General features: G+C 49.7%; 5 protein-coding genes across 6 annotated transcripts in view; 2 read left to right on the forward strand and 3 right to left on the reverse strand.

Annotated features, from left to right (window-relative positions):
- The first annotated feature begins 881 nt into the window (after window positions 1–881).
- TMBIM1 (transmembrane BAX inhibitor motif containing 1) lies at window positions 882–18,161 on the forward strand. The gene is made up of 12 exons (XM_066279624.1): window positions 882–1,010; window positions 10,217–10,449; window positions 11,907–11,989; window positions 12,664–12,728; window positions 12,900–12,953; window positions 13,404–13,454; window positions 14,392–14,431; window positions 14,642–14,679; window positions 14,859–14,946; window positions 15,246–15,341; window positions 16,306–16,359; window positions 16,728–18,161. Exons 2-12 carry the CDS (start codon window positions 10,257–10,259, stop codon window positions 16,872–16,874), a joined length of 909 nt encoding a protein of 302 aa, XP_066135721.1. The 5' UTR covers window positions 882–1,010; window positions 10,217–10,256; the 3' UTR covers window positions 16,875–18,161.
- A 688-nt stretch (window positions 18,162–18,849) lies between these two features.
- LOC136306946 (probable hydrolase PNKD) lies at window positions 18,850–21,690 on the reverse strand. Its single transcript, XM_066233877.1, has 3 exons — window positions 21,552–21,690; window positions 20,449–20,617; window positions 18,850–19,463 (listed from the first exon to the last, which is right to left on the reverse strand). The coding sequence occupies exons 1-3, from the start codon at window positions 21,616–21,618 to the stop codon at window positions 19,271–19,273; spliced, it is 429 nt and encodes a 142-aa protein (XP_066089974.1). The 5' UTR covers window positions 21,619–21,690; the 3' UTR covers window positions 18,850–19,270.
- A 291-nt stretch (window positions 21,691–21,981) lies between these two features.
- AAMP (angio associated migratory cell protein) lies at window positions 21,982–28,016 on the forward strand. The gene is made up of 11 exons (XM_066233875.1): window positions 21,982–22,189; window positions 22,641–22,796; window positions 24,524–24,643; window positions 25,114–25,253; window positions 25,493–25,637; window positions 25,940–26,023; window positions 26,138–26,253; window positions 26,407–26,510; window positions 26,650–26,740; window positions 26,984–27,138; window positions 27,556–28,016. The coding sequence occupies exons 1-11, from the start codon at window positions 22,069–22,071 to the stop codon at window positions 27,629–27,631; spliced, it is 1,308 nt and encodes a 435-aa protein (XP_066089972.1). The 5' UTR covers window positions 21,982–22,068; the 3' UTR covers window positions 27,632–28,016.
- Window positions 28,017–28,249: 233 nt separating this feature from the next.
- On the reverse strand, window positions 28,250–31,503 carry GPBAR1 (G protein-coupled bile acid receptor 1). The gene is made up of 2 exons (XM_066280219.1): window positions 31,362–31,503; window positions 28,250–29,425 (listed from the first exon to the last, which is right to left on the reverse strand). Exon 2 carries the CDS (start codon window positions 29,378–29,380, stop codon window positions 28,388–28,390), a length of 993 nt encoding a protein of 330 aa, XP_066136316.1. The 5' UTR covers window positions 29,381–29,425; window positions 31,362–31,503; the 3' UTR covers window positions 28,250–28,387.
- Window positions 31,504–39,544: 8,041 nt separating this feature from the next.
- Window positions 39,545–68,519, reverse strand: part of ARPC2 (actin related protein 2/3 complex subunit 2) — a 30,839-nt gene continuing 1,864 nt past the window's right edge. Inside the window, exons 2-11 of one of the 2 annotated variants that reach the window (XM_066280347.1) lie at window positions 61,282–61,410; window positions 61,006–61,040; window positions 59,642–59,754; window positions 55,063–55,108; window positions 51,665–51,857; window positions 50,607–50,700; window positions 44,697–44,823; window positions 42,976–43,076; window positions 42,555–42,655; window positions 39,545–40,004 (exon numbers count right to left, since the gene is read on the reverse strand). In XM_066280347.1, the coding sequence (XP_066136444.1) occupies window positions 39,980–40,004; window positions 42,555–42,655; window positions 42,976–43,076; window positions 44,697–44,823; window positions 50,607–50,700; window positions 51,665–51,857; window positions 55,063–55,108; window positions 59,642–59,698 (744 nt within the window). In that variant the 5' untranslated portion in view covers window positions 59,699–59,754; window positions 61,006–61,040; window positions 61,282–61,410 and the 3' untranslated portion in view covers window positions 39,545–39,979. The remainder of the gene's footprint in view (window positions 40,005–42,554; window positions 42,656–42,975; window positions 43,077–44,696; window positions 44,824–50,606; window positions 50,701–51,664; window positions 51,858–55,062; window positions 55,109–59,641; window positions 59,755–61,005; window positions 61,041–61,281; window positions 61,411–68,519) is intronic. The other variant, XM_066280346.1, reaches the window with a different exon arrangement.

The following is a 68,519-nucleotide window of genomic DNA, read 5'->3' on the forward strand; positions in this document are numbered from 1 at the left end:
AGACTAGGGGTAGTGTTGATCTGTAGCTATTAGCACGAGATAAGCACCTTAAATAAAGCTGTTTGGCTACCAGCAGCGGCAGCCTTGGTGTAATGAAAAAAGATAATGCACTTGGGAACTATGCAAACTCACCCAATGTTTCAAAACTCCTGTGAACTCATTTCCCCGGCTCTAAGGTGGGACTGATTGTGCTTTCTTCCATTTGCGGCTGTGAGGGTCGAGAGGCAGGTGCAAACCTTTCCGCCAGGGCTGTGCGCTAACAGTAGTAATTCAGGACTCTCTTAACAGCTGCTTTCCTGGTTGAAGCAACTTCTAACAGGAAATGTCTTACCGCCAGGGACACTGGTTCCAAATGCCACCTCTATGTAGGGAAGTTTGAAGTCTTTAAATTTAAAAGTGCTTTTGGCTTCAAAGCTTAGAATTGTCAAAGATGTTCATCACGAACTTACATCTAATAATGAAAAAATGGGGGGAAAATGTAATGTCCAGTAAGAAACCGATTTAATAAGTTAGCATAGCTAAGCGATAGAATACTTTTGAGGCATTAGCAGTGTACTTTTGAATACTATTTAATGACAAGAAAATGCTTGTGATAAAATACTGAGTGAAAAGAAAAGCAATAAAACGTATCTGACAATATGACCTCACTTGAGAAAAACAGGTAAAATACTTAGAGGCAAAGAAACACCAAAAGCAAGCGCTTCCCGCTGGGACTGAGGAAGCGGTAGAATGAAGTGCTTTTCCTCCTCTACTTCTGTTTTCGAAGTTTCCATCAATGATCAAGTATTGCCTGTAACTCGGACAATGCTAGCAAATTCCTCGCGGCCCCAGGGCGGGCGCGGGCGGGACCGGGGCGGACCCCAGCGCCCACTGGCGGCGCCCGAAGCCCCGCCCCACGAGGGCAGACGCGACGGGGCGGGGCGCGGAGCCCCAGCCCAGCCCAGGCCAGAGCGGGCGGTGCCGGACTTGCGACGCCTGGAGGCCGGGAACGCGCCGTCGGAATCCGCCAGGCAAGCCAGGGGGCAACGGCCGGCGGGAGTTGGGGACTGCGGGCCGGCGGGGACAGAGCCCGGCCTGGGGCGGTGCTGGGCCTGGGCCCCAAACTTTCTTGGGAGTGTGAGGCGGGCCGGGGGGAAGGGAGCCAGTGCCATAACGGGGATCTGTCGCTCTCCCTGCTGGAGTTTCGCTTTCCCTGTGCGCCCGGGGAAGGCGAGTGTCGCCTCTTTATCCTTGGGAACCGAGCGGCTGGTTGTGGGCCCCGGCGAGCGGGCCAGGGTCTGAGGGTGTCATGTGTCCCTCCTTCTGGCGCGTGTCTGTCGCAGGGCGTGTCCACAGTGCCAGCCCCAGAGTGGCCAGCTGTGCGTGGAATGAGGGCTCTCCCGGCCCTCAGCTGGTGGAAGCAGGCGGTGGCGCAGGCCCCCAGCCCGGCCCCGCTTGCTCCTGGTGCCAGCCTCGGTGTTTGGAGGTGAAGGAGTCTTCTAGTGAGTAGGGAGACTGGGCCGAACAGTGAGCAGCCTCCGGCCTTGGCCTGGGGGAGCGGCCACCTCTGTCACCATGGCTTTGCCTTACCTTGCCTGCTTCCTGCCACAACCCCCGGGTTGGGTTCAGAAGGCTACAGGGGTAGTACTGCCCTCCTCCTGGCCTCTGGGTCAGAGTAAAAAGTCAGCAGGGAAACCGGCAAGGGGTAAACAAGTGGAGCCTGGGGAAGGAGCCAGGGGACAGTGGGACGGCAAGTAGAGGAAGAATGCTGGGAGGCCTGACCCTCAGCGCCTGACAGTCTCGTCCTCTGCGGTGGGTCTCCATCTCTCAGCCCACTGTGGCCCCTAACCTGTAGCCTTCTAGCCGGGGAACCTGGACATGAGATAAGTGGGGGTAGGAGGCCTGGGAACCAGGGTCAGAGCCCCATGTCATGGAAGTTCCTTCAGGTGTCCAGTTCTCTGGGGCCCTGAAATATTCATCTCACTGGTGAGCTTTGGTTTCAGAGCTGGTCCTTTGGCCTGGCCAGTGGTGGCAGGGGAGCTCGGTGCCTCCTTGGTGCTGCTTTGTCAGGAACGAACGAGGCAGCCATGCTTCCTTCTCACCTGCCTGCTCTCCCCGTCTCTCCAGTTATGAGGACCCAGAGACCCAGTTTGTAACCTAGAAAAAAGTGGTGAGGCCACACAGTGTCAAGGGCCCTGATTTCCTCTGTCTTCTTAAGCCATGACTTCAGAGTCTCACTTGTAAAAAGGGGCACGTCAGAGAAGTAATGACGGGTTACACCTTAAGTGTGGGGACAACTCATGTCATGAGCTGAGGTAATAGGCACCTGAGCTTAGCTTCCTCCCATGGGAATGGGGGCCTTGGCCGGAAGCCATCCACCTCCGAGTTCTCCAGCCCCCAAACTTCTCACCCTGGGCCTTGCAGGGAGAGCAGAAGCCGCAGAGAAGGGACACACAGTGTGTGTCCTGAGCGGGCCACCCTGGGAGGGCCGGAGAGTGGAGGCGTATAGTCAGCTCTCTGGGAGGAAGCCTGTGCTAGCAGTCTGATGTGGGCTTTCTAGAGCATTCCACTGGGCATGCCTTGGAGAGGAGGACCTTGACAGAATCTTCCAACCCTAAGATTTTGGAATTCTAGGCCAAAACCTGGGTTTTGTTTTAAAGTAGAAATGATATCCAGAAGTCCATAGGTCACAGTGCTCTGTACCTAGAGGGTACGCAATGCAGTGGCCGGGGAGGAAGCTAGGAATGAATCCTTATTCTTGTGTGTAATGGTTTGTACTTTTTCCTGTTACATTAAGGTGATGTCAGTGAATGCCAGCCTCCTGATTCTCTGCTGGTTGGAGATGTCACCCGGCCCCTGGCAGTAAATCCACTGTGGAGATTATGGTGTCAGCTGGGTGGCCCTGGCCAGACAGCTCGGTTGCTTTGAGTGTCGGCCTGAGCGCAGGGGCTGCGGGTTTGATTCCCAGTCAGGGCACATGTGGGAACAGTTCCTGTCTCTCTCTCTCTTCTCTAAAAATCAATCAATAAAATTGCTTTTTATCATAGCAGCTGAGGGCAGAGGACAGGATGGGGGCAGGAGAGAAAGGACCCTTGCACCAGGGTCCAGGCATCGAGCTGACTCCCTGAGTGTGGGGGCACGCCTGTGCTACATGTGGCCGCTCTGAGGGGCTGTGAGGCCAGGGGTTAAGCTGTGAGGACTTAGTCAATAATATGGTAGTGCGTGTTTGAAAGTTGCTCAGCAACTCTTAAAAGTCCTTGTCACAAAAACATTTTGTACGTTTGTATAGTGATGGATAACTAATTGTGATCATTTTGCAGTGTACACAAATATTCAGTTGTTGTACACTTGACACTTCCATAATGTTATGTCAGTTATACCCCAATTAAAAAAAAAGACATGAGTTAGGACATGAATCATTCTCAAGGTTGGGTCTATCTGTAAAACAAAGGTCAGCATCCCGTAGGATATTATTAATTAGGTGTGCTGGGATAAAAATGTTTTGAGCTTAAGAAAATGTGAAGGACACAAAGTTGAGCAGGTTTGCTCGCTGCAGCACTTCGCAGCGGCCTAGTGCGCCACTGAGCCTTGTGAGCTTCCAAAGGGGACATGGATTGTTCTTCAGACTGACCTGTTTTCAGAGCTCTTCATCCCCATCCCCGATGCAGTGTTCCTTAAAGCAGTATGGGAAGTGCCTGACTTGATGCTAGCTCTCCACTCTTTGCTTCCGGCTAACTAGCCCCTCCTCCTCTTCCCCCTGTGGGCTGATTTGGAGAAAAGGGAGATCATTTGCCTGGATTCCGGGAAATGCCTGACTTGATTCTAGCTCTCCATTCTCCGCTTCTGGGTAACTAGCCCCTCCTCCTCTCCCACATGTAGGCTGATCTGGGGGAAAGGGAGATCATTTGCTTGGATTCCCACAACTAGTCAGTGGTAGAGTTAGAACTTAAACCCGGGGTGCTTGACTTTCTGCCTTGTTCTTTCTTTTCTAGTGCTACCCCGTTTCTTTGCATATTCTGGGATGAATGAGTTCCTGGGAGACGATGGCCATAGGGTCCACAGGGCAATACCCAGAACATGCCGCATGCCTCTGCCTCTGTAGACGGTTCTTCAGACCAGCTAACAGGAGTAGTGACCTCAGCCTAGATTCTTCAGGAAGTAGGTCATTCTGCCCTGAAGCCTCCTCTTCTGGTTTGTTAGGCTGTTCATTTAGAATCAGAGACTGTTAGAGTTGGACTTTGATCTCTTGGTTCAGTGTACTCGTTCATGGATCAGAAAACTGAGTCCAGAGATGTGAAGTGGCCTATCCCGACTCACACAGTGGAGGCAGGACCAGGGCCAGGACAAGAACTCGGTTTCCTGCCTCCTGATCCGGGTCTTAGGCTTGCTTTGACTTTCTACAAGTGGAAAGGGACTGTTATCAATCAACAGCAAAGATCTTTTTACCTCAGCCCGCCCTGCCTGGGTGTTGACCTCATCACACAGGTGACTGTGGGGGAGTCCTAGAGGCATCTCTGCTCCAGGCAGGTGTAAAATCCGACATCAGATCTGGGTTCAAACCCATATCTGCTGTTCACCTGCTATGGGACCTTAGCAATCTGTTTTCCTCTGGATTTCAGTTTTGCCATCTGTAGAGTGGGGAAAAGACTGTGCGTCTGAGAGGGCGGTTGTGAAGATCCTATATGCCTAAGTCCTGAGTACACAGTACTGCCTCCTTAGTGTGAGTGGCTCTTCCTTCCCTGCCTGCTACTGGCTTCCCCATTCCTTATCTGCACTCCCAGGCCATTCTGACCCCTGGCTGGCCTGGGCTCTGAGATTAGCCACACTGATGACACAGTTCTGCCCTCACAGAGGGTGACAGGGAGGTGTGGGTGCCTGGGTGCTCCCTGCTCTCCAGCACAGCCTCCCCTTCTTTGGAGACTGGAGCCACCATCTTAAGTCTCTGACTGGGGAGAGGCATCACCTTGGCTAGAGACGGGGGTGGGCGGCTGGGAAGGAAGTCATGGGTTGACAGTCTCATCTGTTTCTGAGCAGGAGAGCACAGAGAACTGGGGAAATGGTGGACTGTGCTAGCCCTGCCTGGGCAGCGTGTGTGCTGCCTACTGTTTCTCTGAGTTCTCAGACAGTGGGCAGGCCTGGGACTGAAGTTCTAAACCCATGACCCGGAAGGCTTGTCATGGGTTGGGGAGGGAACTTTCTTGGCTCTGGGGTTTCGGTGTCTGTCAAATGAGCATATGATTTCTAAAGTCCATTCCAGCTGTGACGTTCCAGGTTTTAGATCTGCTCAGCATCATCCTGTTAATCCCAGGGGCCAGGTGGACAGAAGGATAAGTTGATTCTGGGCCCCTTGGTCTGCATGCATCAGGCCTGGTGACTTGCCCAGACACTCCTGGGTGAATCTTTTTACTCCTCTGCCCTGGTGGTTATTTGCTGGTGTAGAAGGGTCAAGAGTTTTCTTTGGGGGGAGGGGAGAGAGCTGGGGGAGTTGGGACAGATAAAGGAAGAGTGAAATAAAGAGACTTATAAGAGACCTGGCCACAGTGGGCCCGGGCTGCCTTCCTGCGCCTGCTGGGTGGGGTTTCCTGAGATGTGCACTCTGAGCTATTCTTTCCATTCTGGCTCTGGGCATCCGTTCCTGGCAGGGAGGAGGGCACACTGCCTGGACCAGTCAGCTGCTCCTTTCCATCCCTCCCTCCAACACACACCCTCTTGCCGTAACCCCAGTAGCACAGGCCTCTGCAGATTCCAGAGCCTTAACCCTTCTGACGCCCTCAGGGGGGCCTGAGCCTGGGCCTCAGGTGGCTAGGAGCATGGTGGCCACAGAAGGAGATACTTCCTCAAGGCTGCACCTGAAGACCTTGACAGCCAACAAGTTTTGTGTTTGAGCGCACCCACTTCTGCTGTTGTGGTGGTTGGGACTGGGGGTCCTGAGGAGAAAGGAGAGGATCTGGCTCCTTCCTGATGAGGGGTTGGGAGCCGTAAAAGAGGGAGCAAGCTTAGGTCTGTAATGTGGCAAGGACAGGGCCGAATCTGAATGTCTCGGTAACAGGCATCCTGAAGAACCTTCTGGTGCTCCAGGCGGCCTGAGAGTGGAATACTGCGGCCCCGTCACTGGAGCGCATCCAGCAGAAGCTGAATGCTCACTGTGTTTTAGGAAAATCCCAGCTTCCACTGGGGAGCCGTAATGGCCCTTTACTGGCCCCGGAGACTGAGCCCCTCCACCAGCAGCCCAGATGACCTGGCTCCTGATTTCTAGTCTTCGGGCATGAATCATCCTTATTCTGCCTCCGGATCTTCCCCCTCCTCTCTCCTCTCCTTCCCTTTCAACCCTGCATTCTGCTCCAGCTCCCACCTGTAGTCATAGCTGTGAAAGTAAACACAGATCACTTCCGCCTTTCCCTACTGCGACGCCAGTGCCAGCCCCAGACCTCATCCCTAGCTGAGGCCGGACGAGGAGGTGGCCAGGCCTGTCATGTAGGTCAGGCACCCGCTAGGGAGCGGGCTCAGGAGCTGCCAGTGCTGGCAGCCCTCACCCTGAGGCTCCTGCCCGTCTGGCATTGCTCAGAGGTGAGTGTGGCTGATCTCAGCCACTCCCCTGATGGGCCTGGTCACCCCCTCTCCTGGGCCCAGGCCTCAGCACCGGAGCTCTGGGATGCAGGCCCAACCCCAGGCCCAGCTTTGTGAACAAGCTCCCTGCACCAGACATGGCTGTCTGGTTGGCAGTGAGGGGGAGGGCTTGCCGTAGCTGAGTGAGTTTCATTTCAGCTCTTACATGTAAGAATCTCTATCTCTGACAACCTGCTTTTCCTGCTGGCGGTGGCACAGGGAGCTGTGGGGATGATGGAAGGGACTGAATGGTTATGTAGCAAATCCACTTGCTACATAAGCTCTGCATTGCCATCAGAGGGTCGCAGGCTAGAAGCCAGCCCTGAGAAGTGATGAGCAGTCTGGGTAGACGGTGTTCAGATGAGGGGTCGGGGCAGGGTTGTAAGAGCATGGGCTCTGGCGTTGGTCTTGGAGCTCAAATCTCGACTTCCTCATACTCGAGCTAAGTAAACTTGGGCAAGTGACTTAACTCTTCTAAGCCTCCATTCCTTCATTTGTAAAGAGAGATAATAACATTATTTACCCTGCTGGGCTATTGTGAGGATTTAATGAAATAATAACTAAAAATAGTCAATATTTACTGTTTATCAGAGATCAGGCACCATTCTAAGTGTTCTGTGTGTCTTATTTAATTTTTACAACACTAATAAGAGTGTTAAACCCGCCTGACCAGGCAGTGGCGCAGTGGATAGAGCATCAGACTGGGATACGGAGGACCCAGGTTTGAGACCCCGAGGTCGCCAGCTTGAGCGCGGGCTCATCTGGCTTGAGCAAAGCTCACCAGCTTGGACCCAAGGTCGCTGGCTCGAGCAGGGGGTTGCTCGGTCTGCTGAAGGCCCGTGGTCAAGGCACATGTGAGAGAGCAATCAATGAACAGCTAAAGTGTCGCAACAAAAAAACCCTGATGATTGATGCTTCTCATCTCTCTCCATTCCTGTCTGTCTGTCCCTATCTGTCCCTCTCTCTGACTCTCTGTCTCTGTAAAAAAAAAAAAAAAAAAGAGTGTTAAACCCATTTTCCAGGTGGAGACACTGAGGCATAGTGAGGCGAAGTGGTCAGTGCCGGTCTTTGGTGAGCGTGGGCTGGTGGCTGAGGCCCCATAGAATTGCACTGTGACCTGTTGTGCTCCCAGCAGGCAGGTGTACTGGTAAATTCCTTTGAAACCAGAGTCAGAGGGAGGGGCGGGAGTCCAGAGGGAGTCCCCGTGAGTCAGCAGCCCGCTGTGCTGGGCTGGAACCCTGGAGTCCTGGTGGCCCATCTACGGTTGGCCTTGCTCTCCCTGATTCACCCCTTAGTCTGGGGAGGGACCTGTTTGTCCTGCTTGGCTTCGAGGAAGGCAGGAGGGAGGGGCAGCTGGCTGGCCAGGTAAAGGGCAGCTGCTGCATAGACTGGCTTCTCAGGGGAGCCCCAGGATTCCAGTCTGTTAGAGCTTGCAATGGGCTCAGAGATCATCCGCCCACTCCCGCTTATCTTGCAGAGGTGCACCCCGAGGAGGCAGGAGACCCGGGTACGGGACACTGGCTGTTAGCTCAGCTGCAGCTTCCGGCCACAGGGCCTTTCTTGCCTGTGCCTCTCGGGCTGTGCTCAGCCTGTTCACCCGTGTACCACCATCACGGTGGACATCAGATGGCTCTGGGGTGCTGAGATGATGGCAATAATGACAGATAACCAGACGCCAAAGATGACCTGCCTGTCCCCCTTCCTGCAGACGAACTACCGTTCTCTTGGTGGAATTAAAAATGGGGCTTTGGAGAGGGCAGGTAGAGGGGTACAGGAAGAAGGAGCCTCTTGCCTCATGGGAGGGGACCCCAATTTTTCTTTCTTCCTTTTTTAACAGTCTATTAAGGAGAGTCACATATAATTACTAATGAACTGCCCTTACATAAACCCAGAACATTTTCAAAACGGTTACCATCTAAGGTTTCTTAAACTCACGACACTCAGTTTTCAGCTCTCCCTGTTCTTGTTCATCTCCTCCTCAGGCCACGCTGCTCCCCTGTGCAGGGCCTCCACCACGGCCCCACTTTTGATACCCTGCTCCCTGTTTTGCTGTGTCGCACCCTCACTGTCAGGGACACTTTCTTATTTCTGACCTGACACATTCTTGCTGTGCTGGTCCATTTACTCTGGGAAGACGGAGAACAGCTTTGCTCAAAATAACCCATTTAGAGACTGGCCTGTTACTCAATCCTCCTCCCCGCCCCTCCCTGCCACTTTCCCTTCTCGATAATATCCCAGTTGTCAGGAGAGAGGAGATAGACCATCCTTGATCTGATCCCTGAACTGTGCGTGTGCCCTGAAAAGAGGAGCCGGTTCTTCTCTCCTTCCAGAGGCTGTCTGCTGACCGGTCCAAGGGGCTTCCTCCCTGTGGGAGCCTGATGGTCGGCCCCTTGGGAGACGCTCCAGGGGGAGGTGCCAGCCCTGTCACTGCCTCTAGACTCTCTTTGGGCTCATCCCTGTCGGGGGCCTTCCAGGGACCTCCTTTTAGCTCTTTCCAAGCTCCCCATCGCTGTCAGGCCCGGAAGACATAAGAGGCATAAAGAACACAGCATAATATAGAGGACACATACCCAGGACCCTGAGGCCTCGATTCCGGGGGTGCCACTCACTGGCTGCTCTGTGGTTCTGGGGAATCCCTTCACAGTGGGGCCCTGATCCCTCATCTGAGCTGAGCATCTGGGGCCTGTTCCTCAGCACTCCCCAGGCTGTGGGGCTCTCCTCCCGCCGAGAAGGGACTGACTGGACCTTGTGGCATGAATCCTGTGCTCTCTTCCCCGCTAGCCACTGCCCCTGGGGCGTGGAGACAGGTGGGAATCACAGGGACACCAGAGACCCTGGGGTTCAAACGTGTGTCTCCCCCCCAGGGGGCTTCCACTTCCTGGCCAGGTGTGCAGAGAGCAGTGGCCGTCGTGGCTGCCACACACCCATCTGACACGGCTGGGTGGTTATTTTAAGGAACCAGATAGTCCTGTCTCAGGCCTGTCCTTCTGTGCTGCCTGCCACCTCTGGTGGCCAGTTCCACGGCCCCACTCCCCCAGGCCTCAGGCACCCCCTGACTCAGCCTGCCACTGTCCATGGGCTGTCCGCCCTCCCACTCTGGGCCTGGTGGCTCCAGCACCAGGGCTGGCTTGTTGTCCTCTGCCCCCTCCCCCAGCCTCCCTCTGCCTTGGCTCCTCCCCAGCTCTGCCTCTCAGGCCTGAGCCCCTGCCAGCTGCCATGGGGGCTGGGCTGGCCCTTCAGTGGGTCCCAGCTGGCGCTGTGATTCACCAGGCTTTTCTGGGCCATCGGTTTCTCCCGGACGGTGATCACAGGGGAGTTCCCGGGCCCTGATCCTCATCGCCTATCCCACTGATGCCCAGTGACCTCTCTGGGCTCCTGCTCCCTGCCCTCCTCCCCCATCCCCACCCCAGCAGGATGCTGCTGAGTGAGGGGGGCTGTGGACAGAAAGCTGGTGTGAAGGCGAGGGGTAGGGGGCGCTGTGGCGGTGGGGAGACTGGCCTGTGGGCAGAGGATGACACCCATGACCGCGGGAAAGAATGCATGAGGGTCCCCTTCCACGAAGGCGGCCTGGACCGGGAGCTGAGTGAGCTAGGCTGGGCTCTCATAACTGCTTTCTCGTCTCTCATTTCAGGTCCCAGCAGCTGGGGTCTCCCCTCAGCCCTTGAGTGGCCATGTCTAACCCCAGCGCCCCCCCTCCATATGAGGACTGCAACCCCCTCTACCCGCCCCAGAGGGGCTATGGGCAGCCGTCTGTCCTGCCCGGTGGGTACCCTGCCTACCCTGCCTACCCACAGCCTGGCTATGGTCACCCTTCCGGCTACCCACAACCTATGCCCCCCATTCACCCGATGCCCATGAACTATGGTGAGTCCCTGCAGGTGGCTGGGGGTGGGTGTGGGGAGGAGTGCTCACAGCACACAAGGGGGCCTCCTTTCCTTCCTTCTCAGCTTCCTGTTAACCATTTGGTCGTCTCCCATCTTTGTTACCTCCTTACTTTTCCCCTCTGCACCGACCCTCCTGGAGCACCTGTTAGCCCCTTTATTTAGCAGGGAGACTGAGTCCTTAAGATACTCCAGAAGTGCCTGACCAGGCGGTGGTGCAGTGGATAGAGCGTTGGACTGGGATGTGGAAGGACCCAGGTTCGAGACCCCGAGGTCGCTAGCTTGAGCGCGGGCTCATCTGGTTTGAGCAAAAGCTCACCAGCTTGGACCCAGGGTCGCTGGCTCCTGCAAGGGGTTACTCAGTCTGCTGAAGGCCCGCGGTCAAGGCACATATGAGAAAGCAATCAATGAGCAACTAAGGAGTCGCAACGTGCAACGAAAAACTAATGATTGATGCTTCTCATCTTTCCGTTCCTGTCTGTCTGTCCCTCTCTCTGACTCTCTCGGTCTCTATTAAAAAAAGAAAAAAAGAAGATACTCCAGAAGTGACATGTCCCATGAGAAAGAAAGTGGCAGGGTGAAGTACTTGATTATTCAGAGCTGGTACCCTCAGACCCATTCGTAACCAGGCAGTTGCCCCCCACCCAGATTCCTCTCTCCCTTTGAAACCTGAAGCACTTTCTTTTTTTTTTTAATTCGGTGCTGACAGTCGTCATCCTTTAAGGTAACATCTGATTTTTGTAAACGTGCAGAAGTCATCCGGCTGTTAACTGCTGTTTGGTCAGGCACAGGGAAGAGTGGACGGCGGGAGGCCTGAGCAGCCCCCGCGGGCTGCTGGAAGGAGTTCCCCAGGAGGCATGCGAGGCATGCCAGGAATGCCGGGACCCTGCAGCGCCGCGGGAGCCTGGAGCACAGCCGGGCTCATGGGGCCGTGCTCAGCGCGGGTGCAAGTCCCCGTGCCTCAGTCCCGTTTCCAGTCCTGCCTTGTCCTGTGAACGTGTACCCCTGACATGGCTGTTTCCTCTGAGCCCTGCTGTGGGCCAGATGTAGACCATGGTCTTCGCACTCGTCCCCGCCCTCCACACACGTGTGCTGTGTCTCCACCTTCCTTTTCCTCCTCTCCCTGAGTCTCCTGCTCTGAGCCCAGAGACTACGTGCTCACACACAGAGCACCCAGGTGTGGGCTGGGCACCCTCCCCCAGGAGCCCTCAGGGAATGCACGCTGAGGGAAGGGCTCTAAGGAAGCCCTCTGTGACGGGCACACGGCCCCATATGGGGCCCAGGCCAGCTCTGGGCCACTCTGCTGGCCTGGGCAAGGAGTTCAATTCTAACACTTGTTCTTTGGCTAGAGATTTCAAGAGGCTCTGCTTGACAGAATGTCATGAAGGCTTTGGGATTGAGGCCACATGTTCCTAGTTGTCATATGTAATCTGTCCCCAGGCCCAGGGGAGAGAGCGGTGAGTGACAACTTCGAGACTGGAGATTGGGAGGACAGGAAAGTCCGACACACCTTCATTCGGAAGGTGAGACCTGGGCTGGGAGGCAGGTGTACCTGGGCCTGGGCTGTGGGAATGGGGGTGCAGGGAAGCACTTAGCCCTGGGGACTCGTTCCCACGGAGATAGCTGCTTCCTGCCAGGTCCTCTGTAGCCCTGCATCCTTCGGACCCTTGTTCCCCAACCTTTTGCTCCTCTTTCCGTGACCTTGTTTTGGGGCACAGGGCAGATTCAGTCTGGGAGAGTGTCAGCGGGCTCTCCAAAGTGTTCTGCCCTCCCCAAACTTTTCTCCTGTTCCCCTATAAGCAACTCAAAGCCCACCCCTCCCTTCCCCATCTCACACCTGCACAGCATCTTGCTCAGAGTAGGTCGATACCTGACAGATAGCAGCCTGAAGTGCTGCACATGCGAAGGCCACAGCTGCTCGTGCAGTGTGGAGGGGAAGCAAGCAGTACACTGAGCAAATAGCTCTCCCCAAGGAGCTGGGGGCCAGCTCTGAGGTGTGTGTAGTACCCGAGCCAGCCTGTCCACCTGGCTGCCGCGGGGAGGGCTCTTGAAGGGAAGCAAAGAATGGATCCTCCCAAGTTAAGGAGGCCCTTCCACCACTAAGAGACAGGGATGAGAGTCTGGGTCCCTTGGGCTGCGGACTGGCTGCTTCCTGCGGGAGGCGGGCGGATGGGACAGTGACCCATCTGTGTTCCAGGTTTACAGCATCATCTCCGTCCAGCTGCTCATCACGGTGGCCATCATTGCCATCTTCACCTTTGTGTGAGTCTCTAGGCCTCTCCACCCCTCTCTAACGAGATCTGGCGTCTCAGGGCACTGGCCAGGAGCTGGGGTGGGGTGGGCCTGCTACTCAGATGGACTGGAAGAAGAGGTGGATGTGGGTGACTGGAGGAAATGGCAGTGACTCCGCTCTTATCCTCTCCTGCTCCACAGGAAGCCTGTTGGTGACTTTGTGAGGAGAAACTCGGCTGTCTACTACGCATCCTAGTGAGTCCGCGCTCCTCGGCTTGGGGCGAGGGAGGAGGAATGACAATGATCTGACTTCTCCGAGCAGGGCTCCAATACCTAAATACTTGTTCAGAGGGCCCTCCACGCTGCCCCGTGTTGGGGAGTGTGGGTGTATGGTGCCCAGTGGGGAGCCCACAGCACAGGACTGGGGTGGGGAACTGGTGGCAACACTCACACAGCACAACGGTCCCGTCCCATGTTCTGTTAGCCTGTCTGCCACGTCCTGCACCCGCTTCCAGGCTAAACCCCTGCTACAGAGGTTCAGGGCCCTTGGCTGGGCAACCTCCTCCTGTAGGGACTTCCCCACGGACTTCCAAGCAGCTCTGTGGGCCTCCAACCTGCCGGCCTGGCGAATGCTGCCAGGCTGGGCCAGGAAGGCCCGAGGAGCGGGTCCGGCCTGTGGACGACTTCCCGTCTCTTTCTCCCCAGTGGTGTCTTCCTGGCTACCTACCTGACCCTCATCTGCTGCCAGGGACCCAGGTGAGTCCCAGACACTTAGGGAGAAGGCACGGCAGGGGGCAGGAGTGGAGCCAAATATTTTGAGTAGAAAGGGGACTCCTTATAGCAGCCAAATGGAGAGTTAGAAGCAGTAATGAGGATGATAGCTACTTACAGGAGTGTACAAAGTGCCATCTGGCACCTTCCCTCTCTTCTTCCTCTTAGGGCATTACCTTTGCCCTCTGTCTCCTAAGCTCTAAGGGCCCAGCCCTTCTGCCCCCGTCACTACGCAGCCCAGCCCTTCTGCCCCCGTCACTACAGAGCCCAGCCCTTCTGCCCCTGTCACTACAGAGCCCAGCCCTTCTGCCCCCGTCACTACGCAGCCCGGCCCTTCTTCTGCCCCCGTCACTACGCAGCCCGGCCCTTCTTCTGCCCCCCTCACTACACAGCCCGGCCCTTCTTCTGCCCCCGTCACTACGCAGCCCGGCCCTTCTTCTGCCCCCGTCACTACGCAGCCCGGCCCTTCTGCCCCCGTCACTACGCAGCCCAGCCAGCTCATTTTTGCTACCACTGTAACTTTTTAAGTAAACTTTCTCTTAAAATTTGAAAAACAAATACCTTGTCTCTGTGAATCTATTAAGCTATGTAGCCCTTACTCTTACAGCTACTCTGCAGGATATGTAACATTCTAACCATTTAACAAATAGGAAGAACCAAAGGCTCAGAAAGGCTGAGTAACTTTGTCACACACAAAGTGTAAGAGCTGCAAACCATCCAGGTCCTTGTGGCTACACAGCCCAGGTCTGTCCTACTGCCCTGTTGTCCCTGCACAGAACACCTGAGCAGGTACCAGGGCCCAGCCAGCCTCCCCTCCCCCAATCAAAGCCTAAATCTCTAGGCACCGAGCCTCGAGTCCTTCTGCTAAGGACTCGCTCATACCTGGCCGGCCGTCACTTAATTCTAGTTTCTCTCCCCTCAGACGCCGTTTCCCATGGAACCTCATCCTGCTGACCCTGTTTGTAAGTGAGGAGGGTGGCGGGGGTATGGCGGGGGGGTGAGGGTCAGGCCCAGGGAAGGCAGGGGGTGCCACCGTGGGAGATGGGTTTTCTCCGCCACCTCATCCTGACTGTTGCTGGGGTCTCCTCAGCCACATTTAGCCCCCGCTCTGACACTCCTCCGTGGCCATGCCTTTTTTTAGTGTTTCACTCTTGTCTCTCTCCTTCGCTCAGACTCTTGCCCTGGGACTCATGACCGGCACCATTTCCAGGTACATTCATGGACAAACCACTGTGCCCCTGGGAAGTGTGTGTTACGGGGGTGTGGGGCGTCCCTGGGCTGGCAGCCGTTTGCAGGGGGACTCTGGGCAGGGTTCTTCCGGAAGTGATGGTTCTGAAGTCAGCCATATGTGGCTAATGCCTCTGGCCTCTCCCAACTCCTTCCCTTCAGTATGTATCAAACAAACGCCGTCATCATCGCAATGATCATCACGGCCGTGGTGTCCATTTCAGTCACCATCTTCTGCTTCCAGACCAAGGTGAGGGCACAGAGGGCCCTGCCCTTAACAGAGCTGGCCCTTAAGGCTGGGCATTTGGGCAGGCCTGGGAAGGCCCAGACCCCTACACTGGGGGTTTCCCTTAGAGGCCCTAATCCCCTTCCCTTCATAGCTGCCACACCTCCGAAACTGCTTCCTCTGTCTGCCCTCACAATGCCACTGTCACTCCCATGTCCCAGGCGGCGGCACTGGGACTCCCGGGTGGGGGAGGCAGGGCCAGTTCCGTTGGGCTGCCAGCGTGACACTTGTCCGATAGGAGCCTCCTTCTTTCTTTCTGGCAGGTGGACTTCACCTCGTGCACAGGCCTCTTCTGTGTCCTGGGAATTGTGATGATGGTGACTGGGATCGTCACGGCCATTGTGCTGTCCTTTAACTACGTGAGTGCCTTGGGAGAGCTGGGGTCAGGCAGCGAGCTCAGTGCCCAGAGGAGACTTTCTGGATAATGAGTGGCAGGCCTCACAGGCCTCTCAACTGGCTGGCAGAGGGACCAGTGCTGAAGCCGCTTCCTGTGGGTCAGGGTGTAGTTCCTCTAGCCCCAGAGGGCCCCGCGAGCCGTAGCACCTGCGGCCTTGGCCAGCACCACGGAATTCCTACGGGGAGCACTGGGTGAGAACTAGCTGACAGCTGAGACCAGGGTCTAGGGGGCAGCCTGGGAGAGGAAGCTAGGGGACCAAAGAGATGGGCTGGGGCGGAAGGAACCTTAGGGGTCACTGTATCCAACCCCTCTTTTATTCCTGACAGCTGGGGGTGAGCGTGAGGCCCCTGGGTCGAGGGGAGTGTCACGGCAGAGGGGAGAACAGTGCGACAAGGGGAAGCCTATGGCCAGGAGGGCTGGCCCGCCCTTCTGTGGACAGGCACCTGGAAGGCTGTTGAGCAGGGCTGCCCTGGGGGTGCCCTGTGATTCTGACGTTCATCAAGGTGGGCGGGGACTTCCCTCCAGCCCTTAGTCTCCTGACTAAGGGCTGACTAAGTCATAATCCTTCGGAAAGGTGATGGGCTCTTCAACCCGTGTGTGCCCGAGTCCGCCCTTGCCATGGCTGTAATTCAGCTACCTTCTTTTTTCCAGAAATATAACGCACACCTTTGTACCTTAGCTCACTTTGGAGACTGGTGTTTATATATATGGCCATTGGAGGACAGGCCGTGCTGTCTCTGCCACATATGTTTGTTACCATTCTGAATTCCTTCCAGGGTCTGTAAGGCAGAGGCAGTCCTTTCATGTAGGAAGCTTCCTGGACTTACCTACTTGGACGCAGCTTCCCAGGGAAGCTGGTCCTGACAGCCCACCTGAGTCCCTGCTTTGCTGAGATTTCTAACACCACCCCTGTTCCCTTTCCCCAGATCTACTGGCTCCACATGGTTTATGCTGCTCTGGGGGCCATTTGCTTCACCTTGGTGAGTAAGGCCCTGCCCCTCTGGGGAGGGAGCCGAGGGGAGGGCGGGGACTGAGCCCATGGGGCACGAAGTCGAGAGGCTTGGGAGGCAGGGAGTGTGGCCACAGTTACCCTTCCGCCTCCCCACTGCCTTCTGTTCGCACCGCCTGCTGCAGAACACCCAGCAGCCGCAAGCAGAGACAGCTCCTCTCCCTTTCTAGGCCGTGAACTGCTCGAGGGCAGAGGCCGTGTGTTGTGCCCTTCATTAATGTCTCCCCGAAGCACACTGCATGGCAAGGGGGCTCCGGGGACATGTCTACTGACCAGAGACGAGTTCTGGCACGGTAACCTTGGGGCCTCACTCGTACCCACCCCTTTCCTTTCCTGCAGTTCCTGGCTTATGACACGCAGCTGGTCCTAGGGAACCGGAAGCACACTATCAGCCCAGAGGAATACATCACTGGAGCCCTGCAGATCTACACGGACATCATCTACATCTTCACCTTTGTGCTGCAGCTGGTGGGGAGTCGTGATTAAAGAGCACCCCCGTCCGCTCCACCCTGCGTTCTCCATCCCTGGAGGGCTGGGCCCTGTGACTGGGGTCTGCGCCACAGACTCCTTTACTGCCCTTCAAATAATATGTCCAGATTCCTTTCTGTCCTGGGGCGGGCGACCTCTCTGGCTGGGGAGGTAGGGGTACCACTGGTGGGGCTGGAGGAGCTGGGGACTGATGCTTGCCCTTGATGGACTTGGCAGGGTCTAGGCTGAAGATGTGCCTTCTCCCTCTACCGTGTACATGGCACCAGATTCTTCTTAACTGTTGGGGTTGGAGGAGGGAGGGAGGGAAGAGCCTATTCTGTAACTAAAGGGAATATGGAGGTAGAAGTGTCTTCAAGGTGACGAGGCTTCCCTCGCACGTTTGCCACAGGCTTCCGGGCTAGAGAGCTGGGGCTGTTTCCTCCCACAACCCTCGACAGAGCCAAAGGCCTTGTCCCTGGTCTTCTGGGCTCTTAGGACTCTGTCTGTACTGCTTTGGCAAGCCTTGGCACGTCCCAGCTCAGGGAAGTCTGTGCCTGTGGGTCCCCTGCTTGGACTCCTCTTCTGATGGCGTGTATATATTGTGTATGTGTGTTGGGGTGGGGGAGGGAGAGGACAGCGAGCAAAGTCAGGCACAGGTGCCGGCACAGAGCAGCGTCTGTCCTGGGCTTCCTCATGGCTGTGGTGGCGGCAGAGGGGGCAGGCCCACCGGCAGCCAGCTGGCCGCCGTTTTCTAAAGCTTCCTGGGGCCTCTCTGGTGCTTCTGAGACCTCTGGTCAGAGGGATCTCCTGCTCTCTGTGCTCAGGCTGCTACAGGCATAAAGTGAGGGGCAAAGGTCAGAAGACGGGGCGGTTTGTGGGATCCTAAGTGTGGCCAGGAAGTAACCAGAATGAAGAGACTGGGTTGCGTGTAGAGAAAATGCCACCCAGTGTGAGATACGGAGGCCTACTGTGGCCCTCACGGAAGCCTGTGTGTTCCTTCCTTGTGCTAACCTGGGGGGTGAGGGTGGGGGCTGAGAGGAAGGAGGCTTCCCTTCCGTTCTTTACTCTCACTGGGGGATTTCAGACTCGGACCCCCTCTCTCCAGCCAGCTACTGCTTTCTGTGTGACACCAAGTGCCTCGAGCTGGAGTGGTGTAGGGGAACAGGGTCACTGGGGTGGGCTGGAAACCACATCAACCCAAGGACATAATTAGGGCTTGTCTATTAAGTTCTTGGTCCTAAGTATATCACATAAAACGACATAACTAGAAATGTAATAATAAAGTTGTACATTTAGAAGCTAAAACCCCCCTTTGGCTCTGGTTTCTTTCACTTTCGGTTTGGCTCTGCCCAAAGCATCGACTTCCTGCCTCTGCATTCTGCTTGCTGTCTCTACCTTTTCTAAGATAACCAAATTCCCTTTGCCCAGCACTTCCTGGGGATGCATGCAAAAGACTGGTGGAAGCTCGACCTGGATTACTGGGTCTGGCACGGACCACTCAGAACGTGACCTTTCTTGCATCGCGGGCCCTTTACAGAAGCTTCTGAGAGCTAAGAGCGCTCTTCCCCACAAAGCTCTACGTGCACACACAATCAGGCAGTGGGGTGGGGGAAGTGGACTGCAGGTTCAGGTTTAGGATCCCTGCCTTAGAAGTCACTAGCCTAAAACCTCTTAAAACAAGGAAACTGAGGCCCAGAGAGGTTGAGTCATTTGGACTCACCCACAAGGAGTAATGCTTTTACCCCATTCACAACCTCAATGCCATCTTTGATTTTATTTTTAAAATTTGTTCAAAGCTGAGGGAGACCCCACCCTTCTGGCCAACAACTCCGAGGGCTTGGTCCCCATGGCCTGAGTCTAGGCTTGTTTAAATCTCTGGTTTCCCCAACCATTAAGTGGGGAACACTGCTTCTGTGAGACAGCACACATGAGTCACCAACCCTGCCCTCTGCCCCTCCCATCCCAAGGGACTCAAAAACTCAGTCCCGGTTCCTTTCCACTCAAACACTCAATAGCTTTATTTGCCTTTGGCTGGTTTCTGGGGGGCGGGGGCGGGGGCGGGGGTGGGACAGGAGGACTGGAGAAGAACAGGGGCTGGCAGCAGCCCAGGCTTCATGCGCCCTCTGGTGGGCCTTAGAGGCAGGGACCAGAAGTGCAGCCAAGCCCAAAGGACTTCGCAGTGTGGAGGCCACAGTCAACACAGTCTAGGGGAGGGCACTCAACTTCATTTGCCTTTGGCTGTTTTCTCAGGGAGGAGAGGGAGGGCTGGAGAACAAGGGGGCTGGCAGCAGCCCGGGCTTCATGCGCCCTCTGGTGGGCCTTAGAGGCACGGACCAGAATTGCAGCCAAACCCAAAAGACTTTGCAGGCTGGAGGCCACAGTCAACACAGTCTAGGGGAGGACTGCAGTGTTCCTCAGGTCTGGGCCCCGGACCCAGCTTCAGGAGACTGGGCATGTTGGGAGGAGGCCCTGAACCTCTGGCTCTCATACTCGCCCGTGTTGGATGCCCGCATGTTCTGCCGAGCCTTCATCTGCTTCAAACGGTTCTTGTCCACTTCCCGCTTGGTGAGGATGAAGAGGAGGATACCACAGGGGAAGCCGATGGCCCTAGGGGTGGGGAGATGTGCATGCAGTTTGGGGAGGGGCCACGCCGGAGCCAGAAATGGGGGAATCTCATTCCAGCTTCATGGTTCTCATGAACACCGCAATACCTCTTGTGCCGACTTAGCCCCTGCAGTGGCTGCTGGAGGGCCCTACACGGATCAGATCCTGCTGCAGCCCTGCTTAAAACCCCTTACCAGGTCTCCATCACTTCCCAGCCAAGTCCAACGTCTAGTCATAGCACAAAAGGTCCTGTGTAGTTGGGTCTCTGCCCACCTCTTCCTTCCTTTTCCCTGTAGTCTGACTGATACCTCTCCACATGAGCCCCACAATCCTGCTACATGGCCTGTGTGTGAGTCTCCAGAAGGCCCATTCTCTTTCCCTCTCCAAGTCTTGGCAAAATTTCCCTCTGCCTAAACTGCCCCACACCTTTCCCAGACTCCCCTTCTTAAATCTAAAAAACTGCTATTTGGTAGGCACCTTGGTGTGAGGGGTAGGGCATGGAGTCACAAGACCTGGTGAGCACCCCAGCTCTGGGCCTCAGTTCTCTCATCTGTGACATGGGGATGTACTATTTAGCAGAAAGACTAGAACATTACATTGTTAAGTTCTGGCACACCTCAGGTGATGAAAGAAAACAGTTAAATTCCCCCTCGTTTCCTTTTGATATTGATCAATAATACGTATTAAGGTCAGAGTTGAATCTGAATAATGATGTACTGAACACCTAGATGAAACCTCACTTGGATCTCACTCCAAGCTCCCAAAAGAGGACGAGGCCAGGGACCAAATTCAAATCAGATTAGCTCCGATTCCACATACTTTCCCATCTTCCCTGCCCCATTCCTCTGAGATTCCAGTCCTTGCACCCAGCAATCTGTCCCCACAAGCTTAGATTCAGCTTTACCACCTGAAACTTGCAGAAGTTTCCGAGTCCCGCCCACCCTGGTGCCACTCCCTATTGGTGGGCAAAGGGTTAGTTAAAACTCACCAGGCTAGTCCCACAGCTTTCATGGGGTTCTTGCCTCTCTTTCTGGGAATGTATTCCAGTTCAGGAGATAGGGGCTCAGGCTCTTCCTTGCACTCCGGGGAGCTGTGGCTTTGCAATGCCCGGGTCCTGTTCTGGGCAGCTTTGTTAGCTGTGGCTCCTGAGAGAATCCCTGTGGATAGAGATAATAAAGGTCAGTAAGAGGATGAAGAGAAAACCTGGGGAGGAGTGAAGAAGGGAAGTGACAAGTGCCAGGGAGAATCCAAAGGGAAATGGGAAAATCGCCATTGAGGTGACACCGTTGGAAGCCCCTTCCACGTCACTGGGTTCATCACCCTGGTGCCAGGAGAACGAGCTTCGCTATTCTTTTTTTTTTTTTTTTTTTTATGAATGCTCTTTTATTATTTTATTTTATTCATTCATTTTAGAGAGGAGAGAGAGAGAGAGAGAGAAGGGGGGAGGAGCAGGAAGCATCAACTCCCATATGTGCCTTGACCAGGTGAGCTCAGGGTTTCGAACCAGCGACCTCAGTGTTTCCAGGTCGACGCTTTATCCACTGTGCCAGCACAGGTCAGACAGCTTCGCTATTCTTCATCTCCGCAGAAGACAGGATGGCAAAGACTGCGGTGGGTCTCACATGAGACGTAGGAAGGGAATCCGCGAAAATGTTCTCAAACCGCAGGATATTAGCACTGGGAGGGAGATTAAAGGTGGTCTCCTCCGTCCCCTCTTTATAGGAGAGAAAACTGACCTGCGTCGCTCAAGGTCAAACTGCTCATTATCTGGAGATAGAACACAAGCCTCCAGAAGCTCAGCGCTCTTTCCTCTGCACTGCGGTGAGTGCGAAACACCTGGAGCGCGGGAGTCTAAAAGGTTTCCTCGGGACACCCTCTCGCAACAAGACCCCGGGGTGTTGTGTAACCCGAAGGCAGAAGGCTGTGTTAGGTGACCTCTACACATTATCTTATAGCCCCCCAGACTCTTCAAGATCCTGCAGAGGGGTGCGAGGAGGGATGGACAGCCCTGACCTCGTGCTATCGCCGGGAAGGATGTGAATAAAAGGGGGTGCCCTGCAGTCCTGCCCTCCCCGGGGTCCCTTTTCTTACCCCGGAGCACGCGGGCATTTCTCGCCCCCCGGCCCTTCAGCGCCGTAGCAGCTACCACCGCCGCCATGTTCAGATCCCACCCCCCTTTCACCGCGGTCTCCGTCGGGAATTGTAGTTTGCGTAAGGGGCCTCCCCCGCTCCTTCCGTCCCACCTACAGAGCAGAAACTACATCTCCCAAAAGCCCTCAGAGCGGAAGGGGCCGAACTACTTTTCCCAAGAGACCCAGAGGTGCGCACGCTCTCTTGTTTCCCTCCTGTAGGGGGCGGAGTAAGGTCGGGCGGTGTTTGGGTTCTCCCCGCCACGCCCCATCCCCTTCTTCCAAATCTGCTCTGTGATTGGAGATTAAGCTAGTCAATCCCTTTTCCTATTGGCCAAATGGCCGTCGCTCTTTCTTCCCTGGGAGCCGCTTACGCCTACTTCCTTCCCAGGAGGAGGGGCCCGAGTTCCGCGTCGTCGCGCAGAGCTGACTCTGGGAGGCGTTTGGGCCCAGAGAAGTGGATCTGCTGCTTGCGCCGCATGGAGTCCGAATCGGAAAGCGGGGCTGCTGCTGACACCCCCCCACTGGAAACCCTAAGCTTCCATGGTGATGAAGAGATTATCGAGGTGGTAGAGCTGGATCCCGGTCCGCCGGACCCGGGTGAGAAGAGCCGGTCCTCAGGCCATGGGACGGACAGGAGGCGCTAACCCCTGGCCTCTGACCCCGGCTTTCCCCCCTCCCCTCTACACCCTACCGGTTATTTCTACTGATCTCCTTCGCCATTCCTCTCTCTTCCCACCCCCACACTGAGTTCTCGGGCCTGGTCGGGGTGGGGGTTCCCCTGACGCCTCCTCCGGCCCTTCCCCTCACACACCCCCTTCCCATCATCCCCTCGGTCCTCCCTTTCCACCCAGGCTCTGGCCAACCCAGGTGCTCAGACCTCTCCTCTGGCCCCCCCCACCCCCCGCTGCTCCTCGCCCCCGCTTCATCTCATTCGTCTGTCCTCACCCTCTTGCCACATGATCCCCCCCCCAACACTTACCACACTTGACTCCATCCCTCGTACTTACTGCCTGCTGAGCCCCATTTTTAAACTCTCTCCCATAAGCAGATGATCTAGCCCAGGAGATGGAAGACGTGGACTTTGAGGAAGAGGAGGAAGAGGAAGAGGGTAACGAGGATGGCTGGGTTCTGGAACCCCAGGAAGGGGTGGTCGGCACCATGGAGGGCCCAGACGATAGCGAGGTCACGTTTGCATTGCACTCAGGTAGGTTTCCGAGGAGATCTGTCATAAACTCAGGCCAGGCTGGCATTTGAGCATCGCGCATCTGCTGTGTACTGAGCATTAGGAGAGACGCAGAGATCAGGGAATGCTGGCCTTGCCCTGAAGCAACTTGTAGGTAGGGGGCAGTATGATAGAATGGACGGGAGCTTGGCTTCTGGAATCAGTTGAGAAACCTGAATTCAAATCCTGCCTGAGCGTCCTGGCCGTGTAGCTCAGTTGCTCAGTGTCCTCCCTATGCATCAGGGTTGCAGGTTCTATCCCCTGTCAGGATACAGACAGGAATCAACCAATGAATGCTTAAATAATTGAAACAGCAAATTGATGTTTCTCTTCCTTTCTCTCTTTAAAATCAATCAAATTAAAAAGGAAATCCTGCCTGTGCCACTTAGCCTCTCTGGGTATTAGTTTTCTTTAAAATAATTACCTGTGGTCTGACCTGTGGTGGCGCAGTGGATAAAGTGTCGACCTGGAAATGCTGAGGTCCCCGGTTTGAAACCCTGGGCTTGCCTGGTCAAGGCACATATGGAAGTTGATGCTTCCAGCTCCTCCCCCTTCTCTCTCTCTGTCTCTCTCTCCTCTCTCTCCCTCTCTGTCTCTCTCTCTCCTAAAAATGAATAAATAAATAAAAAAAATTAAAAAAAAAATTACCTGTGATAGAGGTTTTTAAGAAATGGTACCTTGCCTGACCAGGCGGTGGCGCAGTGAATAGAGCATCGGACTGGGATGCGGAGGACCCAGGTTCGAGACCCCAAGGTTGCCAGCTTGAGCGCTGGCTCATCTGGCTTGAGCAAAAAAAAAAAAAAAGCTTACCAGCTTGGACCCAAGGTCGCTGGCTCGAGCAAGGGGTTACTCTGTCTGCTAAAGGCCCGTGGTCAAGGCACATATGAGAAAGCAGTCAATGAACAACTAAGGTGTCACAACGAAAAACTGAGGATTGATGCTTCTCATCTCTCTCCGTTCCTGTCTGTCCCTATCTGTCCCTCTCTCTGACTCTCTCTCTGTCCCTGTTAAAAAAAAAAAAAAGAAAAAAAAGAAATGGTACCTTGAGATACGAATTTAATTCGTTTTGTAACCAAACTCGTAAGTCAGTCAACTCGTATATCAAACTGCCGATACTGGACCCGTGCGCCAACGTGCCAACTAGCGGCAGCTTCCTGAATCATGACTCATATCTCGGAATTTTGCTCAGATCTCAAACAAAAATACAGACCGAGTCACAGCTTGTATCTTAAAGAATTTCGTACATTGGTTGGTTCGTATATCAAGATACCACTGTACTTTTAAGTAAATTAGATGTTATAGTGCCTATTTGGTCATATTGTATATAATCCTCAAATATTAGCTCTTAATAAGAAACTAGTAATACAGTGTTCTCTTTTCTCCGTTTGTAGCCAGCCTGGTGGCATCATATGCTGAGAGCTATTAGCCCTGCACATATACCCTCCTCTTGTCCGTGGCATCGGTAGGGGGTGGTGAAGGGTGCAGCACGGTAGTGGGATCTGCTCTGGAGAAGGACTTGGAGCTTGGCAAGCTTGGGAGGGATTTCCCCAACAATCTTGAAGTATATTAAAAAGAACTTGGACGCATCCTTTTCCAGGAGGGAAGCTCTGTTGCTTTGGGTGAAAGGGGATAGGCAGCCCACAGGTCCCAAAGGACAGAGTCTAGGTGGGAGCCCCATCCCCTCACCTGTGGAATATCTGTTGGGACAGCATCTGTGTTTTGTGTGAGCCTGGATCCCAAGACCAACACCTTGGCGGTGACAGGCGGTGAAGACGACAAGGCCTTTGTGTGGAGGCTCAGCGATGGGGAGCTGCTCTTTGAGTGTGCAGGTAAGGGGCTCTGGAGGTGAGGTCGTGGCCCGCAGCACTTGTGCATCCAACAACCATTTATTAACCCTCATTTTGCCAGCTCTAGGCTGGGCCTGAGGACTCCAAAGAAGAATATTGCAGTCGTGGACATAGGGGAGGGAGGCTCTCGCTGGGCAAAGGAGTCTGGGAAAGGCTTGAGAGGAAGAGACACAGGCTGACGTAGGAGTGTTTGGGAAGAGGGGAGAATGTGGTATTTCACGCAGAGGTGTGGAGTGGACACAGGGTAAAACATAGGCCTGGGCTACACGTGGTTGAGTAGGGGGCCAGCAGTATCTCCCCTGCAGTGACAATGAGTTTGGTTACCTGTTCTGCTGGGATCTGCCCTTTTTTCCACCCAGCTGGTTCTTTCAGAGGCCAGATACCTGGGTCATGAGCGCCCAGCACTAGGTGCCATGACAGTCTCTTTCTGCTTTTTGTATGTTTGTTTGAAGGCCATAAGGACTCTGTGACTTGTGCTGGTTTTAGCCATGACTCTACCCTGGTGGCCACAGGGGACATGAGTGGCCTCTTGAAAGTGTGGCAGGTGGACACCAAGGAGGAGGTCTGGTCCTTTGAAGCAGGAGATCTGGAGGTAAGATCATTAGGGTGGAATTCAATTCTGGGGGGCCTTGGGTAGTTGGTGAGAGTTGGGGGTCCAGCCCGCCTTTCCCAGGCCACACCATCGCCATTCTCAAGGCACAGCAAGAATGTCTGTGCCCGTTACCCAGTGCCCCCGCTGACGCAGAGCAGAAGGTGGGTGGGGCTCATAAGGCAGGTTCCTCGGTGGCACAGGGTGATGAGCTTCCCTGCTGACCCTTCCTTTCTGCCTAGTGGATGGAGTGGCACCCTCGGGCACCTGTCCTACTGGCGGGCACCGCCGATGGCAACACCTGGATGTGGAAAGTCCCAACTGGTGACTGCAAGACCTTCCAGGGTCCCAACTGCCCAGCTACCTGTGGTCGAGTCCTCCCTGATGGTGAGAGAAGCTTCCAAGTGTCCTTTCTTGAGTGCAGAGAGGTTAGATGCAGGGCCATGTGCCTCTCAGGCTCCCTCCTGGGCCATCTGAGCCTGTTCTTGGGAGCGCTACCTCCTAGGCCCCAGAGCAGAGAGCTCCCCCTTTTCTACCCTGAACTGGGTCCCCTCTGCTGGCATCTGGAGCAGAGTCTGTTCCCTCACTTTCTTGTCTCTCTCTCTTGTCCCCTGCCCCCTCAATTTCCTTGTTGGGTGTGTCTGAGTGTCCTGTCTGTTCTCTGTTTGTCTGTGCCTCTGGCCCTTTAGGAAAGAGAGCTGTGGTCGGCTATGAAGATGGCACCATTAGGATTTGGGACCTCAAGCAGGGAAACCCTATCCATGTACTAAAAGGTATTGGTGGTGGGGAAAATGGCCCCTGGGCCATCGTGGGGAGGGGCTAAGACCTGGGGCAGGTCCCAGAGGGCACAGGAGGAAGTCTGACTTATCCCCTGGGCTCCATCCTAGGGACAGAGGGTCACCAGGGCCCTCTGACCTGTGTCGCCACCAACCAGGATGGCAGCCTGATCCTAACTGGCTCTGTGGATTGCCAGGCCAAGCTGGTCAGTGCCACCACCGGCAAGGTGAGTGGGACCTGAAGACTAGCTGTGGAGCCCTCCGCTTCTGCATCTTCTCCCTCCTTGTTCTGCACTCGACCTCCCTGCTTTACCGCCTCTCTTCTCTATTAGAGGACTAAGTTTCCAGGCCCTTCTCTGATCCTTTCCTCTGGCTCATAGGTGGTGGGTGTTTTCAGGCCTGAGACAGGGGCCTCCCAGCCCAACCTGGGAGAAGGGGAGGAGAGCGAGTCCAACTCAGTGGAGTCCTTGGGCTTCTGCAGTGTGTGAGTGTGAGCCGGGGCCTCGGCCTGGAGATGAGAGGGGCTGCCCTTGGGGAGGGGCCTGGGCGGCAGGGCCAGGAAGGAGGGAGGGCACACGAGCCCAGGTGGCTCTGTGAGCTTGGTGGTGCTCTCTTCTACCCAGGATGCCCCTGGCCGCTGTTGGCTACCTGGATGGGACCTTGGCCATCTATGACCTGTCTGCACAGACCCTCAGGCACCAGTGTCAGCACCAGGTACAGGCAGCCTGGTTGTGGGGAAGTCCAGGCGTCTGGGAGCATTTAGCCCAGGCCTGGCTCCTGCTCAGTCCTTTTCTGTGGCCCCTTCCCCCTCCCCTCCTCCCTCCTTCCCTCTCTTCCTCCTTTTCTCCCTCCCTCCCTCCCTCCCTCCTTCCCTCCCCCCCTCCATGAGAGTTGGGAGCAGATGCCTCTCAGCTCGCCTGCCCCTGACCCCACCTGGCCTCTGTTGCACCCTGGTAGTCGGGCATTGTGCAGCTGCTGTGGGAGGCGGGCACGGCCGTGGTTTACACGTGCAGCCTGGATGGAGTCGTGCGCCTCTGGGACGCGCGCACTGGCCGCCTGCTGACTGACTACCGGGGCCACACAGCCGAGATCCTGGATTTCGCCCTCAGCAAGTAGGTGGATGGGGCAAGGGCTGGGTCTCTGCGTTTGGAAGTTGGGAATAGCATGTGGCTGGCCACAGGGGCTTGGGGATGTGTGTGTGTGTGGGGTTTGTGGGGATGCTGGGACTCAAGGCTGGTCATGGCTTGTCAGGCAGGAGCGTTGGGAAGCCTGTGGGAGTCGTCACTTCCGGTTGACAGTGACTAGCTGGGTCCCTGTCACATCACAGAATGTCATCATTTCTGGGGCTGGGGAGCTGGGACTGGGAGTGGCTCTCTTCTCATCCTCTCGCTGATTGCTGGCTTCCAGTGTGTTCACTGGACATGGGTGTGGCCCAGTGCTAGGCACTCGGGTCTGGAGTGGCTGTGCTGGAGGCGCCCTGGGGTAGGGGGCTTGGGGCCGGCCCTTCCAGCCATGCTTTCTGCCTACAGGGATGCCTCCCTGGTGGTGACCACGTCGGGAGACCACAAAGCAAAAGTATTTTGTGTGCAGAGACCTGACCGCTAGCGGCTGCAGCCTCTGCTCTGTGTCTGGTGTTGAGGTGAAGGGAGACCCCCACCGGCAGAGGCAGGGGGTACAGGGAAGAGGACGGGAGGGGCCTCGGACTCCAACCCCTTCACACTGACTTGCCCCCTGTCCCTTTCTTCTCTTAAGAGCCCCAGCCCTCAGGTCCCTTCGCCCCTCGCCCGGACCTGCGGGACCCTCAGAGGGAGGTTCAGACCTCTCTCTTCCATTGTCATTGTGGGAGTGAGTCATGGCTGCCTGTCTGTACGTGGGGGTAGGTCTCTGCGGTGCCCGTTCTTTCCCTTCCCAAGTCTCTGGGGGTGGAAAGGAGGAAGAGAGATAGTTACAGATTTTAAAAATGTAAATAAAATATACTTCCCAGAGACAATGTCTGTGTGGCTTCTGTGGTGGCTGGACCCGGGAAGAACTGGGGAGGCTCATCGGGGTGAGGCCCCGTCTGCGGCACTTCAGCCCTCGGCCCACCCTCGGCCGGTGCTGCGGCCCCGCCTACAGTCTGTTTGGAGCTGGAATCTCCCTGATGTCTGCCCGGCTTTAGGTTCTTTCCGCAGCTGTTCCGCCGGCCTCTCCCTTTCTGCAACATGGAATGAGACGCTAATAAACTGGGCCGGAGGAGTTTATTCGACCAGGGAGAAATAAAATAGGGGCAGAGTCTCTGATCCAGAGGTGTGCGGACAGGTGGAGACAGGCTTGGTGGCTGAGATGGATGGATGCTTCTGGAAGGAGTGAGCGGAGGCCCTTCTAGTTCAAGTCCAGGTCTGTGCTGCTCTGGCTGCTGGCGCAGTAGGCAGTGCAGGGACCAGGACTGCCCGGGGAGGCTCTTTCCCGCAGCACCCGTAGCCACCTCTGGGCAGCCGCCCTCCAGGGAGCGGTGTAGCGCTGATCACCCAGCCCCATGGCCACAGGCACGGCTGCTGCACTGGCACTGCCCAGTGAGACGAGGGACAAGAGAGTTCCCGGCCCCAGCGGCGGGCGCTGCTCATAGGCCAGCACCGAGAGGAGCAGGGTGGCCACGTAGGGCCCCCAGCACAGCCCGAAGAGCAGTGTGGCTCCGGCCTGTGCCCTCGCTTGCCTCCAGGTAAGGGCCCGGGCCAGGGCCGAGGGTGCCCCGCGGCACACTGCCCGCTCCAGCCGGCGAATGTCCTGCAGCTGGCGGTGGGCGGTGACCAGCACACGAGCAGAGAGAAGGGCGGCAGCACCCACAGCGGGCAGCAGAAGCCCGTAGACTTCGAGGTAGAGGTAGGGGGCTGGGAAGATAGCCTGGGAGCTGCAGTTGGCACCAGCGGCCCAGTGGTTCCACCCCAGAGCGGGCAGGCTGGCAAAGAGCAGGGGGCCGGCCCACGTGAGGAGTAGGGCCAGCCGAGGGCTCCCACGGGTCCGGAGAGGCCGCAGCACGGCCATGTAGCGCTCCCCGTGCACCAGCAGCAGGTTGGCGAGCAGGGAGAGGAAGGAGAAGTTGGGAGCCAAGTATAAGAAGAGACAAGACCAGTAGCCTCGGCGGCTCTGGCTCCACAGGCCTGGCAGTGCCGGCAGCGCCAGCCCCGTGAGCAGCCCCGCGAGCAGCAGGCTTAGGAAGAAGCAGCCAGCAGGCAGGCTGCGCAGGCGGCGGTCCCTGGCAATGCCCAGGGCCAGGAGCAGGTTGGCCATGACGATGAGGCTTGCCAGGACCAGGGACAGCCCAAAGGCCCCCACGGGAACAGCGCTGGGCACCTCCCTGGTGCTATTGGGTGTCATCTTGGTCCTGGGGACAGGGGAGGCCTTGAACAATGGCCGGCACTCCTGGACAGAAGACGGGGTGGCCAGAGTTAGTGTGGGGCTGCACATTAATCTAGGGGTTGTAGCCCAATGGGCTGTAGGCTATATACACATTTGTTTTTCAATTAATGGCCAAATAAAATTTACATAAAATTTTCTATTTTTAGCTTCTCTTAAAAATCACTTGAGCCTGACCAGCCAGTGGTGCAATGGATAGAACATCGGTCTGGGACACAGAGGACCCAGGTTCGAAACCCTTAGCTCGCTGGCTTGAATGTGGACTCATTTGGCTTGAGCACGAGCTCACCAGCTTAAGCGCAGGGTCGCTGGCTTGAGCGTGGGATCATGGACATGAACCCATGGTTGCTGGCTTGAGCAAGGGGTCACTTGCTCTGCTGTAGCCCCCCCCCCCTCCAGCAAGCCACATATGAGAAAGCAATCAATGAACAACTAAGGTGCTGCAATGAATTGATGCTTCTCTCTCCCTTCCTGTCTGTCCCTATCTGTCCCTCTCTCTGTCTCTCACTAAAAAAAGAAATCAGTGTGGCAACATATATGTCCTGTATGGCAGCCCAGCTGGAGTGGAGCAGGGGCTGCCTTCAGAGAGGTCCCCACAGTCCCCACACGCCACTTCACTTTCTTCTGTTATCTGCTTGGTCCCCCTGAAGCAGCTGTGTTTATGCCTGTTTAGACTGAAAGGTGGACCCACCCAGCCCCAAAGCATCTTGTCCATCCTTGCCTCTACCCGGCAAGGCCTCTAGATGAGCAGAAAGGGAGGAGAGGGTGTGGCCGGTGTGTGGTGGTCCTCTGGCCAGCTTAAGTTGAGACTGCCCTTTGGGTTGGGGCCTGGTGCTAGGAGTGGGCGCTAAGATGAAGAGGTCCCTGACCAGACGCTCGCAGCGTGGCTGGCACCAGAGCGTTAAGAATGGGAGTGGGGCAGAAGTGAGGTAGAAGCAGGGCTCACTGAGCATTAGAGGTAGTGATGAAGCCTGGGCAATGGTGGCAGCCAGCGGGATGCGCTGTCCCTTGCACCCCCTCCCCCATCCACCCCAACCAACTGTGGCCAGTTGGTTACAGATCAGTGAGCAGCCTCCGGTAGGACTTCCAGCCCATAAACTTGACGCATCTGCACCAAACGAGCAACAGTTCCCTTCCTGGGAACTGCAGGAGGGAGAGGAGTTGCGGGGGGGTGGGAGGGGGAGGGTTGGCAGTGAAGGTGGAGATGCCAGCAGCAAGGACACCCAGGGCTGGAGCTGACCCTAGAGCAGAAGGAGGAGGAGCTGCTGGACAGGGCCCGACCTCTGGCTCTGATGGGTCCCTGTCCTTTCCTTCACTGGGCTCCTTGACCTCAGTCCTCCAGCGACCTGGCCCCACTGCCACATCAGGAAAAGGGGAGGGTCCTGGGCCCTGTGGGAACTCCTGCTCTGTCAACAGGGGAGCAGGTGCTGTTGCTAGGATTCAAGTCAATAAGGAAGGGATTCCTGCTGCCCCCTCCCCCAGGTGGGAGGCTCAGAGGGCTCCCAGCACCCTGAGCTCGGGAAGAGCTGCCCCTTCTGTTCAGTCCCCTCAGGGCCCCCGGGTGGGGCCTCCAAACTGCCCCGCCACTTCTTCCCGTTTCTGTTCCTCAGTCTTCCCCAGTGCTCCCTACTCAGGACATCTGTCTTCTCAGCAACGCTCAAGTTCCTGCCCCCCTCTGTCCCTGCATGGTCAACTTTATTAAAGCCCCCAAGACCTCAGGGTCCGTTACTTCAGACCTGGCCTCTGGGTCCTGGCTTGGAGCTCCAGCCTTCCCTGGAGGGCACCCTCTACCCCACCTCACAGAGCAGCAAGAAAGGCAGGGTCAGCCCCCAGGGGCGACTTCCCAGTGGTGTGAGGGTAGCGTGACCGGGTGGCTCTCTTCAGGATCTGGGGTTGAGGTCTCCAGGCCTGGCCATGGTGGGGAGGGGGCGTAGCTACTCACATGGCAGCCAGAGACAGGTGTTGCTCCCCCAGCCTGGGCTTTCCTGAGTGTCAGGGAGCTGCTGCAGCCAGCCCTGCAGGGCTTCTGAGATGTCTGACTTCCCGGCCTGGGAGAGCATGGTGTCTCCACGCTGGGTCAGCAAGGCCCCGGAGGGATAGAGCTGAGGCCGGCCTGGCCCCGCCTCTGAGGGTGGGACCTGGCACACCCCGGGCTGTAGCAGCTGAGAGGCCTTCCTCCCTTTCTGGCTGTACCAGTTTCCCCTTTTCAGCCTCCGGCCATAGCTTGTCACTTGGGTGGCAGGTCACCCAGTTGGGAGACCTCTCCCCTGAGCTATGCATCCCAGTTAATGAATAATGATTTCTTCTCTCCTTCCCCACTTTCTGCTTCAGCTAATACATCTACATTTTACAAGCCTTATACCACCACATGGCCAGCCAGCTGACGGCACACTGAGCTCCTTAATTCTGCTTGTCTGCCAAGGAGGAGTGTGTGTGCGATGGTGGCAGTGGTGGGGGTGTTTGGGGCCTAAGGATCTTCACTGCCCCCCGTCCTATCCCCTGATGGGCCTTTCAGCTGATAAAGCCAGCCTTGCCTTCTAGAATCTGGAGTCATTCCACGCTTTTCTCAACGGCTCTGTGAGTCAAGTTCTGAGCTATGCAGTACAGACAGCTCTGGGGGTGTGACCTTGGCCTTACTTTCTGGGCCTCAATTTTCCCACTTGTAAAATGGGAAGAAAGCAAGCCACTCTCAGGGTTGGTATGGGAAATGTCACGGGATAACATAGGTAACTGATTAGATCACAGTGCCTGACAATGGGGGCGGGGAAGGAGTCTCAACAAGTGACTCCTCTTCTTCCTCCTCCATGATGATTGAGGCACAAGCCAGTGCTGGGATCAGAGAGCCTGGCTTTGGACCTCAGAATCCTGGCTGAGATCTTATATATCTTTTTTTTGTGTGTGTGAATTTGGGCAAGTAACTAAAGTTCTTTTGCCTTTAGTTTTCTCATCTGTAAAATGGGGCTCAGATTGTATTAACCAGTTGTGAGACTAAATGAGATAGTATGTGATAAAAACAGATCAGTGCTTGGCACATAAGCACTCAATGAAAGGTAGTTTGTTAACAACGTTTAGAGGACTGCCCTTCTCTGAATTTTCCTTCCTTCCACATACCCATCCCCTTGAAGAAAGAACTCCTTGAGAAAGGCAGATAGCCTATGAAAAGCAAGGGCTACCTTGACTGGGTAGCTTGGTTGGTTAGGGCTTTGTCCTGATATGAGAAGCAAGGGCTACCCTGACTGGGTAGCTGGTTGGTTAGGGCTTTGTCCTGATATGAGAAGCAAGGGCTACCCTGACTGGGTAGCTAGTTGGTTAGGGCTTTGTCCTGATATGAGAAGCAAGGGCTACCCTGACTGGGTAGCTGGTTGGTTAGGGCTTTGTCCTGATATGAGAAGCAAGGGCTACCCTGACTGGGTAGCTGGTTGGTTAGGGCTTTGTCCTGATATGAGAAGCAAGGGCTACCCTGACTGGGTAACTAGTTGGTTAGGGCTTTGTCCTGATATGAGAAGCAAGGGCTACCCTGACTGGGTAGCTGGTTGGTTAGGGCTTTGTCCTGATATGAGAAGCAAGGGCTACCCTGACTGGGTAGCTGGTTGGTTAGGGCTCTGTCCTGATATGCAAAGCAAGGGCTACCCTGATTGGGTAGCTGGTTGGTTAGGGCTTTGTCCTGATATGCAAAGGTTGTAGGTTCAATTCCTAGAACAGATTGGTTTCTCCCTCTCTCTCTAAAAAATCAATAAATAAAAAATGTTAAAAAGTTTAAAAAAAGAAAAAGCAAGACACCAGCAACACTTTTGATCCCCAGGGAAACTGAGGAAGGTAGGTACAGCAGATGCTGCTTAATCACAAGGTTCTGCTGTGAGAAATGTGTCATTAGCTGACTTTGTCGTGGGGACACCACAGAATACAGCTACACAACCTAGATCAGGGGTCGGGAACCTATGGCTCGCGAGCCAGATGTGGCTGTTTTGATGGCTGCATCTGGCTCGCAGACAAATCTTTAGTAAAAAAAAAAATAATGTTAAAAATATAAAACATTCTCATGTATTACAATCCATACTCCTACTGCTCATGTTCATGGTTGTGGGTGGCTGGAGCCAATCACAGCTGTCCTCCGGGACAACACCAAATTTTTATTGGATAATGTGTAATGTACACGGGTCGTTGTATGGCTCTCATGGAATTACATTTTAAAATATGTGGCGTTCATGGCTCTCTCAGCCAAAAAGGTTCCCGACCTCTGACCCAGATGGTACAGCCTATAACTCACCTAGGGCCAGTACAGCCTATAACTGTGGAGGGGAGGAAAAGTAGTTTTCCCTCTACCCTTCTGAGTTCTTAGCTGAGATATCCCTACAATAACAGACGGATTAACAAAAGAAAAACAGAAGTTTGACCTGACCAGGCGGTGGCGCAGTGGATAGAGCGTTGGACTGGGATGCCGAGAGCCCAGGTTCGAGACCCCGAGGTCGCCCTCTTGAGCGCAGGCTCATCTGGTTTGAGCAAAAAGCTCACCAACTTGGACCCAAGGTCGCTGGCTCAAGCAAGGGGTTACTCGGTCTGCTGAAGGCCCATGGTCAAGGCACATATGAGAAAGCAATCAATGAAGAACTAAGGTGTTGCAATGTGCAATGAAAATTATCAATGCTTCTCATCTCTCCGACCCTGTCTGTCTGTCCCTGTCTATCCCTCCCTGACTCTGTCTCTGTAAAAAAAAAAAAAGAAAAACAGAAGTTTGATAACATGTATACCTCCTGTATACATGGGAGACCCAGGAAAACAGTACAGTAAGTAACTCACCAAAATGGCTGAAGCTATCACCTCAAACACCATCTTCAGCTTAAGACAAAAGGTGTTTGGAGGTGGGGGGAGTCAGTTATAGGAGGTTACCAGAAAAGCACAGTAAACCAGAGTAAGGTTATGCACGTTTAAGTTGTGGTCTTCTACACTGCTAAGACTTTCTAGAGACTTCCCTTAGAAACACGAATATCTTTTACAAAGGGTTACTTCTACTTGGTTTTTAGAGCTTCTTCAACTCAGGGTTTCTTAAAATTAACCAGCCTAAAATAATCCTTATGCTAGAGAAACATATTTGGAGTGACAAATTGTTCCCTTCCAGCTCCCAGGCACAAACCAGTACAGCATGTTACTGTTCTGACTACTGTAGGTAGGCAATTGTAACACAATGGTAAGGATTGGTGTAATGCGTTTCACTACATCACTGGTTGATATGAATTTTACATATCCATAATTTTATGGGACCACTGTCCCACATGTAGACCTTCAATGACCAAAACGTCTTGACTGTACAGTTAGAGGAAGGGCAAGTTCAGGGCTCGGAAGCCAAGAGGTGTTGTGCCCCTATTTCTAGGTTGCATCAAGTGTGGCTTTGGGGTGAGGAAGAAGAGAAGCCAGTTATACTCCCTTAAGACCTGAAGCAGGGGAGAAGAGGCTAAAACTGCAGCAAGAAAGTTAGAGGGGAAACATCGGAAAAAATTCCTTGCTCAAGAGCACAAGTGACACGGCAAGGAGACTTCATGGCTCTCTGGGGGAGACCGGGTTGAAGGGCTGAGGCAGAGCAGTCAGGGGTCCTGGAGAGGCAGGACGTCTGCTGGAAAAAAAAAGTGGGAAGAGGGAAGCGGGAAGCATTCAGCCTCAAACCCATCCTCAAGGGAGCTGGTGGGCGGAGGACACCGGGTTCCAGCAGATGGTCCTCAGCCCCACGCTATCTACCGGGCAGAAGTCAGAGGCTCTGGGAGAGTTCATCCTGGAGTCTGGACAGAGTGGGTGTGGGGCCCCTCGAATACTGGACTGCCAGGAATAAACAGACCTCCCTCTGTTCCCAGCCCTGGCCTCCTCCCTGAGGGATCCAGGATGTCTGTGTTTCTTCTTCACTGCTCTGTCTAAACACTGTGTGTGGGATGACGTGTGAAGTGGGACAGCTTAGGCGGCGGGACCCGGGAAGCCAGGGTTCTGCCCCCTGCTTGCTCAGTCATTTCTTCTTACTGGGTCATCCTGTTCGTCTCTACTCGCCCATCTCTCTGGGACGGACTCATCTGCCTTCTCTCCTTTGCCCAAAAGAGGACCCTGGTGCAGGCGGTTTGCAGATGCTCCATTCAGCTGACTCTGCAGGCTGTAGTGCCCAACCCCACCCCGTTCTCCTTTCCTCAGGTAGAGTCCGCATCATGGTGCTCAATCCAGACTTGGGCAGGGAACCCTTCTGGGCCTCCTTTGCGCCTTCCCTTCTCTTGGCTGTATGAATTTCTCTCTGCTGACCCTCAATGTCTGGGCGTGGCATGTGAGGGCTGGAGGTATAACTGGATGAGTGGACGCACTGGGGCTTGGGCCCTTCTTGGCCTTGCGCACAGTCCTGTGCCTGAGGCTGGCCAGGATCCTAGCTACAGGAAGTCCTAAGTCAGCTATAGGGCAGAAGGAACACTGGTTCTGTTAGGGATAAACAGCCAGATTCTCCAGGTCTCCCCAGGAGCCACAAAATACAGTGCTCTTAGCAATTCCCAAAGGGAGAAGTATGGCTTGAACTCAAATAGCGCCTCACCCCAGAGACCCAGGCTTGGGTCTTAGATCACTGTAGCTCTTGGGGCAAGTGTCCATCACCCCAACTTTGAATGAGACCCAAGGGAACTGAAATGGTACAACTGCTAAGTACTACCTCCCATAAGAGAGTGCATGCGCAGCTAGCACGACTTCCTTTTCCTGGTTTCAACTTCCTGTTCTCTGATCCCACCCCTCTACTTACTACTTCCTGTCAGTCTTATTTCCTTTCCTGCCAAGCTTCTAGTTCTTAGCATGCACAGGTCCCAATTTAACCAGGCCCAGAGATTTCCCACTAACACCCTGCTCCTCCCCCTCCCCCCCAACTGCAGCTTAAGAGCCACTCAAGCAGAAAAAAATACCAACTTTCTTGGGAAGGACCTGGAAATTTCCAGGACAGAATGACCTTGGCTTGTATTGGACTTTGCTTCCTTAGCAGTCCTGCCACTTCTGATCCCCTTGAGGGTATAGGAATGGAACTAAAATTTATTAGATGGTATTTCCAAGTACAATTATAGGCACTGTAATAGCCTACATGATATCCAGTTGTCTTCAAAATATTGCTTTCAACCTCTATGGCTTATATCCAAGGTCACCCACATCTCCCAGATGTGGACCCTGGGGCAGGTGAGTCAGCAGTAATAGAGACTACATCACTCTTTTCTTAATGTTTTTATTAAAAGTTATTTTGGCCTGACCTGTAGTGCTGCAGTGGATAAAGCATTAATGTGGAATGCCATCACAATTCGATACCCGGGTTTGCGTGGTTAAGGCACATACGAGAAGCAACTACTGTAAGTTGATGCTTCCCACTCCTTCCCTGCCCTCTCTCTCACTCTCTCTAAAATCAATAAAAAAATTTTTAAAAGTTAAACACTGATTTGAGAGAGAGAGAGAGAGAGAGAGACAGGAACACTGACCAATTTGTCCCGGTGTGTGCCCTCACTGAGGATCAAACTGGCAACCTCTGTGCATCAGGACGATGCTAACAACTGAGCTATCCAGCCAGGGCTAGATCACCTTTTGCCCAGTCTAAGTCCTCTCAGTGTGCTGACCCTCATCTTGAGAACTTGCTCTTCCCAAAGTCCTACAGGACTTGGCTAAAGTTAACGGGCCTTTGAGACCAGGGCCATGCTAACACCAAGCATGTCCTGGTGAGGACAAAGGAGCAAGTCTGGAGAGTGTCTTCACCAGCATGGATTTAAAAAAAATTTCCCCCCATTGATTTGGAAGAGACAGGCGGTGTGAGGGAAGAAGGGAGAAGCATCAATTCATTGTTTCACTTAGCTATTCCATTTAGTTGTGTACTCACCGATTGCCTCTATGTGCCGTGATGGGGTCAAACCCAGGACGTCCGGCAGGCAGGGTCGACACTGTATTCACTGAGCAACCTAGACTGGGCCTGGCATGGATTTATTTATTTATTTTATTTACTAATTGGGGGGGGAGAGGGAGAAGGGGAAAGGAGTGGGAAACATCAACTCATAGTAGTTGCTTCTCATGTCGACCGGGCAAGCCCAGGGTTTTGAACTGGTGGCCTCAGTGTTCCAGGCTGACGCTCCTATCCACTGCGCCTCCACAGGTCAGGCACTGTCTTGGGATTTACCGCTGTAAAAAATATGTACTGCCTTGTTTTCCCCCAACTCCGTGTTTTCTAAGCAATGTTGGTTTTTCTAGCTATGGACTGTAGAGGTTTCAGATTCCCATAAATATGAACCCCACTATTGGCAACAAGGGGTGCAGTGAGTTCCAGCTTACTAAGGAATTAGGTTTTAAAACCAGCAGGAAAGCAAAAACTGCTACTAGTCAAAGTTACCCCTGAAAGCACCTATTAGCGCCTGGGGTACAGCAGACATACCTGTCACCATCACCCTATGCATCTGAGTCATTTCCCACCTAAAAGAAGCTGGTGACAAAGGGCTATCTATGTACCAGGGAAACACAGGGCAGACTGGTACACTCTTCACTGGAGGCCAGAGGGCCTGTACCACAAAGGTGACAGCACTCCCCAGAGGACACATGTGCCGAGGGGAGGGGCCCCTAATGCCCTAACTGCGTCCCAAGCTTGCTGTCTTTATTTTAGAGAGGTGAGAGAAGAGAGGAGAGAGAGAAGGGGCGTGGGGAGGAGTGGGAAGCATCAACTTGTAGCAGTTGCTTCTTGTATGTGCCTTGAATGGGCAAACCTGGGGTTTCAAACTGGCCACTTCAGCATTCCGAGTCAATGGTCAATCCACTGTGCTACCACGGTCAGGCCATCCCAAGCTTTCTAAGGGCCCTTTAAGTGAAGTAAAATGAAGTCTGGATGACTAAATGACCTTGGAGCTCTCAAACTTCTTGACTACGACCCAAAGTAAAAAGACATTTTTACTATCCAAGATGTATCAAGATGTCCACCCTGGCCAGTTAGCTCAGTTGGTTAAAGCATCATCCTGATACATCAAGGTTACTGGTTCGATCTCTGGTCAGTGCACACACACAAGTCAACCAATGAATGCATAAATAAGTGGAATCACAAATTAATGTTTCTCTCCCTGCCTTCCTCTATTCTCAAAAAAAAAAGTACAGCTACAACTAACACATATTTCAAAACTGACACTCTTCACAGGTATGGTACACTCTGACCTACTGGGTATGGTGACAAAGCACACATGATAAAAATGCATAGAAACACACAACACACAAATGAGTGCATGTAAAAGCTGGTAACATCTGAGCAAGGCCAGGACTGTGTCCACATTGGTTTCCTGGCTATGATTCTGTATTAGTCATACAAGACGTCGCCACAGCCGGCGACTGGGTGAAGGGTACACAGGATCTCTGTATTATTTCTTACAACTACATGGGAATCTACAATGATCCAAAACAATATAGGAAATGAAAATGCTGGCTGTGATGCAGGCAGGAAATCTCATGCTTTATTAATGAGCCTCAGACCAGCTGGAGCATTAGACGGGGACAAATGAAAAGGGGAAGGAGACAGAAACCATGAGGATGGCCCTGGACCACTTCAGGCATCCCTACTTTCTCCTGATAGCTCTTTACCAAGCAAGTAAACTTTCTGAACCAAGTTTATTGTAGGGATCAGTGTCCGGCTAGGGGACAGCAGATTTTGCTAGGCTCTGTACTACTTGCTAAGCACAAATCTCCCAAAGTAAGTTTTGTGGAGGGCCAGTCCTTTGGGCTTTATATGAGGAAGAGAAATGTGGTCACTTGGTTTGCATCAGATCCACACCTAAATATCTATCAACGTCTTGCAGAACCACACATATCCTGGAACACGTTTGGAAAATGCTATACAGTGTTCATGATAAAAGAATAAGCCAGAAAACACTTTATGTGTCTATCACTGTCCCAGTAGCTTCTTGGCTGCAGGCAGACAGACTTAGTAACCGAGTTTTACAGCAAACTTCTTCACGTTGACTCACCAATGCCAACCAAGAGCTCCCGAGCTAGCTGTTGTCCCTAAGGGAGGGCTGAGGGCTCCTGACTTCAGGTTTCCCAGCTCCGATCTGCAGGTTCCCCTTCCTCCCTCCTGTCCTTTGGACTCACAGTCCAGAAACCCAGCAAACTCTCATGTAAGATAGAAAGATTTTATTTATTAATGACCTGAACCGTATTTCTTTAGATACAGGAGTTTTGAACTCAAATACTTAAGAGAAAACAAGTTAAGATTGCATTATCCTGCAACTCATTACCAGTAACATATTGCAAAGCAAAACAGCTTGGAAGGAGACTGGGAGGGAAGGGGCGTGAGGGAGGGAAGATAAAGAAAAGGAATTAAGTTGATCAAGTGGATTTCTTTCTTTCTTTTTTTTTTTAATTCTTGGGAACTATGAAGTCCTTGCAAGCACAGCTCGTTTCTGCAGATTATTTTCCAAACTTGTACAAAATGGAACCAAAATGGAGAATCCCTTAAGAACCTGAAGAGGTGCAACATTAAAAGCTACGATTATCCAGTAGCAGTGTTCCAGCCTTCCGTTGCCAGCTGCTTCCTCTTCCTGTTCCCAAGAGTTAGCGGGATGAAAACGTCTTCCCCCTTCAAAAGCAGAGAGTAGGTGTGAAGGCTAGTTTGGGGCTCACTTTTCTTCCACCCCATATGCCTGGACCAGGGATGGGATCCCAACAAGACACTAGGCATGAGGTGGAAAGGGTCCATCAGCTCTTTCTTCCTATTGATACTGTGGAGTGCTATGAAATATTTGTGCTAGGCCCACGAGGACATTAAATGTAGTAAAGAGAAAGGAGAATCACTTGTCCACAGTTTCTGAATGGCAGAGATCTTGCATTTTAGATTGGGCTCAAGCCATTTCCTGGTCGAGTTCAGGCTCCTTCTACATAGCTTGTATCTTTCTGGGCAGCAGATAGCAGTTCCATGTAAGGACGTTCACCCATGGGGCAGGATGTTCAAAGGAACACCCCTCAACTCCACTCTGGGTTATAGAATACCTGCCTGACCTCAGGCTTCTGAGTCATGGTGTCCAGTTCCACCTAGTATTTTCCCATAAGGGCCAGCCTTGGAAACAGGCTGGTTCTCACCCACAGAGTATTTTATTTGGTAGAGCAGCCTAGAAGCCAGCAATAAGAACTATGGGAAAATGGGGCAAAAATATGGCGGCTGAATTTTTCCTGCCCTGAATGTCTCACGCATCCCAAATGAATCTGTATTTTATCACCCTCACACCTTCAACAAAATGTTCGTGAGCACTCTATTCTGGCAGAGCCCGTGCGGTGCTGAGACGCTGGCTTCTGACCCAGGGCCATTTCTCGCAGCAGGCCTGCCCCCTCTTACATGCTGTTCATGGTTCTGCAGAACCTTCCTACTGTGTTGTGCTGGATAGAATGAGTGAGTGAGTGAGTGTGTGTGTGTGTGTGTGTGTGTGTGTGTGTGATCCGGGCTTCTCCTGCCCAGCTGAACCAGTAGCTCATACCCACCCTTGGTTACATGATCTGGCTGTCAGGGAAGATGCAACTGTCTGCCTCTCCCTTATTTCTGGGACCCACCCCTGCCAAACAGAGGTAACGGGACAGAAAAAGGCAAAGCTCCTCTTTGTAAGTCCGTGGAAGGGGTTTATGGGCAGTCTATTCATTTCAAAGACTCATCCTCTCCCACTTTCCCCACCAGGAGAGGGAGTTGTTCCTGCCTCTCAGACAACTGCACTCACTTCGCTGTGATCCCCAAGAACACCTGCTGGCTGTGTAATGAGGCTGGGGACGAGGCCTAGGGGCAGATACGGGCAGCTGCTGCCCAGTGGGCTTGTCTCCTGAAGGGACAGGGAGTTATGGGACTGAAGGTCCCATAAGCAGGCAGCCCTACGACCATCTATTTACAATGCCCCGTGTCTGGTGTGTGACAGGCTGGCCAGTCTGGTTTCCTCTTGCTGTCCCTAGCTGCTCGTTTACCTCCTGGTGAACTGCTCATTCATCTACTGAACTGTCTTCTCTCCACTGGGCCCTGAAAGTGGCACAAAACTGACTGCCTCACACTCAAGGTCACCCAAGTGATACCCGGTGAGAGCAGCACTCCTGGGGAGCGACCCGGGAGAAGGAGGCGGTAACTCTAGGGCTGAGACAAGGTTCTAGAGGGGCAGCAAGAGCACGAGCTCCCTCAGCGCACACACCTTCTTCTGCCCCCCGCCCCGAATACCTAGCACAGGCTGCCCATCACTCGTTAGGTCCTAAGCAGTAGCCACAGAGCTCCTACAGAGAAAGGCCTCTGGTACCAATTTCAGGCGATCTCTAAAGCCTTTATCTAAAGAAGTCAGAGGTGACTCACTGCTGTCTGATGTTTCAGAGTCTGAAAACATTCTACTCAGGAACATAAGAGTCAAAGACCTCTCTCATCCTGTCAAGGGGCAGCAGAAGCTAACTTGGTAGAAGAGGCCTCTCACACCCCAGCAGGGAGCCTGAAGCCTTTACACACCACACCTACCAGAGGCTGGCAAAGACATTGGTTATGAGTGGCACGGGGGGCTTAGTTCCCCTAAGACTTGAATTCAATGGCCTATGACCATATCTTAAGAACAGGATGACCTGAACTACACCAGAAGGGGGACCAGGCCCAGCACCTTGCACAAAGACCTAAATCCCTAGATCGAGAGGCCTCTCTGGCACACGCCCACCATTTCCATCCCTGACAAAGACAACTTCTTCTCCATGCAAATGCCTGCTGAGACACAGAGCAGGAAAAAGAACATGGGTATGTGTACGTTTCCAGGCCTATTTACTCAACTAAATGTTGTTAAGCAAATTACGTCTTCTCCAGGAAGACCTTGAGGAGGACAAGACTGACCTCTCAGTTCAGGCCCAAAGAGAACACAGCTTACCTGGGTAAAAAGTCCCTCTGGCTTTTTTCTAGCTGCCATATTTCTAGCTCGCAAACACGTGGAAACAAGGAAACCAGCCCGGCCCACTCAGAGTGAAAACCTGCTCATCCCATCAGCAGCCTTCAGGCGGCTACAGGCCCAAGCCCGCCGCCTCATACAGACAGCTCCTGCCCAGACGCCCAGAGGGCCAGAGGGCCAGGTACCAACACCCACTATTCTCGCTCAGTGAGCTCAGCAGAGGAAGGTGGTCCTGCCCTACTCACGTGATTGTTTTCATTTCTTTCTTCTCAGCATCTGGGCGTGCGCGGTTCAGCACCTTGAGGAAGTCAGATGTTTTTGCCCGCATACGTGTGTGAATATAGGCCTGGGGGTAAACACAATGAGTACTGAAGCCGAGTCATGTTCTAGAAAGACAGCTCTGCTTTCTTTAGAAGTTATCAGGAAGGTCTGGAAGTGTACACCCCGGGACTGACACAGGGCCTTGCAGGGAAGCAGACACAGACCCATCTCTGAGGTATGGGGCTGGTGGTGGCGGGAGATGAACAAAGACCAGGACTTCCCGAAGCCTCCAGAGCCATCACTCAGAGTCCAGAGCGAGAGCCTGGACTATGGAACGACTTTGTATGTCGTAGCTCTGGTGGAGAATGACCGTGCACTGGAGCCGCGGCGCTGCGGCCCTCTTACCTTGGAGCACTTGATGTGGTAGTGCAGGTAGTCCCGGAACGTGTGGATCAGGTTGATGGTGTTGTCTCGGGCACTGGCGTTGGTGTGGCGAGGGAACAGCACTGCGGGGGGTGCACAAACAAGGTGTCAGTGTGTTAATACCAGTGCCCGAGGGCGGAATGACCAGCAGCCCAGCCAGCTCCCAGCTCCTGCTTAAGTAAAAGCCGCTCACTTCATCAAGCCCAGGCTGTCAGGGTTTCCTCCTTGAGACACGGCAGGGAGAACTTCCATAACCAGCGCAGGTGCAGGGAGGGCAAGGGCACGACCCCGAGAAAAACAAAATCACGGCAGAGAACCGAGGTCCACACGAAAGGGTGTGGTCCTGGGCACTCAGCCCAGGCCTGGATTCTGGCCGTGCACCCCCAAGTGGGGAAAGCCTGCCTGCCACACACGCACCAGCGCCTGCCTCAGCAGCTCAGAGAGCTCTCTGAAAGGTGACACTACTATCCCCTAACTTTGGAGAGACACTTCACCCTAAATCAAGAACGCAGGATTAGGAAACAAAGCCTGCCTGTCCTATGTCCTCGGTGCTGAAGTAGAGTAAGCCTTCAGGGAAACCAGATTCCAGACAAGACCCTGTGTTCTTCCAGTGAAAAGCAAACACGAAGGACTTGACCTTTCTGGATGAGAACAGACAGGAGGAGCTGCTTTGGACGGGGGTGGAGAAACCCCCTCCTGGGGCACGGACACCTGGAGACCTACACAGGCGCTTAGCCCTCTGCTTCCTGAATCTTCTCTGTTAACTGCACCTTCTCTACTCAGTGGTCTCATTAGCAAAATCCTGAGTGTGAAATTTTGCTGAAATGAAAAGGAATGCCTCATAAGATGAGTGGGAGCCCTGAGTCAATGTGCCCCGAGAAGAAGTGAACACCAGGATAGGAGATGACTACAATGTACAGAATCTAAGATGTTCATGCCAGGAAGTTTACCATTAGTTTATGGGCCAGAGAGAGAGATATGCTGTCCATTAAACTGATATGCTGTGACTTGCAAGCTGCATCCTAACCTCAAAAAAAGTGTAGTGTAGATTTAATGAAACGGTAAATCGACAAGCGCATCACCAATAACCGGTGCACCTCTAGCACTGAGGTGACTTCAAGAAAACTCCACAAAAGGAGACCATTTCAGTGGCATCAGCTACATTGTGTGTGCACAGTGTTATTCCAAACCGTCAGCTCTAACAACGAGCCAAGCCAGCTCACTGGGCTGAAGCAACTCCAAGACGGAATGACCCGAATTTCTTCAGTGGGAAAGTAAAATAAGTGAATCATGGCGTGGAGCTCGAGTTTAATACCAAGACTCACGACAGAGAACTCCCACGTAGCTGCTCAGCAAGGCTGATCTCCCAACACTTGACATCAGGGGCTACCCTTTCTTCATTAGGATTTCAGAAAAACAGGGAAAAGGGGAGATGACTACTACACTGCTCACAAAAATTAGGGGGTATTTCAAAAATGAATATGAAGCGATAAAGTATCCCAATTTTTGTGAGCAGTCTATATAGGACCTATAATTAGTGTCTCGTGACACCCATCCTACAGCCATGAGTATGGCAACAGGAACAACGTGGTAGGCCTGCCCCTGCCTCCCTTTCCCTCCTTTAACAAGGCCTGTCTAGGTGCGGCGGTCTGCAGTACGGACGCATCAAAGGCACATGAACACGGCACCCCCATGCTGCTTACCGAAGGTAATGTAGCCAATGTTGTCACCCACGGCCGCATCGGTGTCTTTCAGCTCCAGAGGGGGTTCCCTGTGGCTGAAGAGGACCTGTGGGGCTGTGTGGCTGGCTCTGCGTCCTTCTTTGAACTCCTGATAGGATAAAGCAAAAGCAACCACAAGAGAACCTGGTATAAGATAAGGAGCAACTTACACTGTGGGGTGTGTGTGATCTTTGTAGCCCTCTGGGCTAGCAGATGGCTAAAAATCAACTATACCTACTGTGAAATATCACGAGAGCTGGCTGCTACCAATGTACCTCAGATTCAAAGAGGAGAAATCATAATGTACTCAACAAGTCTGATATTTGAAATGTGATGAAAAGCACTGTTACTCCTCTTCCCTTTCTATTGTTTTAGAATATCAGAATTACATCTGAGATTAAACAGACAACAGGCCTTGGCCGGTTGGCTCAGTGGTAGAGCGTCGGCCTGGCGTGCAGGAGTCCCAGGTTCGATTCCCGGCCAGGGCACACAGGAAAAGCGCCCATCTGCTTCTCCACCCCTCCCCCTCTCCTTCTTCTCTCTCTTTTTCTCTTCCCCTCCTGCAGCCCAGGCTCCACTGGAGCAAAGTTGGCCCGGGCACTGAGGATGGCTCCATGGCCTCTGCCTCAGGTGCTAGAGTGACCCTGGTTGCAACAGAGCAACACCCCGGATGGGCAGAGCATCGCCCCCTGGTGGGCATGCCGGGTAGATCCTGGTCGGGTGCATGTGGGAGTCTGTCTGACTGCCTCCCCGTTTCCAACTTCAGAAAAATACAAAAACAAAACAAAACAAAAGAAAACAAAAAAAACACAACAGCAATAAAAAACCCAGAAAACAAATTGCAAAACACTGGGAGAATCAGATTACATTTAAGATAAGGGCTATTGCTTAATAGTTTCTTTTGATTTAACATGCAAGAGGCGGTATTTCTTAGGAAATCTTGAAAATTTCTAGATGAATGGATCCTTAAACTTAACTCCTTTTATCTTTGCATATAAAGCCCGATGAGCTGACCAATTATTCATCATGCCCCTCACCCTCATCTCCACATCTTCCAGTCTCATGAATACCACACTCTCTCTGGACTCCGGGTGTTAACACAAGTCTTGGTTCACTGAAATATCTTAGATCCTATTACTATTCAGAATTCATCACTCAGAACTTTAGACCAGATTCAAGTTCTTCTTAGGGACAGAAGACAGCAGAGTTAAAGAAGCTGAGTTGTCTTAATATTCATTTAGACAAGAGGACCGTGTGTCATGAGAAATGCAAGTCTGATATTTACTGCTGGCTCTTGAATGGCCCTGAACTAAATAGCCACCATGCTGCCTAAGAGCTAATCCCTTTAACAAAATGAACCCACCCATCCTCATCACACTATAGCAAAGTCACCGAGGATATGACAACCACCCATTCTTTCTGTTTCAATATTCAGATGGCAAGCTTTTCCAATCCATACATTCTTGTGTAAACAGATAAGTGATACGAGGCATCCATGTCTCAACCCAGACCTGCAAGAGCTGAACTAGATTTTCCAGCAATGCCAGCAAGACCAGACGATCCAAATTCACTGATGATGGCAGAGGAATAGAACCAAGGGCTTGCCAAGGCCTTTGAGTTTTATGAGCACTAAATGCATGTATAAACAGCTGATCTTCTGCGCTCAAATATGACCTCTTTTATAACACCATCTCCAGCAGGTTAAGGCAGCTGGCGGCTCTTTCCGTGGGATTCCCGTGTCTTCTCTACAAAACCTCTACTTGGATACGGCACTATTCTTTAATGCAGCTGGCTTCCCTATCAGGTCGTGAGCTCCTGAAGCCAAGGATTCTGCTTCATTCGTCTCCAGTTATTCCCATCCTTCAAAGAGGATGGCTAGCACACAATTGCTGAATGAAGGAATGCCCTTCTATCTTAGCTGACTAGTGTCATACATTGTAGAGGAAGGAGCGAAAACTATGTTTCCACTTGTAGGTAAGAATAATATACATAGATCAACAAGCAAGCCTCTAGCAAATTTATACCAAAGGAAGGGTAATACTTGAGGAGTTCTGATGCCTAGTCTGGGATCTCTATTGATGGAAAAGAAATCAACCTAACCCCCTCTGGAATTTTGTCCTCCAAAGAAAAAAATTTGGAGAGGTAGGGAGGGAATCAAGATCATTCAAAATGGGAATTCCTAAAGCAAAACTCCTAAGATTGCCCATCTCTAGAAAACACCTTTTATTCTGCAAAGGGGTTGGGGGGTTTTCTAACTCCTGTTGATTTTACTCTTCAGCCTCAGGGGAAAAAAACAGAACAAATAATAATTGTCTGCCAGCATTTTTGTATGTTTAGTAAGCTTCTTGAAGGCTCCAGTTCACTTACACATATGCCATTTGCATCCAGATGGGGTATTTATAAATCTGAGGTAACTTATTACCATTTCATCAGTTCTGTATATATAGAAAATAATACACTTATGACTTGTGTAACAAATATACAGTACTTCTGATTTGGGACTGCCCTTTAGCAAATCTCAGGTCTTTTTCTATGGCACTCCCCCTTAAATGACACTTATAAACTAAGCAACCTGCCAATCAACTCACGTACCAACCAACCCAAATAGTTTCATTAGTGTCTTTGTTACGTATATATCAGCAACACTGCTTATTTTTTCTCCCTCTAACTAGGATGGATGTCTTGAGCACCACAACACTATCTCCCTCTTCTATCACAGCATAATTCATTATAGAAGTTCAGAATAAATCCCAATTATCTACAGAAATTTAGTATATGATACAGGTAACACCTTGAATCAGTAATACACACATGGGCTTTTAAATAATTGCGACTGGACCCAGTCTGTAGCCATGGATAGATGAATGGTAGGGTCCATCTTCCATGTCATATACCAGGAAAAACTCCAAACATAGGTAATAAAAAGGTTTATGTGTAGAATAAAACTGTAAAAATTCTAGAAAAATAAACAGGTCAATTTCTTTATAATTTTGAAGTATAGAAGGAGTTTCAAACTATGACTAAAAATCAAGAAAGCCATAAAGAGAAGACTGACTAATTTATCTATGTATAAACTACTGCTGAATGGGGGGAAAAGCCTACAAAGTCTAATGACAAACGGGGGGAAAAAGTGCAACTCTTATCACAGACAAATGGTTAATCTCCCTAGTATATAAAGAAATTGAAAAGATCAACAATCCAACTGAAAAATGGGTCAAGAACATAAAAGAGACATCTCACCAGAAAGAAAACAACCAACCACTAACATGGAAGATGCTTTGACCTTGCTCACATGAGAACACAGATACCCCTGTTAACCTATGAGACTGGCAGAAGTCCAAAGGTGTGACAGTACACTGTGGGGAAATGGGCATGCTAATCCAGTCCAGGTGGGAGGGAGAATAGTACCACCTCTGTGGGGAAGAGCTCGGCAATAACTACCAAAATTACTGACTGTGACTCTGTTCTCAGGTCAGGAAGATATCCTATAGCTAGAACCACCCATGTAAACAGGCAGCAAGGGTCCCCAAGATAACATCTTTACAACTGCCTAAAGAGGCAGACTGCTTGTGTCTTGTCCCTAAATATAAAGAAACCAGTGGTTCCAACTGAACTTTTCTGAGTTACTGACTTTACGATCTAATAGTATAAAAAAATTCTCGTTCCAACTTCTACTGGTTCCCACAGGCTAAGCACTGAAACGATGACGCCCAGCACTTTCTCCGTGCAAGCGCACGCCAGCTTGCACGTCTACAAGATAAGGCACCAAAGCCAAGCACTACAACCGATTGTGTGAATGGGGATGGAAACTCCCTGTCTTTTTTCTTTTCTTTTTTTAAATTTTTTATTTATTCATTTTAGAGAGGAAAGGGAAAGACAGAGAGAGAGAGAGGAGAGAGACAGAGAGAGAGAGAAGGGGGGAGGAGCAGGAAGCATCAACTCCCATATGTGCCTTGACCAGGCAAGCCCAGGGTTTCGAACCGGCGACCTCAGCATTTCCAGGTCGACGCTTTATCCACTGCGCCACCACAGGTCAGGCTCCCTGTCTTTTTTCTATAGGCAGTAAGCATCCCGCAGAGTCTGTCAAATGACAAAAGTAGGAATTGTGTTCTGACCAGGCTGGACGTGCATGTTAGCACGGGAAAACCCACAAAGGCCCACAGCAAGCAGACTAGTGACCATGAAGGACTTCAGTGTCCCAGGTCACAACATTCTCTGCCAGGCATCTATTGTTCTCCTTTCTCCTAGAACTTTAAAATAACTAGGCCCAGGGAAGTAAGTGCTCAAATGACTTATTTGGGGAAAGAAATCCAGCAAAGTCAGTTTGGGTTTCTATGGTCATTTCAAAGAAGTTAACCCAGTCTTTGAGTCTGGAGGGGGAGGCAGGGCAGATGGCTTCCTGAGCACAGCCCTTTCACATTCCAGACACCGTGTGTGCCTGCATGGAGCCAGGCTGGTTGCTGACTGCAGATACCGTCAGTGCAAAAGTGCAGACTGTTCTCCCTTTCGACAAGTCCCCTACCACATGTACTCTGAGGGAGGAGTTTACACTCATACACACAAAAAGAATACATAAAATTCTCCCAGGGACCAAATCTCCAGTCCTCTCCAAGATAAAATCTGTTTAAAGTACAAAAATAAGCTAAGATGACGCCTGGAATAAAATGGAACAAGATTGGTAAAAAAAACCTAGCCAAATCTAAAAATATACTTCATAGCTTTTAAAATTAGTTCGTCAGTCTGGATTTACCCCAATTTCTGAGCTACTGCATTTAATTCCTCAGTCAGTTCTGCATAAGAATTGATGAAGTGCCTGTCCAGAGGCTTACATTCTGGACCCAAGATATATCTCTCTCTCTATATCTATGCGCACAAACACTCTCTCTCTCGTAAAGTTTAGTATTCCCAAATGCTGGGAGTATCAATACTCCAGTTTTTCTGCAGAGACTCCAAAATTAGAGTTTCTGATTCATTAGCCTAAACCCAAAAGGCCATGACAGATGGATCAAATTGAGGCGATGCGATCACTTTTGAAGATTTCCCTAGCCACTTACTCAAGTATCCTCACTATATTAAGCACAACTATCTTTCAATTCTATGTAGCAAAAAGGATTATCCCAGAATCCTTAAATCCCATCACCCTGCTAAGGAACAGGACATACAACATTGTTTTTCTTTTACACTTAAACATTGTACTAGATTTTGAACGCTGAGCCATCTCAGAAGAAGCCAGCCTGGATACCACTTCACCATCGAGCTCTCCTGTCCTAGAGCCAGCAACTGGTTAGCAGATAGCGTGACAAAGTCACAACAGTTGTACTGTATCACAGTGGGTCCAACTGCACTGGAAGTCCAGTTACCAAACGGCCTGCTACACCCCTTTGCCCTTCACAGTAGATGAGCGTCTTGTGAAGGAGGCACTCTATGGTGACTTAGGTCCAACTCTGGCCAGTTCTCTTTACTATCAGTTCAACAACTCTACCCTATTAATGCATTACCTACTACTTAACAATTTTCTATAGACTCCATTCTGCAAAGACGTTAAGACTGAATGAAATCAAGAGCAGACCTTGCCAGAATTTGAGGAACACAAGAGGACAGAAAATATAACCAAGATTTAAATCAAAGATCCCCATGGCGGGAAGGATGATTAATATTTTAGTCACATTGTTAGTATGTTTAATACTCAAACCATTCTCCAGTCCAGTCCTGCAAAGGCTAAAACCACTGAGAAAAAGAAAACATTCAGTGAGTTTGGTGGGGGCTGTTTAAATCTGCAACAAGTTCCAGCATCAACAGAACTGCTAGTCCTCTTTTCTATGCTTATGGTGGGCTTGGCACCAAGGGACAAATCACCACGCGTGGTTTCCCCCCAAGATGTCCGCTCCATACCTGCATGAACACCTTTCCAATGACCACATCGTCGTCATCCTTAAACACTGTGCTGAAGACTACTGTGACTCTGTCCTTTTTAGACTCAACATACCTGAGGGGAACAAAACCCAGGACAGTAAGTAAAGAACCAGAACAGGGTTTTGTTAAGAATTTGATCTACAAGTGAAGTGGGAGTATTAAGTCATAAATCTCTTAATTCATAAAACAATGTGTGCACAACGAGACTAAGTAGTTATGGCCAACAAAGTCCATATAATAAATGCATGGCCTAAGAGTGGCAGAAGATGAAAATCACCAAAGTAGATATACTAACTTTGCCTATAACAGTGTTTTTTGGGAGGGAGCTGTTGGGAGCTGGGTAAGGGAGATGTTGAAGGGAATATGGGGGAGTGGGGATGCGTTCAGAGAGACATTAGAATCTATGTAAACACAATAAATAAATAAATTAAAACAAACAAACAAACAAAACAATGTTTTTCAACTGCCGGTCCACAGACTGGCCTGTCAGAAATTTTGTGCCAGTCCACCAATGAGTGAACCACTCTGAGTATGAAGATCACAGACCCAATGATCTTAGTCAAATTCACTGATGCCCAGGCTGATTTCTGCCTTAGTGGTCCCCAAGTGTAGTAAGGTTGAAAACCACTGGCCTATAGAGTATGAAATGGATCCAGGGTTAGTAATTCTCTCAACCGCATTTCTTTATATACTACGAGACTGATAGTACAAAGATGATCCAAGAGTTGCAGTAACACAGAACCTATGGTGACCCTGGGCCTCCAGATTACCCAGGCTAGATGACTGAGGGGGACTCAGTACAGTGGTGCCTTCGAGAAAAGCACTGCATTTTCTTTTCACCTTTTGCCAACTTTCAGTATCTGGAGACTAGGGAAATGGCACCCCACCTCCCTGATAATACATCCTAGCTTAAAGAATTTACGAGAAAGACACTTTCGGGGTAATCACACAACAGATAAGGCTGACCTAGCTCTCTGTCTTCCAATAAGTGCATGTGACAGTCACACCCAGGCTTCAGGACCAAATTCTATACTCACATGGTCTCATCATCCCTATAATGGATAACTGCCCTGTTCTCGCCTTCCTTGCCCTCTTCTTGGAACTGGAAGTATTTCTCAAAGACTGAGGCAAAACAATTTCGTTTCAACATGCCAGCCTGATGCACAATAGAATCCTTGGATGCAGGCAGATTTAGGTTTTCAAGGTCGTATAGCAAAGAGACATTGTATCCTGGAGGAGAAAAGATACCCAGCAGTTATATTAAAAAAACAAAAAAAATCTTTCCAAGTTCTAATGACATTTTATTTTGTCTCAGTAATTATACTTTTAACCCCGGTAGAATGCTGTCCATTCCCATCTATCTCATAGGACAAATGAGGTAAAATAAAATCTCAATTCTCATAACATCACTGTAAATATATATAGCTAATTAACAAATGCTAGACAAAAACAAATCAATATCAATAATGATTACAAATAAGGAACGGGAGAAAGTCATACTCTGGGAATTTTGATTAGGAATGTGTTCCAGACACAGAGGGAAGCAGACTGGATAGGCTATCAACCTATAAGGAGTAACCTTTCTCTCTAAAGTTTAATGTGCCAAGTATCAACAAGCTGGATAGCTTTTTGATAATAAAATATGCTGCCTTATGTGCCATTGTAAATCCTTTGTGGAAAGAGGCAGGACATGGATAAATCTAGAAATGCGTATGTCTCTAGTTGCTTTTATTTGTACACACTATAACATTTTCAAAGTGTTTTTAAATATTTCACTTCATTTGATCTCCATAAGAACTCTTTGAAGCACACAGGTTAGAAACGGTTATCATCATTTCAAGGGGGAAAAGAGGTTTAAATAGGCAAAGTGCCATGGAAAACGCAGTACGACAGAGAAGTAGAGGCAACTCTATTTTAAGCTGAAAAGTGGATCCAAATCCTGGCCGTGCCAATTTTATGACCTTGGACAAATTGCCTAACCTCTATAATTGCTGCATCTTCTTAGAGAAAAGGGGGTGGTGGTGGTGAGATGGGGGAAACTACTGGGAGACTTATGAGAAAGTGCAGTCTTTAAAGTGTCTGGAACATAGTGAGTCATCAATAAGTGGAGCAGAATAGGACTGAAATCCAAGTCTGCTGACCACTACACTATCCTGGCTCTTCACAGCACACTGTGCACAAATCCCAGCAAACAAGGCCGGCACACTTGATCGTACAAGGAAATTATTAATACGCGCCTAAAAGCCTATCGATGATTTTGCAAAACTGTACATCACCAAGAATCATTTCAGATTCTAGGCAATTGATGGAAATACTTTTACCAGAAACTGCATGGACTTCACATTGCCCAGTACCTTAACCCTTTTTACAGTACTTTGTTACGATTTAATTTTCCCCCAAAGCGCTCCTGAGGTCTGTGTTTTTTGTTGAGTCTATCCTCACTGAGAGCATGGGCTATCTAAATCTCTGTGATAGATAGTGCTTAGCACATTTTTGGCCCTCCAATATTAAATAATCTCAAGCATCATTCCATTTTAGGGACCTGAAAACCAAATAACTGAGTACCAGATTAGATAAAAAGAAGAAAATATTTAAAGCTGAGGTTTGCTAGTTTTAAGAAGCCAAATAAAACAAACTAAGTAAAACTATTGCTCAAGTCAGACTTTAAGTAAGGCTTCTGAAATGATGAAAAAAACATACTGAGGATGAAGAAAAGTAAAAAAAATCTAGTATGGCTTGCTGAGTTTTCCAAACTTGCCCAGATAAAGCCCTAGGAAAAGAGAAAGAGAACACTATTTTCACATGCTTTGCACTTGTAGTGAACACAAAGTCTGCAACCTGGCTGAGTGGCTGTTTTAGCAGGAAGTGGAAAGACAGGCCCAGGGAGAAAATAGGAGCTCTTGGTGTTCTATTCTGGTGGTTCTGATAGATTTAGGATCTGACCTGTGATAAGCATGACCAAGAGTTCCTACACGATTTGTTTTAGTTCTGTTCTTTCTGAAATTGCTTATTCCTCTTAAGACTTCCTGTGTTATTTACCTTTTGGTTTTTATTTCTGCTATACATTGGTACCGTCACTTTGGGGAATAATGCATTTCATGCAGTCTTCTTTATGGACTGTAGTCAAAGCTCCCATGAACAAATATTCCTGGTACCAAGTTACATTCCAAAGGCACCTTTCTGTATTTGGTATTTTGTTTCCAGAGCAACATTTAGGAGACAGGGAAAATATCCTAATAGGAGTGTGAGGCAGGGCCTCGCTGTAAAAAAGGAGGAACTAAGCTAGCAGAAGTAACTGCTGTTAAAAGAAAGAGACAGACACATCTTTGCTCTTAAAACAATGTGTTAATCAAAGTACCACAGCAACAATATTTGAGTAACAAATATTATGCTGAAATGGTCTTACTATTTTGTCCTTTGTGGCCCAGTTAAACGCCTCAGAATTTGAGACTATCATTTAATTATAGGGATGAGAATATTCTTTAGTTTTTTCCACTTTAAAATCCCTTTGAAGCAGTATATATAACACAGTTATTCTAATCAAGGGTGGTCATGGTGCTTTTTAATTCCTCTGGCCATTTTTATTACTTGAAAATACAAGAATGGTTGTGAATATTCCTTTTCATTCTCCAAATGTGCAGTGTACAGAAAAAGGTGTTATTAGGGTTTGGGGTGGGAATCAGTATTTGCTTAGTCTTCTCAAAAGGCATCTTTTAATTTTTTTAATTCATTTTCAGAGGGGGGAGAGGGAGGAGGAGGGGGAGGGAGGGAAAGATGGAGAGGGAGAGGGAGAGGGAGAGGGAGAGAGAAGGGGGAGGAGCAGGAAGCATCCACTCCCATATGTGCCTTGACTGGGCAAGCCCAGGGTTTCGAACCAGCGACCTCAGAGTTCCAGGTCACTGCATTATCCACTGCGCCACCACAGGTCAGGGCTCAAAAGGCATCTTAATCACCACAAACAAAGGTGGTTCTGCTAAAAGATTAAGGAAAAGTCAACTGGTGGCTTTAAATAGTAAAAACACATCAATTCTGTACACTACACTGCGTACTACTGCAAAAGCCCCTTAAAAGCTATTTTTTATGGAGAAAGTTGAAGTGGGAACTGGACTCATGCAGAAATATTTGTAAATAGGTGACCAAAATCCTTTGGCTATAAAAAGTGTATTACAGGCCCTGGCCAGGAGGGTCAGTGGATAGAACATTGTCCTGGCACACTGAAGTTGTGGCTTTGCTCCCTGGTCAGAGCACATATGAGAAGCAACCATGAGTGCACAACTAAATGAAACAACTAAGTGGAACAATGAGCTGATGCCCCCCCCCCCCCCCCCCCCCCCCCCCCCCCGTCTCTCTTAAATCGATGGAGGAAAAGCATACTACAAACAGGACAGGTCTCTTCCAAGTCATTTCAGTCATGAACATGAACATTACTACATACCTGATTCTGGATTTACCAAGAAACTACCGTACACTCTCTTTAGTAACTAGAAAACACAAAAACAAGTATGTTAATCCAAAGGCCACGATAATTTCATTACTTTTAAAGCACTGAACTTGCCAAGCTTCTCCTAAGCCAGCACTCTTCCTTTCGTCTGGTGGATGGGACACTGGCTACACAGAGCGGGAGGCAGATTTACCTGAATTACTAAGCAAGTGACTCACAGAATGGAGATGAAGGCCCAATGCTTAGTCTAGGATCTGTTTTTCAATCAAGGCTCATCCTTTACTTTTTTAAGACCTGGTCACACTCTTTATATATTCTCTGTTCTCCTCCAGATCATAAACTGCACATGCCAAGTGAGTTTAGATGATGTCAGTTATTAAGTAAGTACAGGCCAAATCACTACCCCAGGTGAATGAACAGATAAGCCAGAATGGCTGGGAACTGATTCCAGTTAGCCTGCTTTTTTCATATCCTTTAAAGTTATTTAGTTCATTACCAGCTTTTTAAGGCAAAAGAATGAATTATTGAATCTTAGCTAGTTATTTATACTAGCGGGTCAAACCAATGCTTTCTGCCGCTGGCCACCTGCCAGCTTTTTGGGAATAAATGATAAAAGTGTTTTATTACATCTTCCCATTTTTTTTCTGTGCTGGTTTGACTGTCTGACCTGGTGGAAACTGCTCCTAGGCTGACAGCTTAAGAAACAAACTTTTTATTTTGGGAAGAATAGTTCTGACTTAACATTATATGGGACACATTAAGCACAAAAAAGGCAGCTATTTGGAGACAGAAAAGGGTAAATTAAAGTCACTAGAACTTAATAACCCTTTTGGTCATCTGTAGTTTTTCTATGTTAACAGGCAAAATACAGACAGGCTTATTATTCTCAGTAGGGAGGGAAGGTGTCAATACTATTCCACAAGAAGGTAAAACTACGGCCCATATACTAACAACATCAGTAGTAAAATAGGGTTGCATTTATAGATTTTAGTCTCTGAGAGAATCCAATTTCTAATACTATTTCACCACACACACACTAATGGTCATCTTACATTTTCTGGGATACCAAAAAAGGGCACTTAATGTATGACAAATTAACAAATTAAAAGTGAACAAATGTACTAACTTTTGTTTTAATTATAGAAGTTCTAGCTGCACATTTTAAACAATTCCACTAGGCAGAGAAAACCACTGCAAACACAGGCAGCGGGAGTGGAGCGCCATGTGAGCAGGCACCCTGTCCTGCTCACTGCTGTGGTCTCAGTGCCACGTACCCGCACAAAGGACATGCAATAGGTAGATGTGAGTACCAACGTTTTCAATGTACTCTCCAGATATTAAAAAAAATCAGTAGCAAATCATATATTTCATGTCCCATTTGAAAAAATGATCACATAGCGAGGTTCTCTGTGCCTCCATTCTTAAGTATTCTTTAATATTCCACATATTTAATCATTTCCTTTAGCAGTAAGAAATTCTCCAACTGCAAAACTTGGATAATAGAGTGGACCTCAAAGCATGAAATCAGTGATCACATATGTTTGAATTAAGGTAAAAGATAAATAGTGCCACATATAGTTCCTATTTGGTGACCATAGACCACTGTGAGGTATCTCTTTCACAGAAGAGGAACTGAAAGGGAGAGTTCAAGGTTATAGAGTTTATAGGTGGCTGAGAGTTCTGATCTTTCAGGTGTCTTATCTACCATTTCTTCTAAAAAGCTTGGGGGGAAAAAGTAACATGCACCTCCTGTAAGAATTTTACTGGCACACTGCCCCTAAGCTACCATTCTGTACTCTGTGCACTACCTGTATTTGGAGGAAGGGGAAATCAGATGTGGGAGAAACCATGGCTACTAAGGTTTAGTTTAACTCCAAGCTTACTAAATTAATCTTCTGAGATCTAAGAGGTTTTTGGAGCCAAATTCATACCATGTTCAACTCTTCTGCTCCCTCCCCTTGGCCAAACCAGCCAATGCTCCTGTTTACTTCACTTGCACTTTTAACTATAATTCACTTTTTAGCTTTCGCCCACTCTTCCAACCTCACACCAGGAGTTGGGTGTAGGCAACCTATCAATCATCCCCATCAGATCTTCCCACCCTGGTGGCATAGGCTTTCTGCCTTGAAAAAGGCCTGTGACAAAGTAACAAGCTTCCTGTGGTTATCACAGCCTGGTCACTGTTTAACCAACCCTGGGAGCCATTTACTGTGCACTCTGCTCCAACACGGTGAGAGGTACTTAACTTACTCCACCCACTTGAGTGGGTGGGGTTGGTTCTTTGACCCTTGCAGTGGCTGTAAGAATAGCAATGTGCTCTGGAGTTCCACTGTTAAGGAAAGCACAACTGGAGAGATTTAAGAAAGCTAGCTTAATTAACACTTCATTTCCCTTTCCTTCCAAGGATTTATTATTGCACCTCGATCTTCATAGAGAGGACTGCCCAGAGAGAATCATTACACAATTTGGTTCTCGGTTCAACTGTTTAACAATTCTTTTCAGCTAGTTATTCTATGGTTAATGTAAAGCACGGCCACCTTAATAACTACCTGTCTTGCCTCTGGTAAAGAAAGGAATTAGCTACTATCTTTTATATAATATAATCTTTTTGATACTTTATATGACTAGATCTTTCTCCTGAAGCTTTTCTTTTCTAGGTAAAATAACTGAATACAAATTCTAAACATTTCTTCTTGCACTGAATTAAGAGGCAAATCAGAAAAGGTTTTGGCTCTTCTCTTGAATTTATGGGGCAAATCAACTGTACATGAACAACCAAGGGAAGCGATTACCTATGGCTCTTTTTTTTTTTTTTTTGTATTTTCTGAAGCTGGAAACGGGGAGAGACAGACAGACTCCCGCATGCGCCCGACCGGGATTCACCCGGCACGCCCACCAGGGGGCGACGCTCTGCCCACCAGGGGGCGATGCTCTGCCCATCCTGGGCATCGCCATATTGCGACCAGAGCCACTCTAGCGCCTGAGGGAGAGGCCACAGAGCCATCCCCAGCGCCCGGGCCATCTTTGCTCCAATGGAGCCTTGGCTGTGGGAGGGGAAGAGAGAGACAGAGAGGAAAGCGCGGCGGAGGGGTGGAGAAGCAAATGGGCGCTTCTCCTGTGTGCCCTGGCCGGGAATCGAACCCGGGTCCTCCGCACGCTAGGCCGACGCTCTACCGCTGAGCCAACCGGCCAGGGCCTATCTATGGCTCTTGGTATTGTTTGGTTAGAATACAATTTTAGTTTTTAAACCAAGAAATTTCTGAGATTTGGTTCAGATTCTTTTGCAAACAGCCATTTCATTACATAAGTTTTAAATACTCAAAAGCTACCACTCTTGAGCAAAAAGAACATAGAAATGGCTGTATCTTTATTCACCAGATTAAGAAGAACCTAACTTGTTAAAACTAAAAGATATTTGAAAACTGATTCAGGAACTGAGTCATACTTCCTGCTTTGAGCCTCAACCACAATGTGCTCAAACTGGTGTAATAGCATTTTCTTTCTTCCATAAATGGCTCTCCCCAGAGCAAATATAGTTCAACAGGAACCAAACTTGCTACTTTAACCATCGAAAGAAGCCAGTGAATAAGGCATGGCCACCAAGATTCACAATGCATGGACCTCCTTTCTTATTTCCCCTAAGGTAGTCATAGGAGGAAGAGACACTTAAAGAGGCCAGCTCTAAAGAAGATTAAATCAAAAAATTCAAAGGGAAGATTTGTGTCAATTTTCTGAATGAAAAATTACAATTATAAACTTTAAACAGGCCAGAATTAACATACCTGCTTGACACAGTTATAGGAATAAAGTCCATCTCATTTTTGTGATAGTTATTTGGTACTGGTCAAGGAGAATGCACCTTGCTGCATTTTTTGACCTAAAGCTGGTTTTGTTTTCAATGGTTAGGGAACATCTTTATTTTTCCAGAGTAAGCCCTGGCCGGTTGGCTCAGCGGTAGAGCGTCGGCCTAGCGTGCGGAGGACCCGGGTTCGATTCCCGGCCAGGGCACACAGGAGAAGCGCCCATTTGCTTCTCCACCCCTCTGCCGCGCTTTCCTCTCTGTCTCTCTCTTCCCCTCCCGCAGCCAAGGCTCCATTGGAGCAAAGATGGCCCGGGCGCTGGGGATGGTTCCTTGGCCTCTGCCTCAGGTGCTAGAGTGGCTCTGGTCGCAACATGGCGACGCCCAGGATGGGCAGAGCATCGCCCCCTGGTGGGCAGAGCCTCGCCCCTGGTGGGCGTGCCGGGTGGATCCCGGTCAGGCGCATGCGGGAGTCTGTCTGACTGTCTCTCCCTGTTTCCAGCTTCAGAAAAATGAAAAAACAAAAACCAAAACAAAAAAAAACAGAAAAAAAAACCAAAACAAAAAAAAGCAAACAAGCCAAGAGTCAGCCTCTTTTGGGAAACACCCCTTTCTACATCATTACGGGACATGGGAGTCAAGAGCCCCTGGTTAGGTGGACAAGCTGTCCAGAGCGGCCAGTGGGAGGGATTCAGCGCCTTGGATCTTCTGATTGGTAAGCTGTCAATAAAAGGTGAGGAGGAAGAGTCTCAAGGAAGATGATGTGGAACTTACCTCATCAGCACCATGTGCCTGAAGTTCCTTGTAGAATTTCAAAGAAATACTGACCATTACTTTTGTTTTGTCTCCATTAGGATTTGAAATATGATAGAGGACCCCATCAAAATCTGTGAGTAAAGTGAATAAGATTGCTTAACTAGGGAATGGGAAATAACATCTATCTGTTGCAGGCCACAAGAAAGCCCCCCTTATAAGAAGGCATAAATGTAAAATGGCATTTATTTTAAATTCTGTGGGCACTCAGCACGAACACCAGGATGGAATTGTTAAGTACCTATCTTGCTCTTTTCTAAAAGCTGTTACAAAGCTATTCTTACCTTAACCACAACCTGGTGCTGGAAAAATTTTTTTAAAATAACTTTTACTATGATGTATTTTAAACATGTATGAGAACAACAACAGTGTAATAAACCCCTATTCCCATTATATGGCAATTATCAACACATGGCCAATCTTGTTTCATTTAGACACCCCCCCCCCAATGATTTATTCGAAACCAAATCCCAGACACCACATCACAAATATTTCTTCTAATCTATGAGACCCTCTCCTTCTGGCTTCTGTCCTCCCAAACGACAGAGGACTTACCCTGTGTAGTCCCCGAAACGAGGTGCTGAGTGCTATCTCTTTAGGGAGAGCTAGCATTCCTATAGGAGGGGCTGGGGATGAACACGCTGCCAGTCATAGCTCTCCCAAGACCATCTTGTCAAGCACCCTCATTTTACAGAGGGTGTTATATAACGCCAAAGTTCACACAGCAAGGACGTATTCTTTACAGGGAATAGAAAGCAATAACATCTCTCTCTGACTTGCTGACTAGGTCTCTAGCATTTTTACGTTTCCCCACTATTCTAGTTCTAGGCAAACTGAGATAATGGCTACTTAAAGATAATAACTTAGTATTTCAAAATTCAAAAATCTTATTTTGTACCACAAAATTAACCCCAAATGTCTAAGATCTTAGCAGGTAACTGTACACAGTTCAAGAAATTCTTAAAGACCTCATAAAGACCTGACATTTAAGAGGTAGTACCCCATATGTCAAAGATTGTTTTAGGAACAATTCTGTTTTCTATTTTTTATATTGTGCTTTCTCTTGAAGCTATTTTCAACCTTTTCCATCTCATGGCACACATAAACTATTAAAATTCTGTGGCACATCAAAAAAAAGGGGGGTATACTTTTGATTCATCCACACCAGACAGCTACTGTTGTGTGGACTGTTGTCATTTTCTTGACAATCTAAGGGAAGAGAGGTCAGTGCCCCTGACTAAATGGTCAGGTACTGCATGTTTTATAGTCTTGTGGCACACTGGTCGAAAATCACTGTTTTATAATTTTGAGATAAAGACACTCACCTGCAAATGTTACTTCTACCGCTTCTGGTTTGTTTCTGTAAGACAAAAGTCCCTGAATTAAGATAACTGTTTTGTTGCTTGCCTTCAAGGGGACTTGTGAAGGCTCCTGAGCTTTACTCAAGATCAGACCACTCTGTATCAATCTTAACACACAACATTTTCTCATGCACCTGAACTCTGGGGTTTAATCAAGGTGGAGGATAAAAAACTAACACAGGACACATAAAGCTTTTGTTTTCCAGCTGATGTGGAATCTGTGTTGTGGTTGGTGCTCACCTTCAACTCGGAATTCCTTAAGACCATGATATACACATTTGTGTATGTGAACCACAAGATGCCATCTTTGGTCAATGCCTCCCCTACAGGACAGTAGTGATGGAGGTAGTACATTCAGCAGGAAAACTGCTAAATAGAACACAGGATGCTTTTAATTTACTTCAAGTAAAAGGATGATTTCAGGCCATAAAACAAAACAAAGACCTCATTTCAAAGACAATCTGTAAGTCTCCATAGATCTCTTTCCCCTTCCCCTTCTATCACCAATGCGCCACAGCTCTCCTTCATGAAGCCACCTCTGACTGGCTCTACCTGCTTTTGTTGTGTAGTTCTAGTGCTATACTTTCTAGTGCTGACAGTGTAGCACAAAACACCACGGTGAAACCACCGAAAACAGTTAAGACACCTGTTTTCCAACGGTAGCTTTACAATCCGATGTTTTCCGACAAATTAATATCCACACATTTTTATTTTCTGATCTACCCATCTGTGAAATGGGAGAACAAAAGTGATCCTACCTACCCCATGGAACTGCTAAAGATAAAACAAAAAAACAGATACAAAAGGAAGGCAGCAACAGCCTAATACTTGCTGTGTGCTTCCCAGCTTAGCCTAGTAGATACATGGACTTCTGATTGATAAATGCTACCAAGTTATCACCTACAAAACATGACATACATCCTAGCTATAAACAATGGCCAATTAATCCCCAGTGAAAAGCTACTTCATATGCTCTCTCCATTACTTAAAGCCCAATGGAAGGAAACAAATGAAAGCTGTTTTATCAGCTAGCTACCACTAATCAAATGATCACACTTTGTGTTATGGGCCAGTAGACAAGACAGACACATTTTCACATTTATTCTTGTCTAACTTGCTGAGGATCTCACTGCTCTCTCACCTGTAAAAGGACCAAGTCTGAGTTGCCCTCCAGGGTTTCTGGGAAATAACAGAATATATAATGTGGCTCATAACTGTTTTTAAAAAGCTGCTGCAGAGGCTAAACAATACTTTTCAAGGAAACTAGCTTTTATAGAGCATGTCTGCCCTGTTGGAAAATCAAGCCATACAAATCGCATTCAAAGTTTCGCCTTGCTTCTTCAAAGCCACCCATGTTACAGGAAACGTACTCTGGGCATCTCTAAGAATGGAAGCATCAAGTGGGTTTTTGAATCAGTGAGTTCAGAATATGATAAATAGAAGTAGATGAAAACTTAAGGTGCTTCTGATCTTTCACTTGAAACTGTAGCTGAGGACAAATATAAGGGATAGCCAACAAGCATTCCTTACCTCTAGAAAAAGGGCAAACATTAACTTATGGCCCATTTGAATGAGATTTCAGAGGCTGCAGGATAGGACGAAGCACCGAGGCACATTCTCCTGGAGAAGGCTGGCTGTGCCAGGAAGGGTGAAGGGTTTATAAAAGTCCAGACTGCATCATGTAGGAAGTGGTTTTTCCTTTTCTTTCTTTTTTTAATCTTTAGAGTAACTCAGCCAGTGAAGGACTGAGTACCTCATTCCCCCACTTCATCAACAGACTGAGAAGAATCAACTAGAAATAAATTACGTTTCTATAAACATTTTGAGTGAAATCTTACACTTCTCTAATTTGTCAAGTCCCCTGGGCATAGACCCCCTGTCGAAGAAGCTGCTAGGATCTATGCTAAATGGTTTGCTGCCTGATTTGAGAAAATTTGTCAAATCACTGCCATTAATATTTTAGTTTACTATTTATGGCCACACAAAAGAATGCAGAGGAGAGAAAAGTTGCAGAGAGAACATTAAGCCGAAGGAGTCTTCCTGAGAAGTCATCTGGGAGCTAAAGGTCCGACAACTCTGTGCTCCAACAAGGAAATTGCATTGAGTGTGAAATAATATCCTAACACGATGATCTTAGTTCCAAGACCAGGGCTTTATTGTTTATTCCTGTGATCTAAAAAATCATGGAGTAGAAGTGTGTAAGACTGGTCTGGAAAAAAGTGTTCCCCTTAACAGGCCAAAAAAGATAAATGGTTAAGTTATATTTTGTTCCATACCATCTGCTGAAGTTTCATATAGTGGCGGTGAGTTTAATCACAGAAAAAGCAAGTCTTTCAGAGTTAACTGTTCAATGCAAGTTCTATCATCTACTGGCTATGTAACTGCAGGCTATGTTACTCAGGTTCCTTTTGTAGAAAATGGAGATGAAAACACCCACCTCATAAGGTTGTTATGACGTCTAATTGAGATATGTGTACAGGAAAGTTTCCCAACCAGTGTCTTATGACTAAGTTATAGATATGCCGAGATAATGATCCACACAGCCCTTAGGGCAGTCAGGTGGTGGGACCTCGAGGCTAGACCATTTACCCAAATGTACCATTCTGTGTGGGACATACCATAACTAAGGTCAGGAATCACCAGTGCTGGGTGTGCCTGCACAGCGCTTAGTACATGTCTACTCCCCCAAAACTCCCAAGAGCCCTAGTTTTCTCCACTATAAATGGGAACCACTATCTGTTACAAGTGCACATTTGAAATTAAATGAAGCCATATTCAAGCTCATTGGAAAGTGCCTGGTTCACAAAAGGTGATCAATAAATTAGTTTTTCTTCTAGGTGATGTCAAAGGAGACCAGACTTCAAAGCCACAGCTGGGAGAGGTCTGGGGATTGTGGTAATTCCCAGAAGCAGCAACAGATCAGCAGTACAAGGAGAAACAGAACCCCTATTAGTGTCACTCTGTTATAATGTCTGGAATCCTAGAACAAGCCAGCTGAAGAATCCTTCAGGATTACTGAATGAACAACACAAGACACTAAAACATATTAAATTCATTCAGATGGGTTTCAAAAACTACTCTTAAAACTCTTTAGCGCCTGACCAGGCAGTGGCGCAGTGGATAGAGCATCGGACTGGGATGCAGAGGACCCAGGTTCGAGACCCCGAGGTCGCCAGCTTTAGCGCGGACTCATCTGGTTTGAGCAAAAGCCTACCAGCTTGAACCCAAGGTCGCTGGGTCCAACAAGGGGTTACTCGGTCTGCTGAAGGCCTGCGGTCAAGGCACAAATGAGAAAGCAATCAATGAACAACTAAGGTGTTGCAACACGCAATGAAAAACTAATGATTGATGCTTCTCATCTCTCTGTTTCTGTCCGTCCCTGTCTAGCCCTCTCTCTGACTCACTCTCTGTAAAAAATACATATATACATAAATAAATAAATAAAATTTATTAAAAAAACTTTAGAAAAATATATATTTTTTCCTAAGGAAGCTTCTAGAATGTCAGTAATTGGTCAATAAAAAAAAAACCCTGGTGCCTGACCTGTGGTGGTGCAGTGGATAAAGCATCGACCTGGAAATGCTGAGGTCGCCGGTTCGAAACCCTGGGCTTGCCTGGTCAAGGCACATATGGGAGTTGATGCTTCCAGCTCCTCCCCACCTTCTCTCTCTCCTCTCTCTCTCCCTCTCTGTCTTTCTCTCTCCTCTCTAAAATGAATAAAACAAAATTTAAAAAAAACCCCAAACCTGGCAACTATACTGCTCACAAAAATTAGGGGATATTTTAAAATGAATATGAAGCAATAAAAAAAGCATTTGATTTCTTTTTATTAAGCAAGAACATCAGAAAAGCAAACAAGTCAAAGAAAGTTGTTCAATTATGCAAATGAGATGCAAAACCAACTTTTAATTTCATTGGTGGAAATGCACTATACAAAAAACTGAAAGAAGCCCTGGCCGGTTGGCTCAGCGGTAGAGCGTCGGCCTAGCGTGCGGAGGACCCGGGTTCGATTCCCGGCCAGGGCACACAGGAGAAGCGCCTATTTGCTTCTCCACCCCTCCGCCGCGCTTTCCTCTCTGTCTCTCTCTTCCCCTCCCGCAGCCAAGGCTCCATTGGAGCAAAGATGGCCCGGGCGCTGGGGATGGCTCTGTGGCCTCTACCTCAGGCGCTAGAGTGGCTCTGGTCGCAACATGGCGACGCCCAGGATGGGCAGAGCATCGCCCCCTGGTGGGCAGAGCGTCGCCCCTGGTGGGCGTGCCGGGTGGATCCCGGTCGGGCGCATGCAGGAGTCTGTCTGACTGTCTCTCCCCGTTTCCAGCTTCAGAAAAATGGAAAAAAAAAAAAAAAAAAAAAAAAAAAAAAAAAAAAAAAAAAACTGAAAGAAACAGAACATCCGATGCCCTAATTTTTGTGAGCAGTGTATATTTTCCTATTTTCTTTTCTCATTAAGGATTTTGGAGTTTTTACTCTCAAATGTATCCAATTCTCTTGGGGTTCTTATGTCCCTCTTCTAATTATCTCTTCAGAATTAGAGGAATTACTGAATTCTGCTATCTTATAAAGGTTTTTGATCATTCTTCTTTAAGTCTCTATATGGCTCCCATCATGTTTTTTGAGTAAACCCTACAAAAATGGATCGTATTAGACAAGAGGTGGTCCTATACTCTGTGCTAAAGCCATATCTCAAAATATAGAGAATATCTAAACACCAATTCACACAATGTCAGAAAAGCGATAAGCTCCTAAATAACTAAGAACCATTCTAGCTGGCTTCACCCACTACTTCAAGAAAAGATTTACTGAACTATCTACCTACCTACCCACCCATCCATCCATCCATATACCTACAGTGAGGTCAGTGGGGGGAAAAGATGACTAAGTGATAGACCCTGCCCTGAAGGAGTCATCAGTTGGCAGACTAGCTCTGGGGCTTCATGTCCAAAGCAGTCCCATGGAGGCCAGAGGACAGGATAGTGTGTCACTATCACGACCTGTAAAAGGACCAACCAGATTGTCTTAGCATATCAGCCACTGCATTCCATTCCTTCTAAAGGCTTCAACAATGTCCTAATTCCAAGTCACTTCAAACCAGTCTGTCTCTCTGAGGACATATGCAGCAGATTTGGGAATGAGAACAAGGTAGCAGCAAGATTTAATTTATTCCTTTCTCAAATTTCTCCTCCCACAGTCCTCACCCACCCCAGCTGGCACTGCTTGCTTACTGAGCTTCACTCTCCCTCAGAGCCACAGCTCCCCACAATGTGCACCGCTGCGGCATGGAGCCGGCATGCACTCAAAATCAACAGCAATTTGCATCTGACAGCATCCCCTCAGTCTTGGACTCTCTAGCTAAGTGGGCAGCCTAGCTTCTGAGGCTGAAAAGATTCTTGGTATGTATACGGTAACAAAAGAATTAAATTAATTGGCCAGATTAATTCTGCTTTAATTGGGGGTCTGGGTAAGAATTCCTAAATGAAAAGGCAGTGCTAGTGACAAGACCTGCACATGAGGTTCTTTGCAGGGCTGAGTATAGCTTTTTAATTAGTCACATTTTCTTAGTTTGCAGGCTATTAGGAAGACAACTTACCAATAATTACCAGTTTGTGAGTATATATAAATCATTCCAATAAGCCACTCTCTCAGGAGTGTGGCAGGAAAAAAATAAAAAGCAATTTGTTTGGAATGAATCTCAGGCTTTGTTAAAACTGCCTCCAAATTAAAATATTGTCATGACCAAATGTATTCTTTAAATAGTTTAGATGACAGACAGAACTGGTTTAATCTGAAGGAAATATAGACTTTTAGTTGGATGTCAAAGGCAGGAAGATCCAAGATAATCTGAGCTGTATCACTAAAAAAATATCAAACTCAAAAGGAAAGTTACTGCAACTGGGTTCTGAAGTATATGCCACAGAACTGTTGAGACTATCTCATGCTGCCATTTTCAGTAGCTGAAAGAGTGCCGTCCATTAGAACATTCTGAAATAGTGGAAATGTTTTACACCTGCGCGGTCCAAATACAGCAGCTCCTTAGCCACATGTGGCAACTGAGCACTAGAACTGTGTGAGGAACTTAATTTTAAATTTATTTCACTTTAATTCTTATTTAAAGTTAACTAGCCACATGAAGCTACTGGCTATCAAATAGGGCATCACAGAGTTGGAAGATTTGCTTTGGAAAGGATTGCTCTGAACCATAATTTCCCCAATCGGTTTGCTCTGAGAAGAGTAAAGCAGGATGGATCTCATGTCTCCAGCAGGTTTTCACAGAAGCAAAGCCTCTCAAGTTTCCAGGGCTTCTCCTCCAAGCTACTGCCTTTCCTATCGTCTTTCTCTGATCTTTACCCAAAACACCTCACCCCTTATAGCTAATTTTGCCAACAAGCTTTCTCAGAAAGGCCCCCTTTTGCTGTTCCTGCTGGTGCCGAGCTCTGGTAGAATCCCATAAATGTTCATGATTATCACACTAATTATCCTTTGCTGGAAGTTCTGCCTTAGGCATGCACCTTGATAAAGACTACACTACTTTGCCTGACCTGTGGTGGCGCAGTGGGTAGAGCATCGACCTGGAATGCTGAGGTCGCTGGTTTGAAACCCCTGCTTGCCTGGTCAAGGCATATGTGGGAGTTGATGCTTTCTGCTCCTCCCCCCCTCCCCCCCCTCCCTGTGTCCCTTCTTTCTAAAATGAATAAATAAAATCTAAAAACAAAAAAATTTAAAACAACAACAAAAAACCAGGAATTCTTACAAAAAAAAAAAAAAAAGACTACACTATTTCACTGTTGCCTCACCTTACTGGTATGCCTTAAAATTCACACTTGAGTTTGGAAACAGGATGCCACTGGGTGTTTCATGTGCAGTCTCAGGAAAGCCCTACATCGTAGGCCAGACATCATGGTTTCTCTTCAGATTTTCAAAGTGCTTTTCAGAAGTATATATTTTGAGCCCACTCGTTTCAAGTCACATCTCAAAGGGAAGACAGGCCAGAAGAAAAGCCAAACCATGCCACCCTGCCCTAACAGCCAACGCTGATACAACATATACTATACGTCCTAGAAGTTCTAACTTATGTGTTCCAGACTTGAATGACTACTTTAATTCCTCTAATATGGTTAGTTGCTCTGAATAATGGGTTACATTTTGGAATCATAAGCTATTAGCACACAAATAGATGTGACTGGACTCCTATACTACAAGGCATGCTCCTACTTGAAAATGTGCAGGCATTTATCTTGTAGATCAGTTTATAACCAGTAGGTTTCATTTCTTTACTAGTCTGGACTTAAGAATGCACTTAAGATCAGCTGTGAAAATGCAGAAGTTAATTGACTTCCTCTTATGTGCTACACTGCTCAAAAAGTAGATAGCAATCACCCAAAATAAGACTGAGCTAATTTGCTTGAACATTTAAAATGCAAAGGAACTGGTAAGTGACAGCTTCAGACAAGAAGCAAGTTAGCCTAAAATATACTGCTCAC

The sequence above is a fragment of the Saccopteryx bilineata genome, chromosome 5 (assembly GCF_036850765.1).
Source record: "Saccopteryx bilineata isolate mSacBil1 chromosome 5, mSacBil1_pri_phased_curated, whole genome shotgun sequence".
Taxonomy (NCBI): domain Eukaryota; kingdom Metazoa; phylum Chordata; class Mammalia; order Chiroptera; family Emballonuridae; genus Saccopteryx; species Saccopteryx bilineata.

Bases quoted from the DNA above. Each gene is read 5' to 3' on its own strand.
- GPBAR1 (XM_066280219.1), bottom strand. From the start codon at position 29,380: ATGACACCCAATAGCACCAGGGAGGTGCCCAGCGCTGTTCCCGTGGGG.
- LOC136306946 (XM_066233877.1), bottom strand. From the start codon at position 21,618: ATGGCGGCGGTGGTAGCTGCTACGGCGCTGAAGGGCCGGGGGGCGAGA. The intron at 20,618-21,551 runs GTAAGAAAAGGG...CTCTATCCACAG, and splicing joins AAATGCCCGCGTGCTCCGGG to GGATTCTCTCAGGAGCCACA. The intron at 19,464-20,448 runs GTGAGTTTTAAC...CCCCACCCCTAG, and splicing joins AAAGCTGTGGGACTAGCCTG to GGCCATCGGCTTCCCCTGTG.
- AAMP (XM_066233875.1), top strand. From the start codon at position 22,069: ATGGAGTCCGAATCGGAAAGCGGGGCTGCTGCTGACACCCCCCCACTG. The intron at 26,024-26,137 runs GTATTGGTGGTG...GCTCCATCCTAG, and splicing joins CCCTATCCATGTACTAAAAG to GGACAGAGGGTCACCAGGGC. The intron at 26,511-26,649 runs GTGAGTGTGAGC...TCTTCTACCCAG, and splicing joins TCCTTGGGCTTCTGCAGTGT to GATGCCCCTGGCCGCTGTTG.
- TMBIM1 (XM_066279624.1), top strand. From the start codon at position 10,257: ATGTCTAACCCCAGCGCCCCCCCTCCATATGAGGACTGCAACCCCCTC. The intron at 11,990-12,663 runs GTGAGACCTGGG...TCTGTGTTCCAG, and splicing joins GACACACCTTCATTCGGAAG to GTTTACAGCATCATCTCCGT. The intron at 14,947-15,245 runs GTGAGGGCACAG...TCTTTCTGGCAG, and splicing joins TCTTCTGCTTCCAGACCAAG to GTGGACTTCACCTCGTGCAC.